Source organism: Typha angustifolia, chromosome 6 (genome assembly GCF_048772165.1).
Source record: "Typha angustifolia cultivar Huaian chromosome 6, ASM4877216v1, whole genome shotgun sequence".
Taxonomy (NCBI): domain Eukaryota; kingdom Viridiplantae; phylum Streptophyta; class Magnoliopsida; order Poales; family Typhaceae; genus Typha; species Typha angustifolia.
In genome coordinates this window covers 6978475-7047536 of record NC_133244.1, presented here as the reverse complement: position 1 = coordinate 7047536, position 69062 = coordinate 6978475, and the positions used below count along the sequence as shown (strand labels likewise).

General features: G+C 36.8%; 11 protein-coding genes across 15 annotated transcripts in view; 6 read left to right on the top strand and 5 right to left on the bottom strand.

Annotated features, from left to right (window-relative positions):
* LOC140761664 (phosphatidylinositol:ceramide inositolphosphotransferase-like) overlaps positions 1-879 on the top strand; it is a 4984-nt gene extending 4105 nt beyond the window's left edge. Inside the window, exons 11-12 of the mRNA XM_073099090.1 lie at positions 7-131; positions 454-879. Coding sequence (XP_072955191.1) covers positions 7-131; positions 454-534 — 206 coding nt within the window. The 3' untranslated portion in view covers positions 535-879. The remainder of the gene's footprint in view (positions 1-6; positions 132-453) is intronic.
* A 3937-nt stretch (positions 880-4816) lies between these two features.
* Positions 4817-8821, top strand: LOC140760800 (serine/threonine-protein kinase BSK5-like). Its single transcript, XM_073097816.1, has 10 exons — positions 4817-4992; positions 5069-5286; positions 5359-5494; positions 5584-5717; positions 5809-5914; positions 6321-6406; positions 6743-6931; positions 6996-7160; positions 7876-7989; positions 8379-8821. The coding sequence occupies exons 1-10, from the start codon at positions 4911-4913 to the stop codon at positions 8631-8633; spliced, it is 1485 nt and encodes a 494-aa protein (XP_072953917.1). The 5' UTR covers positions 4817-4910; the 3' UTR covers positions 8634-8821.
* A 782-nt stretch (positions 8822-9603) lies between these two features.
* On the bottom strand, positions 9604-13371 carry LOC140760933 (uncharacterized). The gene is made up of 2 exons (XM_073098042.1): positions 12509-13371; positions 9604-10273 (listed from the first exon to the last, which is right to left on the bottom strand). Exons 1-2 carry the CDS (start codon positions 12961-12963, stop codon positions 10051-10053), a joined length of 678 nt encoding a protein of 225 aa, XP_072954143.1. The 5' UTR covers positions 12964-13371; the 3' UTR covers positions 9604-10050.
* Positions 13372-13461: 90 nt separating this feature from the next.
* On the bottom strand, positions 13462-21846 carry LOC140760932 (transcription factor MYB1-like). Of its 5 annotated transcripts, none has more exons than XM_073098040.1 (4): positions 21436-21846; positions 15299-18598; positions 15111-15156; positions 13462-14670 (listed from the first exon to the last, which is right to left on the bottom strand). In XM_073098040.1, the coding sequence occupies exons 1-2, from the start codon at positions 21794-21796 to the stop codon at positions 17817-17819; spliced, it is 1143 nt and encodes a 380-aa protein (XP_072954141.1). In that variant the 5' UTR covers positions 21797-21846; the 3' UTR covers positions 13462-14670; positions 15111-15156; positions 15299-17816. The 5 variants fall into 5 exon arrangements, with proteins under 5 accessions (XP_072954141.1, XP_072954142.1, XP_072954139.1 ...); XM_073098041.1 differs by having other exon boundaries at positions 13462-15156; positions 15299-15381; positions 15508-18598; XM_073098038.1 differs by having other exon boundaries at positions 13462-15156; positions 15299-15772; positions 15854-18598.
* A 3063-nt stretch (positions 21847-24909) lies between these two features.
* Positions 24910-28640, top strand: LOC140761229 (laccase-25-like). Its single transcript, XM_073098483.1, has 6 exons — positions 24910-25060; positions 25410-25561; positions 26338-26585; positions 26671-26799; positions 27025-27978; positions 28366-28640. Exons 1-6 carry the CDS (start codon positions 24974-24976, stop codon positions 28494-28496), a joined length of 1701 nt encoding a protein of 566 aa, XP_072954584.1. The 5' UTR covers positions 24910-24973; the 3' UTR covers positions 28497-28640.
* A 1248-nt stretch (positions 28641-29888) lies between these two features.
* Positions 29889-31372, bottom strand: LOC140761571 (uncharacterized). The gene is made up of 3 exons (XM_073098963.1): positions 31248-31372; positions 30846-31172; positions 29889-30183 (listed from the first exon to the last, which is right to left on the bottom strand). Exons 1-3 carry the CDS (start codon positions 31315-31317, stop codon positions 30083-30085), a joined length of 498 nt encoding a protein of 165 aa, XP_072955064.1. The 5' UTR covers positions 31318-31372; the 3' UTR covers positions 29889-30082.
* A 5847-nt stretch (positions 31373-37219) lies between these two features.
* LOC140761544 (WUSCHEL-related homeobox 9-like) lies at positions 37220-38095 on the top strand. Its single transcript, XM_073098910.1, has 2 exons — positions 37220-37683; positions 37784-38095. Exons 1-2 carry the CDS (start codon positions 37353-37355, stop codon positions 37978-37980), a joined length of 528 nt encoding a protein of 175 aa, XP_072955011.1. The 5' UTR covers positions 37220-37352; the 3' UTR covers positions 37981-38095.
* A 1355-nt stretch (positions 38096-39450) lies between these two features.
* Positions 39451-43772, top strand: LOC140761792 (26S proteasome non-ATPase regulatory subunit 7 homolog A). The gene is made up of 10 exons (XM_073099290.1): positions 39451-39758; positions 40673-40765; positions 40859-40940; positions 41836-41932; positions 42030-42105; positions 42227-42285; positions 42377-42499; positions 43200-43257; positions 43334-43419; positions 43555-43772. The coding sequence occupies exons 1-10, from the start codon at positions 39572-39574 to the stop codon at positions 43624-43626; spliced, it is 933 nt and encodes a 310-aa protein (XP_072955391.1). The 5' UTR covers positions 39451-39571; the 3' UTR covers positions 43627-43772.
* Positions 43773-45074: 1302 nt separating this feature from the next.
* Positions 45075-46857, bottom strand: LOC140761083 (BAHD acyltransferase DCR-like). Its single transcript, XM_073098268.1, has one exon. The coding sequence runs from the start codon at positions 46739-46741 to the stop codon at positions 45344-45346; it is 1398 nt and encodes a 465-aa protein (XP_072954369.1). The 5' UTR covers positions 46742-46857; the 3' UTR covers positions 45075-45343.
* An 8682-nt stretch (positions 46858-55539) lies between these two features.
* On the bottom strand, positions 55540-57875 carry LOC140761717 (pentatricopeptide repeat-containing protein At2g41080). Its single transcript, XM_073099161.1, has 2 exons — positions 55770-57875; positions 55540-55676 (listed from the first exon to the last, which is right to left on the bottom strand). Exon 1 carries the CDS (start codon positions 57806-57808, stop codon positions 55865-55867), a length of 1944 nt encoding a protein of 647 aa, XP_072955262.1. The 5' UTR covers positions 57809-57875; the 3' UTR covers positions 55540-55676; positions 55770-55864.
* A 530-nt stretch (positions 57876-58405) lies between these two features.
* LOC140760850 (uncharacterized) lies at positions 58406-64546 on the top strand. The gene is made up of 5 exons (XM_073097893.1): positions 58406-58859; positions 59362-59477; positions 62237-62480; positions 62743-63900; positions 64020-64546. Exons 1-5 carry the CDS (start codon positions 58512-58514, stop codon positions 64227-64229), a joined length of 2076 nt encoding a protein of 691 aa, XP_072953994.1. The 5' UTR covers positions 58406-58511; the 3' UTR covers positions 64230-64546.
* Positions 64547-69062: the final 4516 nt, after the last annotated feature.

The window sequence follows — 69062 nt, the reverse complement described above, 5'->3', positions numbered from 1 at the left end:
CCACAGAAATGCCAGATCGGACAAGTGGGTCGCTGCCTTTGCTTCCACTAAGTGTCAAGGAAAAAGAGGGCAAACTGAAAGAAGAGCACCATAAGTTGTTAAATGGAAATTCTGGGGATTCTACTGATCGGGTAAGATGGAGCATCTTCTAAACATTACTACTTTAATCTCATTGACAAATTTGTTGTTCTAGCATAATTAAGCATCAAACTGTTTTTGGCAGTCCTGCTCGGTTGCTTAAACATCTTAACAAAATCACTCATTCTATCAAGTACTCAGCCTTTAGTATCTATTACCTGTCACATGGAACATGTGATTGCATTACTAATGGATAAATTTGTCCTGTTCAATTTTTTTTAATCTTCTAAGTTCTTATTATCAGCATATGATGCATGCATTTACCTTATTTTTCTTTGAGAGCTGTCATCTCAACTTTTATCCACATCCTTTCAGAGACAGCGGACGCAAATGAATGGGAAGCATGCAGAGGATGTGAATCACGTCCATTCTGATAATACAACAAATGGTACATAGACGACTGATGCTTTTTTTATGGTTGATGTTCCTCTCAAAGGAGAATCCGATGAGGGATGCAACTGACCTGTGAGGCTTAAGCTCAAAGCCTCAGATGGAATGCTGTGTATGTTCTACGATATCTACTGGTTCTGCTGGTGGGTGCTCGTAGTTCAACTGTAAGAGTACCATAATTGTACCTGTAAAAGTTGTGTTTCTCAAAGGAAAGCTTACTTCTATGTACTATCCCCATCTGTTCTTCAGAATTTTCCATGGCTTGAGCTATCTTTTGTCCCATGGCTTATGGATTTGGAGGTTTGCCTGTATTCTTGGTGGTTTATGTAGTATGTTCCATAGTTGGATCTATTCTTTGCACTATGTGTTAATTACCTCTCTTTAAGTTTAATGGTGACTCTCTATTAGAGTAATTCTGGTGATACTCTTGTGGTAAATCTTACTTTCTTCCTGGTAAATTGCTTTGGTGGATTGATCACATAATACACTGTAAAATGTGAATTAGGATCCAGTAATTTTCTTTTCCATGCATGTCAAGACCTCTCATCTCTCATCTGTGATGATAATTTAAATGCATGAATGAAGCAGCAGGCACATGGAGAGCTCCATGCTTCTGACCATCCCTGGTGCATACCACATGATGTCTAGTGACAATCACACATGGCTCCCTTGTTTTTAAGCTTGTCAGGGCTATTTAGTAATCTTCCTTTATTTGTCTGGTATGGTAACTGGTCAATATGATTGCAGTCAACCTTGTCCTGTGGATCTAGATATCAGAGACTCCCATTGCAAATGCTGGTCAAGTCAACCGCATCTTTTGTGTCGTCTCTGTGTCAGGTACAAGCTTCAAATCTTTTGCCATCTCTATGGTCAATTCTGTTAGCATTGTCTGGTGTCTGGTTGCAGTTAAAAGCTAATTCCTTCATGTGCTTTTGCAGAGACACGGATGGTGGTGCGGAAGAAAGAGAATTGGATACTCACAAACTGTATCATGTATTATTGGTTTTATATATGGAGAATGATGGTCACAAGTCATCATCTCATATTTCTTCTTTTTTTTCATACGGAATTCAATGTTATAGTTTTTATTCCGAGAGGAGTCGAGGTGTGTTCAATACGAGATAAAGGGAAGGGGGAGCATATAGCTGTTTCAATATTCCATTGTCAAATGACATATTATGAGAGTACTATGTTCTCAAAAGCAAGAAAGATGACAAGGCCGTCAGGTAATATAAGATAAAAATAACTATTTTTTAAACTATTTTTCAACTCATTATAATAATTTAATTTAATTTGTCTTATTAAAAAAAAAATTGAGATCGACCTGTTTGTCGAATTTATATGTCGACATTGAAAGGAGCAGAGCTTTTAACCTATCAGTAGATATATTTCCAGTCATGGCCAAAATGCATGGAATAATTAAAGTAGCGTGTGAAAGTTTTCTTTCTTTCATGAGATTTGGAAAGTGAAAAGATGTGATTCTTAATTATAGAATGAACACAACTATTAAATTCTCATGATGGTGGTGTTCTCTTTTATGATGTTGTTGAGGCTATGACTATTAAATGCAAGTCTAAAAGGCGTGCACATCATGTGAGCGTGGGGTGAGCTCTCCACTCCTCCTTGTCCCCCCTCCCCTACTTGTAATCCCTTTGCCCAGCTGCAGTAACAAAAGCAAACATGCTCGTCTTTGTCTACCCATGGAGAGAAGGGTGTTTCTTGGAAGTAGACACATTGCCTTTTGAGTAGGAGATAGTGCTTGAATAGGGTAAGAATTGTGGCCGGCCATACTGTTTTATATCTATAAGTTTGATTAAAGTTTATTAAAATAATTTCTGCCATAGGTTGATAAAACTCAATCACTGTACTATAATGCTACTGACTTTTTTGACTGGAATGAGAACTTTTCATGTTGTTCTTGAATTAGCATTGGGATGCTTAGCCATTTTGTTAACGCTGTCAGGAGGAATGATGATTTTGAATAGTTGGGTGTTGGAACCTTTATACGGACATGAGAAAAATCTCTGTGAAAGTATTTTATAAGGATGAATTAGGCTGAATACACTAAGAAAGTATAACAAATATATGAACATTAAAATTATCATAAATTACCCTGCTCCTCTCAATTAAATTTACTTTCTGTATCATATTCTACCTTCTCCTGTCCAAGATTAAAAACTTTAATTTCTAATTATTATCTAACTATCACAAATACAAATCTTTAATGATATGATCAGAGAATAGTTTTTTTAATTATCTTACAAATATAGGTAGAAGATTCATATTTAATTCAAACTATTAATATTATAAGGGCATGTAATAATTTATATTTTCTATGTCAACAGTTTCACATTAGTCTAAAGTACAAGTTAGATAGTTTGATTTTAGGCCGAAAAGGGTTTATAATGACATTGAAATAGAGTATTGAAATAGAGTATTGTAATTCCAACATGCAGATCATTACTCTCCCCCATCTCCATATTAAAGCTAAGCACAGATAGAGAGAGAGAGAGAGAGAGAGAGAGAGAGAGAGAGAGAGAGAGAGAGAGAGAGAGAGAGAGAGAGGGCCATGCAATTATGATCACTCTCATAGTCTCATGCATGCCATGCACTCTTACAATTTGCACCTCCCTTCCAATCTTTTATTTCACTTGAGCCCCTTAGTGATGGTGGTGGGGGGATGCAATAATTAAAATCACAGGAGGACAGGGAAGACGATAAGACTGGCATAAAAACTTTGCTTCTCTTATATCCCCCTCATTACTTCCCTAACAATTTCTACGTGCTTGCGTGTGGAAAATGATCAACTTTGGATTTCCAGGATGTCACGCATTGCAGTGCAGGCGATTGCAAGCTGCAAATAGTATCATTATCTTTGGTGGCTTACGCAACTTAGTAACCCAAAACCATATATATATATATATATATATATATATATATATATATATATATATATATATACACACACACACACATTTATGATGCATAACATTAATGATGAGAGGAGAAGCCTCGTGGAGGTAATTAAGGAGCTCATCGAGATACAGGAAAGCGTGAGATATATATATTTATTATATTTATTTATTGCAGTCATATGAAATGAGCATTAAGATCACACGAGGGAAGAAATTAATGCAAACTAGGAGTTACAAGATGTAGTTGAGCAATGAACTCGGCTTTTGTACCTCTCTGTAGCTCAATATTTTCTTTTTCTTATCTCTTTATTTTACTTTCTATTTTAATAAATATATATAATCGGTCAGAAAAGAAAAAGATAAATAATAATTTAAAGAATATCTACTTAGAATAATATATATTTTTCTCCGTTATTTAATAACTTGCTTTTTTTTGAAGGCCTCTTTAACATACCTGATAATATGTTGATATATATATATATATATATTGTCGATGAGTAATATATGTAAAGTAATGAAACTTAATATTGAAGAAGGTGGTTAGATGCACTAAAATCCATTAAGCAAGAAGAGGTAGCAATAATCTTTGTATATGCCTTGTGGGTCTTTATAAATAGTAGGTGATATTAATTAATAGTCTTAGTTGAGGATTGGCATGGCTAGTTGGCATTCAATTTGGACATTTTTATCAATGATTGCATGCATCTTATACGCAATCTTGTGTAAACTAATGGTTTCCAGCTGCATCCTCCTATATAAAATTAGGGCATGAGTGTACCATTAAAGATTCTCATGCAAGAATGAACAACAATTTGATGGGAGTATAAATGTCATCTTAATTTTATTCAACTCAAATCTTTTGTGATCTTAATTTCCACCCACTAAATAAAGCCTATGATAATAAGATTAACAAAATTAATTAGGGTAATTTACAAGACTTAAAAGTATGTTTTCCCTCTTATTATTGTTTGAATAAGTTTGTATATAGAAAAATAACATGCACGTTGGAACGAGAGACTTGATCTTATCTTTTTATTAGTTAAGAGTTTATACTATTCCTACGACCGGAAACACCTTCAAGTTTTCATTAAGGGCTAAGTGAGCTCTAGTCCATTGACTCGGCTCTTTGAATAAGATAATAGCGGATTACAAAATAAGACACCTCGCCTAACTACTAATTAATTATATTAAGACATCTTGATTAGAAGAGAAAAAGGCGAAGAGGGAAACGCGGACGGCGGTAGTGCAGCAGTGATGCCAATAAAGGTGAAGGGATATATTTTTTTTTCATTTCGCACCTGGCAGAATTATAAATTGTGAAGGTATGGGGGCGTGAATAGCAATAAATATAGAAGGTAGGGTTCGAAATGAGAAAATAACAAGAAATAGAAAAGTGAGTTATAGCTAGAGTGGAAAACTGGAAAGAAAGAAGAGGAAGAAGCAAGCAAGCAAGCAAGCAAACAAACAATGGGAGTTCGCTGTTCCAAGTACTCTCTCTGCTGGTGGCCTCCCCACTTCAAATCTCCCGTCCTCGGCTCCTTCGATCTCGGTAAAAGCCCATCTCTTTCTTTTCTTTCTTCGTCTTCTCCTTCTTCTTCTAAGGATATATAGATTTTGTTGACCAGAACCCACCGGAGATGGAGATGGGATCGCGGCATTCGCGGAATTCAGCCTCGACGAGCTACGGGCCGCCACCGACGGCTTCTCCCCTGACCGCATCGTCTCAGAGCACGGGGAGAAGGCACCCAACCTCGTCTACCGCGCCACCCTCCTCGACGGCGGGCGCGTCGTCGCGGTCAAGCGCTTCAACAGATCCGCCTGGCCTGATCCTCGCCAATTCCGAGTAAATTTGCTTCTTTTCTTCTCCCAGGATGGCGTCTCTGCCCTCCACATTGTTCTAATAGCGTTGATGTAGGAGGAGGCGAAGGCCGTCGGCCAGTTGCGGAGCGATCGGCTTGCTAATCTGATCGGATTCTGCTGTGAAGGGAATGAGAGGCTCTTGGTCGCCGAGTTCATGCCCAATGAAACCCTAGCCAAGCACCTCTTCCATTGTATGCAACTGCTTCTAGATCACCACTTGTCTAGTTGTTATATCTTTAGTTATAATTTTGCTAGTAATGGTGTTTTCTTTTGGTGACAGGGGAGACGCAACCGCTGGGTTGGGCGATGAGGATACGGGTTGCATTGCACCTGGCGCACGCGTTGGAGTACTGTAGTTGCAAGGGGAGAAATTTGTATCATGATCTCAATGCGTATAGGGTGCTATTTGATCAGGTTGGGGGTTTGTTGCTGGTTTAGTGTTCTTTGCGTTATTTTGATGGATTTCTTATGTTTGTTTAATGTTGTATTGTTTTGGTTTTGTTAGGATGGCAATCCCAGGTTGTCTTGCTTTGGCCTCATGAAGAATAGTAGAGATGGGAAGAGTTATAGCACTAACTTGGCCTTCACACCTCCAGAGTACCTTAGGACCGGTATACTTCTGAATTCTTGTTCTTGGAACATATAAATGGCCTTTTGGAAGCAGTCTGGAAGGTTTAAATTTGTGATGCTGGAGTTCTTGAATGTGTCTATAAATCTAATTTGTGTTGACTTGGTGTATGTGAATATGGCCCAAAAGGAAATATGTTTGCATGTCTAGTTTCAAATTCTGAATGAACCTAGCCAGACCTTCTTTGACCCCACTGTTTTGTCCATTCAACAAATGAGTTTCTTGCCTGTGAGCAAGAAGAGGATACTTACAGTTTTGCCAGGAAGTTTCTTGTTTTCCTTTTCATTTAGCAGTACTGAAATGAATGCAGTAATATGATGTGCATGCAAAGTAAGTTGTTATTGTTCAAGGCTCGAAGCAATCATTTATTTCTTACTAACTTATGGCAGGGAGAGTGATCACAGAGAGTGTAGTCTACAGCTTTGGAACTGTTTTGCTTGATCTTTTAAGTGGAAAGCATATTCCTCCTAGCCATGTAAGTTCTTCCCTTCCCATACTTTTTGAATGACCTTTTGTGTAGCTCAATCCTAATGCAATAATAGCATACAGAGTTACTTTTGTTGTTGCTGCTTCCAAGTTATTACTGTTCAAGAAGTGTAGTGGCTGGCATTCAAGCAGCAATATGTTTTCCTCTATATTCTCAAAATGCTGAAATGTTGAAAACCTTCCATTATTTTAACTTCACTTGTTAATATTACATTTTATCTTATTACGAAATTAGCTTGCCTCAGTGTCAACTTTGGACAAAACACACAATATTCATGTTCTGTCTTCAACTGTTAAAAGATTAAAATAAAGTCTATTGCTGCAGGCACTTGATCTGATCAACGGTAAGAATTTTCTAAAGATAATGGATTCCTGCTTGGAGGGGCATTTCTCCAATGCTGATGGAACTCAGTTGGTGAAATTGGCTTCTCGTTGCTTGCAATTTGAACCTCGGGACAGGCCAAATGTTAAGTCATTGGTGACTGCTCTTACATCTCTTCAGAAAGATGTGGAGGTAAGGCTTTCTGGTTGGAAGATACAAACTTATCTGTCTATTCTCATCCTACATCATTTGCCAGGTTCCTTCATACGAGTTAATGGGTATTCCACATGGTCCAGCAACCTCAGTGCAAACGCTTCCATTATCTCCACTTGGTGAAGCTTGTGCCAGAGTAGACCTTACTGGTATACATGAAATGTTGGAGAAGGTTGGATACAAGGATGATGATAGAGTAGCCAGTGAGGTAAGAGACCGAGCAAACATACATTCCCTTACCCTCATGAGTCATGAACTTTCATATTCTCTTTTTATAATCCTCACAAATTTCTTCAAGCATCTTCATGAAGCTACAGATAAGATTGACCATCATATGTAGCTTTTTCCAGTCTACCAGCATATTCTAGCTCCTCAAACTCATAAGTTGTGAACATACTGTATGCTGAAAAAGACAAAGAAATGGAATATACCTTAGCCACAGAATATAGTTTCTCCATGCATAAGACAATTTCATTTGGCTTAATGAAGCTATTGAATTGGAAATTTCATAGTGAGGCATAATAAACTGGTAGCATGTGAAGTTGTCTATTGATCTGTGAAATGGAGGAATAATCAACTAGCAGCTTGTAAACTATTGTATCTGTGAAAACTGATACATAAACTGACCCTTAGCTACCAGCATCCTGGATATGTCATTGTTAATGTCACTACATAAGGAGACCACTATCATTGTCTCCCAATAATTGGATAATTGTTTAATTCTAAATGTTGCTCTTTCTTGTGAACAATTCTCCATTTTGGTCGTATTCAGCTGTATGTTGATGAGATGCAATAATTTCGTAACTTTTTTATTTATTCTCACATCCTGAATTTTTGCCCAAGTGGAAAAATATTCTCACATCAAACTTCCCCCATTGTGTTGACAAACTGATGGAACATTAATTAACTTATTCAACTTGCAGCTCTCTTTCCAGCTGTGGACTGACAAAATGCAGGAGACTCTGAATTGTAAGAAGCAAGGAGATATAGCCTTTCGAGCAAAAGACTTTGGCACTGCAACTGCTTGCTATACTCAGGTTTATTCAAACTGCATCAATCTTTTGTTCAGTTGGCATTTCTTCAATATGCAATAACATTTGTGATGTTTAACTACACTGTCTCCATTTCATGAGAAATTTTGTGTCGTGTTTACTTAATGTTTCACTTAACCTATTTTCTGTAGCAACTTATTAATAGTGCAATATAGATTTCAATCTCCTTTACACCGATAATCAGACAGCATTTGTTGCTCTAAGATTAGACAGGATTAGTCAGGAAAGGGAAAAATGTTACTCACCGAATCTGCCATCACATATTAACCTTGCAGTACTTTGTCTTCAATCTCTGTCCTTCTGTCCATGTTAATTAAATTTGCTTAATAAATATTCAAATGTAAATATAATTACTGTTTTCTCACATGTTGCAGTTTATTGATGGTGGAACAATGACCTCTCCCACTGTATTAGCACGGCGTTGTCTATCATATCTAATGAACGACATGCTGCAAGAAGCCCTAGGAGATGCCATGCAGGCACGAGTAGTGTCACCCGAGTGGCCTACCGCATACTATCTACAAGCTGCTGCTCTTCTTAGTCTTGGAATGGAAAATGAGGCTCAAGGAATACTAAAAGATGGCACTAAATTGGAAGCTAAATATAATAACAGAAGTAGGAGTTCATAGCTTTCACATCATTTGTTTTCCCTTCTGTATTTATATCCCATTTTTCTATTAACTATCAATGGCGTGCCTCCATGATGGCTGCGGCGTTTCCAATCGCTAAAAAGTTTGTTGTTGTTTATACACGATCTTGTATGTAAAGACTTTGTAATGTGCAGCAAAGGTCAATACCATTTAGCTACTTGGCTCCATCATTTGAAAAAGGAAACAATTAAGGTTGATTAGTTCACATGAGGATCTTCGAGAGTTGTCAAATGGTGAAGAAAACCAAAGTTTTGTAGATGGAGAAGTAACCAGCTGCATTACATAGACGTATCACTTCATCATTTTAGCTCAATTAGCAGCTGGAATCCTATACCTGCGAGAGAAATTTTAAATTTTAAATTTTAAATTTTAATTAATACCAGTCTTTGAGCTATTTATATTTTGACTCTTTCTGTTTGCCCATTATTTTCATATCACACCCCTAGGTTAATCTTATATCTAAAATACATTTTGCCTGATGTATCGTTACAAAACCCAAGCTTGAAATAAGAACACTTTTCGCAATGGTATTTTAGTGTTAGGATATATTAGAGTGCGTCTCTAAAGGGTTGGTCAAAGTAGTAGTAACAGTAGGATATCATGAAAAGTATAGGCAGGGGTCGGATAACAAATTTATCTCAAAGACGGGATTTTTAATCACAAAATCACCTAGGTTACAGTTTATCCTTGTCCTTTCCTTTTCATAGTTATAATAAGAGTCTAATAGGCTAATTGGTCCAAATATACTAGGCCATATCAAGAAACCCACAGATTTGAACAAAACTGTGGACCATCCCATAACCCAGAGCTGTGTACTTTCTACAATAATTAATCAAGAATAAATTCACCCCACACAAATTAAGGCATAGGAGCCGATAGACAAGCAATTGCCAAGGGGACCAAAACAATCACAACTTAGAAGATATATCTTAAGGCCAACAAGTTCAACTATATAATTTATATATATATATGCTAACTTTTAGTAGTATATAGAAGCCAAGGGGAAGTGCAATGGTATTGCTAAGAAGGAAACATAAGGCAACAATTCCGGAATTGGGAAAAGAAAAAGCAATAGTAAGAAGACTTGACAGAATGTAGAACATAGCCAATCAAACATTCCAAGGCAAACACAAAAGGGAACAGCGAGCACTAACTCTTTTGTTCTTCCATAATTCCTTTCTCATCTCTACTCGGAGGGACGTAACTCTTCTAAGCTCTTTTCAATAGGCATCCCAGTTTTTGCTCCAGTACCACCTGTCTTCAGTGAAGAAAGGATCATGACAGATCTTATCTTGCCAACATGAATCATACTTCTTATCCATCTTAGCTTATCACACCTGGAGCCTTCCAGGACAGCAGTTATTATAGCACGCAATACTTTAAAATGCTCATAAATTTATCCTGGAACATTGAAGTGGAAGAGCCAAGAGATAACAAAGGCAAAAACCAAACAAGCGAGCAGGAAGTTGAGGAATCGATGGCCCTGCCAAAAGCTACGGGTTTCAGAAGGTGGCGCAGGTGCGGTAATGTTACTGTTTGTTTCATTCCACTGCTCAATAAACTCAGTCTCACCGGAACCAACCACATTCTTTGCAGTTGAGCCACAAATTTCACAGATCCTACAGAAGATACCAGAAGAGAACATTTAGAACTTTCAAAATTTTGTTTGACAAGGGAAACAACGGAAAGAAAGATTACATATAAATACGAGCAATATTGAAGCATAATAATAGCAAGGTAAGGGCATACCCAGAAACACATTTATCTGGGAAGTTCTTGTGAAAAAATTTCATGCTTTACCAATGGCAAAATTAATGGAACAGTCTAGTAGTTATTAACCTTGCATAGAGGCATTAATAGAGGTTCCAAACTCCTAATTGATGAGATAAGGTCATACATATATATGATCTGATGATCTCATGTTCTACAATTCCCAGCTTGTTAACCAGTAAAAGCCAGTTCTGCTGAAAACACAATTCAAATATATAACAGAAACATAGCTTGGATACAGGATGAGAGGAAGGCAAACGATTTTATCCCATGTTCCCCATAACTTCTTGCAGGAACAAGGAATAGCAAAAATAAAGATCAAATGTGGTTATCCTGGACTTGATCAAGAGTGGAGCTAGAATTATCAGTTTATAGTTCCTGAGAGCATAATAACCTTGTATCAATTACATATTTACATATCCATCATCCCTAGGAACAAACATAGTTCACATCAATTCTGAGCTAGATTAAGGATAAACCAAGCAAGAAAAGAAGATCCAAACCAGTTATGTTTTCATATTAAAATCTTTACATCTCGAAAAATGACAGATTAAAGGAAAAATGATTGTTCATGGGAAGGAACATCAAGCAAAAAACTCAGAGAAAGAACTATAAGTGTAACTGTACATTGGATACATCAAGTTGGTAGCTGGTCAGAAAACTGTAACCTTTTTCCGGAGCAGTTATTTGTGCTCAACTTGATACCTATTTTTGAGAAAAAATTTGAAAGATGATGCGAAAATAAGTTGCACAAAATTCTTTCCCTCACGTGCTAGTTCTAAGTCATTCACAAAAATTGTGACATCCAATTCGAGGATGTAACGTGGGTCAGGATTTCATGCAGAAACAAATTTCACAATCTCAAGTGAACATTGAATGGAGCAAGCAAGTGGAGCTGATGATGAATAGAGCACATTAACATCTCACCACAGGCAAGCAAAACGGCCAATTTATAGTATCCACTCAAACATCACCTTGAAATACATTCCTCTCTTCACTTACACTTCCAAATCATCACTCTAACTATTTTTTTCAGAAGAATGCAGATCCTCCAACAATGAAAAGGCAGAGACAGGTTAAGCATAATGAGAATTGCACATCCTTAGTTACCAACAACTGTTCTGCAATCTTGGCAATGCCATTCCACAAATATGGAGACAACAATCCTATATCCATACTATAAGTATAGGAAAGTAACTGAAGTACACACTAGGAAATGAAAAAAAAAAAAGAGAAGTCTCAAAGCACTTCAAACAGAAATTACAACAACAGAGGAAGAACACATAGACATTAAGAAAACTTAAATGCAATACTTAGGTTTAGAGAATCCAAGTTTAGAAAAAGTTGCTGATCATCATCCTATAAGGTATAGGCGAGGTCACACAGCTTATAACTTAGCAACAAACATTGATATAAAGTATAAACCGTTTTATATATCTTATATATAACAAACATACGCAGATAACGGAAAACCATAGCACAATCAATCTGCACTCTACCCACTTAAGAATATACCACACCGATGGCACAGACAAAATGTTGGTAAGTTCATGGCTTTAAACAATAGAAAGTCAAAGCTCCACTTCTAGTGCCATTGGTGAACTGAGTACAAAAGCTAAAAGGAGTGGTACAAGAACGAAAATGGGAGCACCACAACTAAATCCTCACAATCATTATCGCCGAAGTTATTCCAGATAGTGACTCCCAATGTCTACTTTATCACTTTAGTCTTTTAATGCTACTAATCTAATATAGTCTTCTTCACCTTTTCTTTTTGCAATCTTTACTTTTTGCATTAAAGAAAGATAATGCTTCTCATTTAGATTCCATAACCATGTGTACCTAGATCAAAGAAACTAGTTGACACAGATGTACGACCTACATCACATCCTACTTCCTAAAGGAATTGAAAGTACAACCTCATGCCTTTGCCATGGCCAACAACTAGGATTAATAAACATTTGTAATCTCAACAGGCCCAGCAACTATTCAATTGTCCAAACATGAACTAAAATTATTTAGAGAAAAAAGAAGGATGAACAAACTCATAGCAAGAAATGCTATCCTGAGTTAATCTGACTTACTTGTTTCCTCTAATCTTGAACCATGTCTCTGCACATTGCTTGTGCGCAGCAGCTAAATCATCTTTGCAAGAGCAGCCCAATACAATCGCGACGCCCGATTCTGAAGCGGCCGTCTCCAAAGTAAGATGGCAAATCCTGCAATCCCTCTCAACCTTGTCCGGATTCAATTTAATCTCAGACAACCCATTCTCCAGGTCAACCTCAAGCGAGCAGTCGGATACGCAGGAAATCCGGCAAGGCTCCCGGATTCCACCGCCTACCTCATGAATGGATGCAGCAGACGAGAGGTGGTCTTCGAGACCCGAACCAGCGCAATTGGAGTCGTGCCGCGAATGCCAAGAACGGTCCTCCGCGTCGGAGAAGCAGAGGCTATCGTCGCTATCATCAGACACCTCTGTGCACTGGTGAGGTCCTGCCTCAATGTCCTCACATGATTTCTCCCCATTTGTCACCATTTGCAAACAACTCCACTAGAGAAGGTCTTATTATATGACATCAAAGAGCTCCTAGGAAAGAAGCCAACTACTGGGAGCGCTAGAAAAGAGAACCCACAACATAGATTTCAAGTAATCGTTGAAAGGCCTGTGAAGAAGGAAACACCCACAAGACGATCCATTCGTCTGGAAATCCAAGTCAATTCCTTCTATATGACTTCGATTAGGAAACCTTCCAAAAATGGCAACTTTGTATCTTCTCAAACCCGAAACACATCAAAACCATCATAAAAGGACACAATCCGTAGATTCTATGTAACGTAAGCACAGACGGATCAAAAAATTGAAATGGGCATGTCCCAAAACATCGAAAAATCCATGAAAACTGCACCAAGATGGGATCTTTGATAGGTTTCTCGATCCACAACCGTTCATGAATGGAGAGAGAGAGAGAGAGAGAGAGAGAGAGTGGGGGGAGGGGGAGAGAGAGAGGTGGGTGGAGGGGGAGAGAGAGAGAGAGAGGTGGGGGGAGGGAGAGAGAGAGAGAGATTAGTAGAAAAGAGAAGAGTGAGGGATTTTTAACAACTCCCCTCTCCCTTCTCTCTACTCTCTCCTCTCTCCGATTTGTATATTTGTCGGTCAGGGAACTCTACAGGAGAAACCAACTCATGGAAAGCGAAGGAGAATGCGGCTTTTGATGCAGAGGGAAAAATAAAAGAAAGCGAGGAAACCCAAATCTACGGCTCCTTTTTCCTTTGGATTTTTTTCACCACGACAGTAGACAGGTAAGGGTAGGACTGGTATAATGTTTGCTGGGGAGAGGGGGAAAAGAAAAGAGAGACAGGGAAGAGTAAAGACTAGCGTACAATTTGTAAATTCTTCCAACAAAACGTTTATTCCACTGGTCACATATCAGTCCCATAAGGAAGAACCAGTAAGTAGCTTGATGTGAAGTTCTAAATTATAAAGGAAGAACCAGGATAATTAGTCTATTCGACCCAGTTTACATATACTATTACATATGAATTAACACAACGATCACAGTGCATCTAATAGTTTAAATAGGAATTATAGAAGTTGAGCACATACGATTAGGATTGTTGGATACTCGGATGCATCATGTTAGCACTTATTAAACTCATATGATTGCGCTCGATAAAAGAATATATGAGCCTGACAATTAGAGCACAAGCAACCATGATCATCCAAAGCGGTTAGGGATGCTTTAATTCAAAAGTATAGGAATTGAATGCATTTATTACTAAAACGTAGGTGAACTTTTCTTGTTAATAGTTTTATAGTTTCCTTGACTTGAGCACTAGATAGATATATTGAAACAAATCCAATCCCACTGAGAGCATTTCAGACAGAAAAAGAAAAATCAGGGACGCTGCAAAAAACTAAGAATAATAGATGAGGATAGCGAGGTGCCTTTCTACTGAATTATCCTATCGGATATATCTACCCGTGAAGAGGACCCTAAACTATTGATAATGATCTAGATAGATAGGTACCTGTTCTGATGAAGTAACCCATCATATATATATATATATATATATATATATATATAAAAGAGTCAAAAAAGAAGGAAAAAATAATCCAAACATAGTCTGCAACTATCCACCCATGCACTTGTCACTTATCGGAATAATGTATCCTTTGTCACTATCGGATTCGCCGATGGATAATGCCACCCACTCCATTCAATCAAAGACCGCTCAAAATCATCTATATAGAGAGTTTAGGGATATAAGAATGCGAATAACAATGATCAAGTTAGGCATCATAAAGGATGTCGTGACACAGAGGTATCATGCCATGGACCTGAAGCTTGGGTCCACATGTTCGACTAAGTTGCACCGACCAAATTCATCAAGAATTTGATCGACCCCACACCGGAAAAGAGTCAGATTTTTGACATGGACTTGCCTACCAATATTTAATAACCTCCTACCACAATATGAAAAAAGAAATTTTTTAAAAAGAACACGAAAAGAAAAAAGAAAAAGGAAAACTAACCATTGACAAAGGTATTTGAGGATTTCGACAAGGATAAAATAATGACAGATCTACGTGACAAAACCGGATAAATCATATTTAACAGAGTAACTTACATTAGTGGTGATAGAATAGATAGATAGACAAAATCATATTCCAAGGAAAGTTACCTGTGATCCTTATAAGCCAAATAAAGGACCACCAGCCTGCCTCGGACTGCATAACAAGGACACTTATCTTAAAACTTACACATGTCAGAGGGAAATTAAATGAATGAAAAGAAAACAAAATAATTAACTGAACTTTATTGTCATCCAATAGCTACATGAGTTTTAACTAGTGGAGTAGTATCCAATACCTTTTCTTGGACGCCATATAATGGTGGAGGGCGGTGGCCCTACCCAATAAAAAGACCTTGCTTCCATGACAAACTAACTAAACCTGGGCACATGAAGGAGAGCTGTTAGGAGGAGCAGGTACTCCTTTTGTGCATTAAAGGCAACAAGATGTCCGCAATCACATGAATCCTTGGAACCAATAAAAAAATTATTCTGTTGATCAACAAACCCATATATTATTTAATCTGGCACTCATCTCTGCTCCATTTGATATTGCAATTTCACAACATAACAAACTAGTTCTGTTTCCTTTCACTTCAAATCTAATCATCTCGTGCCATTGTGGGTTCCTTTTGCTGTTTCCAGGATGCCAGCATGAGAACCCAATAGATTAGAGAAGCAGCAGCATCCAAATTAATGAGAATTAACGGACGAGGAATATAATTTAATCACCAAACGAAATATAACAGATTAATGCCAACCTGTCCAAATTTCTGCAAAGTTTATATCAAACATACAATCAGATTTCATCCAAAATGGATTCAACTATTTATGTGCAGAAAATAATTTACTACCTTTCGTCGTCTTCCAGCTTTCCTGAAGACACTGAAAAGCAAAGCAAGTAGCAACTTAAAGTAACTTTGCAGTAAAGCAGATGCCAAATGGGCAAACAATTTTACCGTCATGTCAAGTGTCAGCTATTAGTCATTGTAATGAACTAAAGAACATAAGGAGAGCATTTCAAGCCCAAACAAACATAGCAAGCATAAAGGACAGGCAAAGATGGTGATAGGATATAAAAAAGCAATAGTCCAAGGATCAAACAAGGGCAGCAGGGAACAGAAAGCGATCATGATAATAGAAGAAAAACTGCAGAAGAATCATGGCAATGCTTAGTCTCTATCTACGCATGGAATCATGCAAGACTATAAGGTCGCGCACCGTACACCTGCTTGTTAATTGTTGCTCATGACCCACCACTTGGTATCCAACCATTTTGTACTGCATTGATGCGCAGTTGTGATAAGTCGACGACACGTTAACTATGTAACAGTCGACTCAAACATGAACTACTTAAAAGTGGAATCAGGAAGGCATGGAATATAGCTTTCTCGCACTAGAACAAAAAAAAAAAAAAGGGAGAGAGAGCGAGTAAAAAAAGCCATGCAATTAACTTACATTTGAAAAAGAAGTTCCGCTAATGATACAAGAATCATGATAAAATAAACGTCCAGATATCATTAGATAAGAACATGAAATGGCCCCCAAAATGTCTGACATTGTTTAAGTGGATCCAAATGCCATTGGTTGATCTTTCTGTGACTGTACTGCAGCTTTCAGAAACTTCAACCTGCACCTGAATAAATGGCAATTCTGACCTCTAGTAATTCTCTAGTCTGCTAAAAAAAGAAGTGATTGTTACAAGTTGTAGCGAATGTAAGTTACATAGCTATAAAGAAGACCAACTGATTATGCAGGCATGAATAACTGCAATCGTACTCAGCAATTTATTAGCCTTATCAATCACCAATCATGCCTCCAACGGTGTACTAACTAATTCCAATAGCCAGAATAATCAGATGGGACAAAAAGGGCAGGTACCATCAAGGTATCAATCATCATATAAATAAACTAGAAAAATAAGAGAGAGAGAAACAGAGAGCATCAATGTCTTACAAATTTTGCCATAAACCTACAAGAATATCTGAAAAAACTAGAGTGATGAATTTTCCCGCAAAGTTGGAGAACTCTTGTGAATCCAGAGAGCAATAACTACTTTAAGCCAAAAGACACCATAGGCATTGGAAAAAAGAGTACAGACATTCAAAGCAGAGAACTTGCAACATACACTTGCAGTTGATGTAGATAAATGATATCTTTAATTATTGTAAGAATATTTACAAAGCATTCTGTGCTAATTTCCTTGGAAAAACAGTAAATAAATTCTAGTATAATGCGCTAATGTAGTTAGTCTACTAATATATGTGCCTCATAGTTGTAATTCAATCAAATGAACATCTGACATGCTCACAGGGTCAAAGAGATTAAGCTTCCTTTTCAAGTAGTTAAAATATGATACTAATGCAAACAGGACCCCCAGTCCCCAATACACACATACATAGAAAATAAGAATGAAATTTGTTGTAGCCACAAAAATGGATTTCAAATAAGTTGAGCAAGTAAACAAAGAAATTTCATAAAAAGATCGCCATGATTCCATTTAATGACTTCTACGTTTTCCTTTTTCTATTTAAATGAGAACCTTTTTCCTTCACATCAACTTTTATACTAATCCTCTAGCATAGTTCATGTATTAGCCGAACCACCATCACAATATCATTAATCAACAGGAACCACAGAGGATCTATTCGAGTCGCTTAGTGAGATGAGACATAATATTCAGTCTAGAATATCAACGTTCACTTTCAGCTGCTACTGGTAAAGGCTGTCTTGCCATCTGTGGAAGAAAAATATTTTCAACGTCATGTTCAAGCTGGCCTCTGCCCTTCTCCATATGAAAAGTAAATCCTTGCAGCCCTACCCAATCTGTTGATTCATGTGTCCCTGGCCAGCTGGCCATGTAGGCTGTAATAAGTTACTGGCGCTAGTGCTCTGCATGCCACTTTTAAGCCAAGCAATACTGCTAATATCTGATACTACTGAAGCCAATTCATGATTTAAGATGGGCGGAGTCTCAACAAACTCAATAAACTCGGGCCCTAACAATGAAGTCTTGGTATGAGCTTCATTTTGATTGCTGCAGCAACCATGCCCACATTGGGATGGCACCTGAAGTTCAATGCTTATGCTGTCAAGTAATTTGCAGACCCCACCGCCAGACTTGAAGGCTTGGAACAAGGGACCACTAGTTTGGATAAGTCCTGATAATTCAGGACTAGATGATTGCCCAGGTACATGATTAAATGGTCTGAAGGCACTTACTCTTGCAACTGGCCGAAAAAGATAAGGTGGATCTTTAACTTCAGGCTTCGATGGGTCATCCCTGATATATACCACTTCTCCAGCATTTTCAGACATGTTCTCCTGATAGAACTCTCTTCCTTCAGAGGTTTTAATGGAATTGACATCTCCAAAAGACTGATTTTCTTCTGAGGACGTCTTGGCTTTCTCTGGGCTAACATTTTCTACAGCATCACAAGATGTTTTATACTGATCAGCCATAAAGCATCTGCGCCTCAGAGTTGAATTCCAGTGATTCTTAATTGCATTGTCAGTTCTTCCTTCTAAAAGCCTTGCAATTGATGCCCACTTATTACCATGGATAGCATGCGCAGCAATAATGATGCGGTCCTCTTCTTCTGCAAAAATATTAGACAAAATCTCTTTTATACATTATTTGTAATAAACATCCAAGAATGAGTATTCCACTAGGACAAAATCGATCCAAACTGAAACAACATAACAGATGTACAACTTACTGATACAAGTGATAGCACTAGACCAGATCCAGAATGGAAGTTCTCCAAAATACAAAACGAAAGTACTTTTCCAAAAGAAACTAATAAATCACTAAAGAACTTTGAAAGAACAAACTCTTTATAATCATTCAATAAACTCTTAAGCAGATGTGATTATAGAAAGATAATGTAATAAAAGAAGGTGCATCATTAAGAGCTCTGAATACCATAAGAAAAAAAATTGGAACAAGTACTTAATTAGATCAAAATGTACAACATTTATATTCCATACCTACAGTGAATGGTAGGAAATATTTTACTTTTGACATCATGTATTAATTCATAAAACTGATAAGGTTATTTTGGCAACTTAAGGACATAATGGGATGAGTTTTTAGCTTTCACCAATAAGTAAGTAATATCTTGGGAAAATTTTATTAGGTGGCAACCTATATGTAGAGACCATGGAAGTACGAATCTCAAGCCTGCATTGCTTGTTTCCAATTATACCAAGGAACGATAGAGAGAAAGGGGAGCATGCCACTACAGGTAGTGGTTGGTGCCTATCTTGCTTGTCTTGGCATTCAAGGAGGCACAACCATTTAAACTTCAAGGCCATGTGTGCCTTCACATGACTCTAGTGACCATTTAAACTTCAACTTCATGACCAATGAGATCTGGCCAGATTTGGCAAGTCTTGAAGAAATGCATCTTAATTCACCTGTTAAACTTTACTTTCTTATCAGATATCTAATGTCCCATATTTTTATCATGACTGTGGATTTCCTGAAAATTACCATCCTCAATTTCCCTAGAATAATTTTGAAGATTGATTCCACATGTCTTCCCTGAGCTGTGGTGCATCATATGGAGTAATCCTGGCCATGCTGCAACATCTTGAAAGTTGAAACTACGAGGCAGTGAACTCTGCATCACTAGCAAGGCCTCAGTTTCCATGGTCTGCACATGCTGCTGGAAAGTGCGCCATAAAACTTTACACTGCTTACAAATTGTTAGTTACAACATTTTGATAACTTTGAATTTATTGATTAGTTGTTCTACATGTATTGTAAGAGTTTGTAAAGACAGTATATATGCCATTGTTGGATCTTATGAATATGAGCATTTTACTTGTCATGCTAAAGCAACTTTTTCAATATTTGCCGAAATCTTTTAAAAAAGAAACCAAAAACGGAATTCACAGTAGGATGTGAGAAAGTTAATGATCTACTAAACAATGATTCAACTCTCAAGTATATTCTTGGCTTCTCTCAATGACCAGTAAATCTTAACAAGGATTTATTGCTTTCAAATAGCTCAAATTATGGAAAATAAAATTGGGAGAAAAGAGAACATCTCTATGAAACCTGATCCATCTGACCAAATTTCTGAAGGCATGCCTAGTTATCATGACTTAAATGCTTCAGAAACAACTTTTAAAGTTTGGACCTGTTGGAAGCAAGCTTCCAATGTATAAGCCAACTAGCCAATGATGTCAAATTATAATAAACAAGTTTGGATTAGAAAAAAAAAAAACAGATTCAACTCATTATCAGTTTATCACTTGCATTGAGAACTCTGCCTCTGTCATTATGTACTCTCCAACTCTCCAACAGTAGCAGGAAAATTCGTGAATTTCTTTAATCACTAGTACACATATAAAAAGGAAGTGTTTGGACCTTTCCACCCTTTCTATTTTCTCCATTTCATCCCTTCAAAATTTCTCTAGCAGGCATGCAGACAATGTATGGAAATTCTATATATACACATGGAAGTGAAACTTAATGTTTTCTTGATAAAAGTGTCAAATCTCATTATGTTCCACATTAGCAATGTCTTATTCTTTTCCTGTTTTGCAATTGTAAAACAGATAATATAGTTGAGTCCATAATTATTTGCAAAGTATCTCCACAAGAAACTTTTCATGATGCGATATAATTATAGTTTCATATCCAACAATGCAAGATTGTTATGGATTTTCATCCTTAGGAACCCTGGCCTTATGGGTTACATTTTATAATAGAGCAAAATGGATATTGAAGTCCAAATTTGAGAGTTCCCACAATCACGATCCTTACAATTTCCACTCTCCTATCATTCTATGTGAAGCATGCTGAATAAGCATATTTTCCACTGTAAGAGTATTTTACCTACCACATAATTTTGTTACATTGAGTGTCTAAAGGCTTTGCAAGGATAATTTACTAGCAGGAGATAGAGTACCAACTATAGCATACATTTCCATTAAATCGCCAATGGAGTATAATATAACAATGAGACACTTTTGTTCAAGGCCACGGGTGTGCTTGCATATGCAATCTACGATAAGGTGTATAGTTGTTCAGTAAATTCTATATAGTCCTGTCTGAGTGTCAACCCAAAATCTACTTTGGCTAATGAATACAGTATTGTGAAATTCATTACAGAAACCCTAATTTCCAACAAATGAACTTTCTTATCACCACAAAAATTCCCATCCTACTAGCAATTCTAGCTACATTCTAAGATCATCCTCCAACAGCAAACTACTCATACATCACCATTTACTACGACATTCACACATCTAAACCTAGAAGAAGGTTAAAAGAACTAAAAATTACTTCCTCTCATCCCAAATCACTATAAGCATCCAAATCTAAAATTGACAAAAACCCTACAGCGATCATATTCACATGCACACGAAAATCTAAGTCGATCGGCATATTCAACCAAAGAGAAAGAGCACTGGAAAGCAATACCAGTGAATGGCTTCCGCTTGACGTAGGGATCCAATTGGTTGCACCACCGGAGGCGGCACGACTTCCCTGACCGCCCAGGGATTCCGCGCGCTATCAAGCTCCAATTCCTCGCACCGAACTTTCCCACCAGCCGAGACAGTATCGCGTCCTCCTCTGGCGACCACGGCCCCTTGACCCGGTCCTCCGCCGCCGTCGATGACGCGGCAACGCCGCCGTCTCCAGCCGGCGCCGCGGGAGAATGAGGAGACGGACTAGACGGCGCCGGTAACGGATGCGGCGGAGACGACGGAGGAGGAGGTGAGGAGGATGAGGAAGTGGCGGCCGCGGCGGCGGCGGCGGCGGCGGAAGACTCCGTGTCCATGGCGGTGTGAGAGCGGTCAGTGTTGCTGTAAACTGACCGCGTAACGGCAATTTTGGGGTTTCGAGAGACATGGGGTTCGTTTTCATAGGGCATGGCTTCCGGGAAAACAATATTCCGTTCCGCATTTACGGATTTGCCCTCGACATTTTCAGAATGACCGATGAGTCACATGAGATACTACATCCCAGACTGAGCCGAGTTTGCATAAAACTATGTTACCATCCATAACGAATTAGACTTTAATAGGCCTCCATAAAAATATTAGTTTTCTCTTATTTAAATCTACTTATATATTAGTATATGATTTACTAAATATCTAATATAAGACTAAAAAATAATATAAATAAATATGCATAATGGGCCGAGTCACTGGCATGTGTAGTAGGTCGAGCTTTTGAGCTGAGTCAAGCAAGCAAAAGTCTAGCTCGTGTAGCCCGCTTACCCCAATTAAAGTTGAGCAGGTTCGAGCCGGTGATGGGTGATTTTGACCTAATGATCCCTTCTAAATGAGTTCGTACTTGATGCATTTCTTGTTGGCTTCTATTTCAAACTTCAGTGTTTCTTTATTCCATTAACCTTTTCTTTTGATGAATTTCTAACCTGCTACACTGTTCATGAGAAGGCCAACTTCTCAATTCCTGAGACTATATAACATTTCAGATAATAGATTAGGCTTTTGAAGGGATTGAAATTCAATAAGGGCTAATCCTTATAAAGGTTGTGCACCGTTTGATGATGTGAATTAACTCATTTATTGCACAAATTCAATGGTCTACGGAATCTTTGTATTCTTATTTTGAGCATATTTGAAATTATATACACACAATCAATACGTTAGTGCACACATCGACAATTCGTGCGAATCAAACTAGACAAATCGACTTGCACCGAAACTGGGACCGAAAACTTAGTGTGGACTAATGATCTTAATCTCATCCAAAGTCAAATATAAATAAATGATTAAGTTGACACGATAAAAAAACATTAGATACTTGTGAATAATGGCACTCAAATCCCAATCCGATCATTAGATGCATACTAATATAACAATCTGTCATGTTAGATTATTAGTGCCAGCCAACTTAATCACAGGTCTTAATTAGCATACAATACTAATTGTACTGTTGATCGATACGTTGGCGAGCATAAAATAATCGTCACAAATCTGACACCAAAACAAAAGTTAAAACTTAGCCCTTTGTAGACATACAATCCCCTAAGGCATTTGTTGAGATCATGGAATTGATAGCCAACAAGCTAATATACATCTTGAAGCAATCCAAAGGGATTAGACTGTGAGATTGATTAGTTAAAAAAATAAATAAGATACTCGTCATGCGTCCAACTTTTAGGAACAATTTATGCTTATCTAGATGCATTTATGATGCTAACATAAAACTATTGTGGCTAATCATATCATAATATAAGAACTTATTTGTCTTCTTCATTTGCATGCATATCGATTCTTTGCAACCTTGAGATATCTTTAGTGGTTGAAACTGCTAAGAGTTGATTACCACTGATTAAATTCCAGATCAAAGAGAAACAATGGAGAAATTAGTTTTTACTCCTTTAGAATTATTATTGTAGTTAATTTTTAACATATTATTCATAGAAAATTTATAATAAATAAGTGTCAAAACTAATAAATATAACTAAAATACTCTTATTCTTTTTTCTTGTAGTATGATATCATATAATATTGGATAGTTTTCATTTTAAGCAATTTAGTTAAAGAAAAAATATGTCCGCAACCTCTTTGTTTAACTTAAAGTATAGCGATACGCTGAATATCTTAAATACCTGATGTATTTTTTTCGCCCTCTTTTAAAGTTAACTTAAAATGGTATAATATTTTGTTTGGAAAGAGTCACATCTAAGAAGGTCTAAGGCATTGGTTTGGTTGGGCAAACTAATAACTAATTCCATCAACCTCATAAAGGTTAGGAAGAGGAGAAGAATATTAATTAGCAGTCTATAATATAATGCTAACTGCTGAAATAGACAAGCCCAGGAAGATAAGCTAAAGTCCAAAAGTCCTAGGTGAAGTCCTCTTGGAGAACTCTCTTCCATTTTGCAACCTTCAATTATTATCCATATCTTAAAAGTATATATAACCTACCAAACAATATTTCAAAGTAGGGGAACAGAAGTCTTAAATTTCTTAATAGAGAACATGTAGTAAACCACCCTCTAATTAAACAGTTGATATATGTTGGAAAATATAGGGAGTACTTTTTTTTATATATAAATTATGTCTCTATGTGTATATTTTGATTAAATTTTATATAAGATAAGTTACGCGATTAATTATGTACAAAATCTTGTCGCATGTTGAAAGGTGTTTTTTTTCCTAATCAAGATTTATATTAGCAAAAAATAATTAAAATATTATTTTTATATTTAATTATTTTTTTACTTTCTTCAACCAATGTGCAAAAGCCCCTATCCTGATTTATGTCAGTAAAAAAGGACTAAAATATGGCAAAGAATAATCCTCTTTACATAATAAATTGTAACTATTTATCTTCTCTCATTCAATTTCACACAATCTACTATGAGAGTCTTGTACTCTTTTCATCTTAAAATAACCTCATTAATCACACTCATCCACAGTTTAGCACTTAAACAACAAATTTTAAAACCAATTACTATATTTTGTCTATATATATATATATATATATATGTTACAATCAAACAACAAAACTATAACCAAATTCATACACAAATATAAGACACAGTCCTGCATTGTCCCACATCACATTATATTGCCAATAAAACAAATCCAACTTACTGTATGCACGACAAAGTTATCACATATGCCATCAAATACTTAGCTATTAATTGCATCTAAGAAGGATCTTGCAGGCCGGTGTAAGGTAGAGAGATTTGGTTGGGCGAACTAAAACTAACTCCATCAACCCCATCCTTGCCATTTGATTCCCTTTAGATTTGATGGGGAATAGATTAAGACAAGCTATGCCCATGTCGATCTTAGTGGTAAATTCTTAATGAAGATTAGTAAACCACCTCTCCAATCAATCATGAGTTCGATAAATGTTAAAAGATTTAGTGTTCTTATGCACCCCTAACGTCTATATAAGACGTGAGTCTTAAGCTCTCTCCTCTCCAGAAACACCTCGATCCACTCCTTTGATCAAATCTCTCTCTCTAAAAATGGCACGATGCTTGTTGATTCTTGCATTTGCTCTTGCCTTCATCGGATTCCGGGCAGACGCCGGCATCGTCGAGCGCACTTTCCGAGTAAAGATTTAAGCCTTACATTTGATCCATATATTTTTTTTTCCTTGTATTAATTGTTTTTAGTGAGCTCTTATGAAATATATAAAGTTTTTAATTACATGAAAATAAAAATTAAGAAGAGGGTAATATTTTATAACCTTATTGGCCTTGTTCCATTCTATTAGATAGATAGATAGATAGATAGATAGATAGATAGATAGGTGGCCAAACTTTAACTAATCTCACCAACTTCGAAAGCAATATTAAAGACAAGTCGCATGTGCATTAATTCATAATTTATAAGACGATAATACTTAGCGTATCTAGATTAGGAATAATCTTGACGTTAATCTTATGATTAATTTTGCAGGTTGGAAACATGAGAATAAGACGACTATGCGAAACGAGAGTCATCACTGCGGTAAATGGACGACTCCCAGGTCCAAAATTGGAGGCCCACGAAGGTGACACAGTAGTGATTCATGTCATCAACGAATCACCTTACAACATAACTATCCACTGGTAAAAATATATTATATACATAATATTTCATAATTATTGTACTAATCAGGGTAAATTATAATTTACCGAATGAGGTTTGGCTAGATTTTAACTTAAGCATTTAGTCCGAACTAAATTGCCGTCGTTAAGAAAGACATAAAAAGACTTAATTATCCTTACAAAAGTATATTCATGAAAAATTTATAGGGTTTTTACATAATTGCTACTAAACTTTTTTAAAGTATTATAATTTTCATTGAAATCAATATATTTTTTAATTAATTATGATTAAAACACTACCTAATTTTTTTTAAAAAAAAACTATTTTACCCTTGTATAGATAATTAAAATGTTTTAAATTTTGTCTAATATAATATCCAATACGATAGTACAGTGAAATATATTTTATTTTTTTAAGACTTGATGAATATTTTACACACTAAATTAAAAGAAAGAATATTTTAGTCATTTATGTGTGTTTATCAACTTTAATGATAATTTATTATAGAAATATTTTTATTAAAAATTAATCATAATAATAATTCTGAGAAAGTTTTGAAAAAATTTAATCATAATTTTAATATTCTAAAGAATATAGTGACGGTTATAATATTTTAAAAATTGCAAGTTATAACTATGTAAAAATTTAAAATCTAACCATTGCAATTTAGTTTGAACTCGAGGGTGTTTAAGTTAAAATTAGAGCAACCAACAACAACATGAAGGGAAACTATAATTTGCTTTACTAATTAACTACTGTATCATTAAATTAATTATGGTTTAAAACTTGAGTGCAGGCATGGAATATTTCAGAAATTAACAGGATGGGCAGATGGCCCAAATATGATAACCCAATGCCCAATTCGACCTGGTAATAGCTACACTTACAAGTTCAACGTAACTGGACAAGAAGGTACTCTATGGTGGCATGCCCATGTCTCATTCCTCAGAGCAACAGTGTATGGTGCTCTCATTATAAGACCAAGGCATGGGGAGAAAGCTTACCCCTTCCCAAAGCCAGACAAAGAAGTCGCCTTACTGCTAGGTATAATTTTAATTACTAGTGCTTAATTAATTTTATCTATATGGAAATAATTAAGATTTAATTAAGAACATAATTAATCATGCAGGTGAGTGGTGGAATGCTAATGTTATTGATGTCGACAATGAGGCTTTTTTGAGGGGCAGTGGACCAAATATTTCTGATGCTTATACCATCAATGGAAAGCCTGGTGATCTCTACAATTGCTCTAGTAATCGTAAGTGTTCTTGTTTCTTTTACATGGATACCCCCTTAGAGTTTAATTGTTAAAAATATTATTATGCTGAGTACTTTAATTTTTTTATTGAATTATTAAGACTTAATCTTATATTTATTGAAAAGTAATTAGGAGGGTATTTGTGAAAAAAATAAAAGACATATATTTTGAGGGGTGTAAACGTAAAAAAAAGAGTAAAAAGTTAATAATGTGATGGTCATGCAGAAATGTATAAGCTTCAAGTGACGTCCGGGAAGACCTACATGCTCCGGATCATCAACGCTGCTCTCAACAACCAGCTCTTCTTCAAGGTGGCCGGCCACCGCTTCACCGTCGTGGCCGCCGACGCCGAGTACACCAAACCCTACGAAACCGACGTCATCGTCATCGCCCCGGGCCAGACGGTCGACGCCCTGATGACCGCCGACGCCCCGCCGTCCCGCTACTACATGGCCGCCCTCCCCTACGACAGCGTCGCCCCTCCGTCCCCGCCAATCGACAACACCACCACCCGCGCCCTCGTCGACTACCGCTACCGTATACCATCTTCTCCTCCATTGATCCCCTCCATGCCAGCCTTCAACGCCACCCCGACCGCGCACGAATTCTACAGCAACCTCACGTCCCTCCTCGTGCCAGGTAAGCCGACCGTCCCCCTCCACGTCGACACGGCCATGTTCGTCACCTTCGGCCTCGGCTTAGCCGCCTGCCAGCCGAGCCAGGTCGCATGCAACAAGACGCAAGGAGCCATCGCCGCGAGCATGAACAATGTTTCCTTCCAGTTCCCCACCAAGATGTCTCTACTAGAAGCGCACTATAGGAACAACATCAACGGGGTTTTCACCCAAGATTTTCCGGATAAACCCCGGGTTTTTTTCGATTTCACCAGCGGCTCCATGAAACCGTCGCTGCTGTCGACGGCAAAGGGGACCAAAGTGAAAAGAGTGAGGTACGGCGCGGCGGTGGAGGCGGTGTTGCAGAACACGGCTATACTGGGGGCGGAGAACCACCCGTTGCACCTGCACGGGTTTAACTTCTACGTGATAGCTCAAGGGTTTGGGAATTACGATAAGTCTACGGCCGTGGAGAGCTATAACCTCGTCGATCCGCAGAAGAGGAATACCATTGCTGTTCCTGCGGGTGGGTGGGCCGTTATCCGATTCGTGGCTAATAATCCAGGTAATTTCTTCCTTTTCTAGGGTCTTATTTCGTATTTTTCATAGGGAAATTATCAAATCACGCCCTTTGCTTTTAGGTTTATACTCAGACAGCGAGTACCGTAAATTACACTTATGCCCCATAAATTAGTTTTTTTGACACATTGATCCCTTAAATCCTTCTTTCTTGCTCGTTTCAGTGATCGTATTTAGATACTTTGAGAATTATTTTACCCATATTTTAGATATTACATTTAATATTTTCTGTCTATATCGTTAGAGATAACCTAAATCGGAGTTGTTATTAAATAAAAGAAACGGATTATTCCTTTTTTCTACTATTAAGTCAGATGAATATAATAAACTTGAAATATAAGGTCTAATTTATAAATTTTCTAATCCTATTCAGGGCTTTGGATCATGCACTGCCACTTGGACGCCCACCTGCCTTTGGGATTGGCTACAGTGTTTAAGGTGGAAGATGGACCAACCACAGATGCCATTCTTCCACCTCCTCCACCGGATTTCCCCCAATGCTGATCTTTTAATTAAGATTGGATTGAGGATTATTATATGATTAATCCCTATTTTTGCTGATCGTAAATTGTATGATTCATTTATATCCAGATAATTTCGTACCATGTAAGCAATTCGGATAATAAAGTGTTGAATATTTTGCATGTATATCATTAAGGTGTGAATGATAATAATAATAATAATAATAAAGACAAAATGTATATGAATTTTTAATAAATTTCCCAAAATTTTAATTAATTCTAAGAATGTAGGTCCCAAATTTATTAAAAAAAAATGTAGGTTGATTCCAGCAATAATGTATAGAAAAATGATACAGAAATATTAGATTACAGGTCTAGTTAATTGCACATTAATTAAATCGCATCAGCAGGCTACCTCAGAAATGGTCCATTTTGCTAAATAATGTTTTTTGGTCTGAATAATTAATATTATCGAAACTTAGAGAACAAGTTTGAGGAATATTAAGAGATGCTTGCCATAGAAAAGATCAGCAATCAAATAGAATAAGATCACATACATAAAAAAAATAGGGAAAAAATAATATTTCTTCAACTAAGCTATAATAAAGTGATTAAGAATATTATTATTTATTTGCATGCTATCTCAAATATATATTAGATAGCGAAACGCAATCTATACCTTAATTTGTTAGTCACTTTAATCAACTATGCAATCAATCAATCTCTATGTGGTGTGCCATTCGTATGGTTTAAGAAACCATTCTCTTGTACATATATAACAGTTAATATAATTCTATTTATAAAAAATATCCTATATTTTTCTTTATTATTTAACCCTTTCATGAATGTTTATTATTAGACCTCTCTCTCTTTATATATATATATATATATATATATATATATATATATATATATATATATATATATATATATATGTGTGTGTCTTTGTAATATCTTAAGATAACTTTAACCAAACAATAGTTCATGAAATAGAGAATGTCTCGTTACTTTTAAAAATAAAAATCTAAAATACCCATCATTTGACCTTAAAATATAGTCCCCCTTTTATCTTTTATTTTAATATTATTTTATATTTATAGTTAATTTAACTCATCTATATAATAAATGCATGTTAAAGCAATATATTTTGAAGGCATTAAAAACAAAATATATGGCTCAAATGATAAATAATAAAATATCTATAGTATTCTATTGCTTGTTGTATTCCTTGTTAGTGTGTATATTTTTTACTCTTACTGTTATCAAGTTTATAATATCGCTTAATTTTGCATGGAACTTGTCAAACATTTCGGATATATATATATATATATTCTCTAAGAATTTCTAAAGTAGTAGTTATACTCAAAAGCTTAGATAATTTAACATATTTGTCCCACTCTTTGATGGGGAGAATAACCAACCATAAGCCAAACACATTCAATATATATTAATCCACTATATGGAGAATAATACGACCAAATACAATAGCAAGTTACGAACACATATGCTCTATCGTGTTTATTATTGTTTAATAGTATGCACGACTGTCCAAATATATAATCTTCCCAAATAAATCAACCGCCAACCGAAACTTTTACACGTCTAACAGCCAACCAGGAGCAAGAAGCATCAAGGAGCTGATGCAGGCGCAGGAGCATAGGATCCAACCTCTTCCATTGAACGGTGGGGATTTGCGAGTGAGATCTCGCACAGGTCAGGCAGGAAGACACCTGCACATCAAATCTCGGGATTATTTTCTTCTTCTTTTTTGGATAAAATAAATCTTTTGACTAATCTATTTTGATGCAATTGTACAAGCAGAAATAGTATGGAAGGGTTTTATAATTTAATTATATATATTTTTAATTTATAATAATAGACTCTAATATGCATCGTATATATAAATTGTGCACTTTATTATAACAAAATTATTGGAGAAAGATCAATGTCCTACAAATTTTGTTGGATTGGCAGGCCAGGCCTATCAGTCCTATAGCTGATGTAAAATACTTGGCACTATCGGCCCACTATTCTTATGAAAAAGAAGCAATATTTAGGGTAAGGAAAGAATTACATTACCAATATTTATGGGTTAGATGCATTTTACTTTCTAGAATTACTATCTTGAAGCACTTCTTTTTAAAAAAAATTCTGTCATTAAACCTTGTGTATTCTTGAATGAATTGTTTTTGGTCAAATTAAAATAAAGTAGTCTGTTCCTTTTTATCTTAATACATCACTTTAATCTATGAACTACTTCTTTTTCGTATCACTAAATCATCTTCAACTTTCTCTCTAAAACTTCCATTTCCTTTCATTTCATCACTGCAAGTTTAAAGGAAGAAAGAAAAACGAAGAAAAGGGAGGAGAAAAAGAAAGGAGAACTAGTTACCTTCTCCAGCAGCGAGATTGAAGTAAAGGTCCACGATATTAGGGCAGTTCTTGAAGCACGCGTCGGAGCACAACTTGGCCATGAACTGCGGCTCGAGGAGCGCGTCGGACGAGATCCCGACCGTGCTCCGGTACACGCCGCACGCCTTCACGCACTCGTCGGACTCGATCCAGTCCGACATCTTCGCCACCACCACGTCCGACGTGCGGCACTGGTACTCGGCCGCGCCGCGCTCGTGCGGTACGCTCTCGAGCACGCACCGCTTCGACGTCGACGAGATGGAGAATGCGCATAGCTTTTGCGGCAGATGCTCACATATTACACCACCTACATATTATATATTATATTATACGTACTATTAGCCATTAATGCTATGCAAAGTGTGATTAATTGTATACATACCAAGAGCAGAAGGGAAGAAGAGGGAGAGGGAGAGGACAAGGGACAAAGCTATCTTGGAAGAGGAAGCCATTAGATCAACTCTTTCCCCTTTGTTAAGACTTTGATGTAATCTTCGAGGGAAAGACTTTTAAGCTTTGTGAGGAGATGGGTGGGAAATTAAGTTATGTTGGTTTATATAGGAAGAGATCGAAGGCCATGCATGCTTCTAGCGTTGAGTCTGTCTCTTATTTTTCTTCTCTTACGACGCGGCCATTGATGATGTAAATTAATAACAAGGTTACGCAACAAAGGCTTTGGAAATGTAGTCCTAAAGCTGGATCCACTATCAATTAAACTGCCGTCTAATATTCACCAAACTTATATTTTTTAAAAAAATTTATAAACAAAAAGCTTACGTTTCACTTTTTATTAATTTGTTTAGTTAAATATTTTTTTAATCATTAAGAGCTTAAGTTTGACGACTATGTCAACCCTCTCAATCCATAGATTATTGGCAATCATAGCAGCTTTACTATTAAACCAGGCCTCCATGCCAAATTCTATTGAGTTATGTTTAAGCTATTGCGCTGTTGAACTGATTTTGTAAACCAAAACCAAACCTTCTTTTACCTGCTTAACCAAGTGATAGGAGTACTAACCATATGTTCACTTTTATTATAATGATCATCCAAATATTTTACTCAATCTTACACTTAGCTTCTAATACTTCAAAAATACCTCAACGAGTGATTAATTTCTTTTTTACGGACGGTTATCATTAAGATAAGTTAAACTAGCTGTAGAAGTAAAATGATCTTGGCACCTTAGGTGCGATATTTTTAGGTTAAAATAAAAATAATAAGGGAGGTAGATTATAAAGCCAAACAATGGGTATTTTAGATATATTAGTTTTTATTTTAAAAACTAATATAATCTTTTCTATCATTAGATGTTATTAGGTAAGACAATAAGAGTTAACTAAGGTGCTTTTAATGCATTAAAACATTGAATGATAAACATCTGGAAGGTTAGGATGGGACCAATAATAATAGAAATACGTAGGATATTTTTGATAACTTTTTATATACAACTATATGAATAATTCTGTGTTGATTTATTATGAATATGGAAGAGTTTTATTTTTTTTTTAAGATCATGGTGGGAGATAAATTAAAGTTCGATTACGTTTCTTGTTTCATTCCAACGCGTTTGAAGTTTGAACCTTCCCAAGCTTTAATTTCCCATTTGAGAGAAAGAGAATGCCATTGAAATACTTAATCAAATCTAATTCCTATGTGCTTCTCTCATCAGTGATTGTGATTGTGATCGTGATCATGCCCACTAATTTTATTAGCAAGACATTCTCCTCAGAAACCTTTTAAGGCTAATTACGCTTAAATCTCTTGAATTGCCGTCCATTATCTCATATAAACTTTAATAGTTTATTAATCTTAATTTTTGTCATAACCTCTCTTTTATTAGCAATTCATTATTATTATTTTCGTTAAAAGTGACATGAGTATGTTATGTGATAAAATTTAAACTATTTAATAATCATTCTAATTTTATTTAAGAGAAAAGAAGAAAGCAGAGTGAGATATTTTCTATAGTTTAGGTGTTTAAGTACATGACTAACTCATCGAAATTAACTCTAAATTAAGTATTGTTATAGTGGATTAACGTATGGCAGCTGTGTACGACTCAAAATTTAACTATGCGGCGATGGAGTTGACAAAGGTTCGGGTTGACCGTTGATTTGGTCGGTCAGGGGACATTTTGTAAATAACACCCTTCCTTTGAGCTATTTATAATCAAACCCTTTTTACCATAATTTTCATACGACATCTTCTATCACTTTGATTCATCTTACAAAAATTAATTAAAATAGAAGGAAATATAATTTATTTCTTATGATCCAGCTAAAATTCTATGAGATATGTATGGTTCAAGGTTAGAGAAAATTTCAAAGAAATTTTACTATAGAAAAACAAATAAAGGGTCTAATTGCAAAATCTTAAAAAAATAATATTGTCTGGCCCAATAATTAGTTAACGGGCCAAGCAGTAACAACTGTTCTATTAACCCAATTTGCTAATTAGCACAAAGACTCGAACCATTCTCTCATTCTCCATCTCAGTAACTATGAGTTGGTTTCAAACTAATCCCACCTCGAACTCTGATAGATTTATAGATAGGTAGATAGATTATTTAGTAGTAAGCAAGTGAGAGTCTATATGCCACCACCAATGCATTGGAATTTGGAAGTGAGGCCTGGTGTGGTGGCTTTGGAAATACATGCAGTCAGAGAGAAGAGTCCAAAAGCGATCAGTTGTGAAGTCAAAAAGGCATCAAATTTACGCACTTATATTATTAAATAAAGAATAAGAAAAAAGGGGGGGGAGAAGGGGAGGAGGGGGATTTGGTTGGATGACTAAAAATTTGGGCAGTCTGAGTCTGAGACCAATCTCGTGGTCATCGAGACAAATATTTTGATGAAGACAAGGGGAGAACGACGTACGTGCACCGGGAAGCGTGCGAGCCCACCCCCGGATTAACTCACGCGTGCCTATCTATTAATTCATTAATTATATATATATATAGAGAGAGATTAAACTTATCTTTGAGTAATTTAAATTTAGCACTTTTTTTTTTGAAGGAGAAGCTTGTAGTGAGTAAGTTTTATTAACATCCAAAATATTATAATAAGAGCTTGATACACAGATGAGATAGGAGATAGAACGATGACTTTTTGACGTAAGTCCTGCACTTGGTTATATTGATTAAAACTAGAGATTAAGTAATATATTAAGTCTGAAGGCACTAAGAAAATATAGATTAAGAATGTTTATACTGAATTCACGAGCGTAGAGGGCCTCGAATCAGTCTGTAACTTTGTTGCAACCCAGTGATTCAAGGCACGATCTTGTAAATCCCTAAATGCTGGTAGATAAAAAATCACTAATTTTGTAGTGAAACATAGGAAAAGGTAAAGAACTAACATACAAGATACATCTATAATAAATCGCCAACGAGGAGAAAGGAGGAGAAAGGCCTAGTCCCCTATACTCCTCCCAGCATAACCTATCGCCAACCATCGACAAGAGGCTCCTTAGCCTAACCAACAATCGCTATCGAGAAGAAGATCTAACTCACTCGACGTTGGCCCTCTATGCTCGTCTTTGCACGAGAGTTGAGAAAAATAAAGAGCAAGCGAATACGAGAGCCCAAACCTAACACCTCACATAGAGACTAGAGGAGCCGTCCTCAAATCAATGGTAAAGAAAGCGGAGTGAGAAAAGGTCACACATTGGAGTAAAGATAACTCTCGTATCTCCCCTAGTAAGAACGACTGCAAAGATAACTCCCATCTCTCCCCTAGTCGGAACTGCTAGGAGAGAGAAAGAAGATTGCGTCGACCGCTCTAAGCCGTCTTGCATGAGAGTGAAGAAAAACAAATATTTTTATATACACAAATGTAAAATTTAGAAAGACATATATACAAATAAAAAACTCTGGAGAGATATATATACATATTAAATTAATCCCAGCTCGGAGCTCTAATTGACCTTCCTCTATCCCGAGAGTAGAAGAGAAGCCAAAGGCGAGAAATAGAATCCATTTTTGGACGAGCACAAAAGGACGACAAACTTCTTTCTTAATTACTCCATGTCCCAGAGTTGGTCGCGGCTCATGAATCGACATGCACGTACATATACGTAAGTGTACATAGTACTACTTCTACTAAATTATTATACTTCAAATTTGAAACCCCGGCCCCTATAATGTTCCATCAAATTCTATGCATTGTAATGCCTAAAAATAATTAATCGGTAAATTTCTAAATTACCACCTTATAATTATGCTTGAAATTTTATTTGTATCAGTTTTACTCATATAATTTAGACAAATATATATATTTTTTCATCTAAATTCCACTGTGATATTAGTAATCCCGTTTGAGGGGTGCAATTTGTAAGTTATCGTCGATTAATTCAGAGGGAGACTATATATATAACATGTTTGAATGACTTATGAGGACATCACTTTCCTCACTTTTACTTGAGCTCTTTGCTATCATATAGTTTGGCTCCATTTTAACTTATTATAAATTTAAGCACTTAACCACTAACCATAATAGCTGTTAAATTAAATTCAAACTCAAGGTATTTTTGAAGAAACAAAAATAAATAACGGGAAGAGAATGATAAATATCTATACGGTAGTATGTAATAATTTTGTTATATAAACTCTTCCTTTTCTTTTTTGAAGATTAAGACATAGTAAGTTTAGTTTCCCAAAGGATGGCACTTCATTTCTTTTAGGAAAATTAACGTTACAGTCTTACAGACCATCAAAGTCCAAAATAATTATTACTCTCTTTTTTTTTGGGTTAAAGTTTTATTCAGCAAGATCGTGTACTAGAAAATCCAAAAAAAAGAAGAAAAAGATCGATGACGAATTATTACTCGTTGGTCATCGAGTCAAGCTACATAAACATAAATATATATATTTATATATACACAAACACACATCACGCGAGCAGTTGTATTAATTTAATTTAATTAAAAGCAAGAATGGATTAGATTTGGGAGTATTAATCGAACGATGCAATGCATGCTCATGAAATGATGGAAACCAAAGCGATCGAGGTTAGAGAAGATGGCGAAGATTTTGCAAACGCCTCGGGAATTGCAGTTTGGAGCACACGCAGAACGGTTTTCCCGTGCATGAAACTTGGAAACCCTCCACCAAAGACTACGTAAAAGTAAGTGGGATTTCCAACGCTATATGTTTATGCGTTAATATAATATATTATTAGTTCCCAATTTGGGCCAAGTGGAAATTGCATGTATATATATATTACGTCCAAACCTCCCTTTCTTTCAAACAACCACCAACAAAAAGAATAATGGCGAGAGCAAGAGACAAGCCCTTGCTTTGCTGTTGCTGCCTTTCCCTTTAAGAAACGGCTTTTGAAATCCTTATTGTCGTGTGAGTGGGGTCCTTTTTCTTGCCTACTTCTTCTCTAATTAATTTAGTATATATGAGGTTGTAGGTGTTGAGATGTGCCGATCCATCGAACACCTAAAAGGATGACATCTTCCTCAACTTTTAGGGTTTCTTTTTTTTCTTCTAAAAGTTATGCAGTGGGTAGTGGAGTCATGGCTAGCAATGCCATGGATTTTAGGCTTGTCTAGAGGCCAGCCAATGTGAAAGCCACTGTTTAGGTCGGCCAAACTGCACAAAGTTTTTGTTAATATATATAATATTTTTCTATGTATGCATGAGCCCGTAGATGAATGAACAAACCCCTCCGGTATACAAGTTAAACAACTAATCCAACTCTCCAACATCCATGTGGATTAAAACCAGTAATCCTTACTGTGACTAAGTAGGACTCGACTAATGTCATAGTATATGGTTATCGACCTGCATGGAATATCCATTAAACGAGTAAAAAAATTGTTACGATTGTTATTAGATTTGAATATTGATATGACATAGATTAAAAGAAAAGTTATTGTAAGTATGAAATGTCAACATAATGAATATCAGCATTTGTTAGCTAGTTCATCTGCGCATGCACATCAAAGTGGGATTAGGATCCCAAGAAAGGCTTCTAAAAATCTCAATCCGCTTTGATACCTTTCTGCAGTAGCGACTGATGGAAGGTGCCAGAAGAGAAAGTATACAAATTTACTCTAAACCAAAGCTACCAACCAAATCCAAACCCTTAGCCGAGACAGCCGAGTAGGTTAATTAGCCGTGTTATTTTACTGACAGCCCCGCTAATACGACGCGTAATAAGACACAAGTCTATTAGACACGATGGCACTTCGATAGATATGGACGACCATATAATTAATCCCCCCCCTTAAGGATGTCTGCTCGTCGACCGAGATCTCTTTCAACAGTGGCAGCTTTTGCGCATGTCTGCCCGGGCAGACCTCTTATATTTCACCACCACTTCTTCTCCTCCTCCTTCTTATCCATTGTATATATAGAGAGAGAGTTTGAAGTCTCTCTGCTTCTCTATAGATTTCAGGGACTGATCGATCCACTGAGCTAAAAGACCACTAAAAACAAAAGAGGAGAAGCTCGCCCTTGGCCTGGGTTGAGACAAAGATGGAAGACGGGGGGTTTAACGCAAAAGTGGGAGCCAAGTGTGGCCGGTGGAACCCGACGGCGGAGCAGCTGAAGGTGCTGACGGACTTGTTCCGCTCCGGCCTCCGGACGCCGAGCACCGACCAGATCCAGACGATCTCGACCCACCTCAGCTCGTTCGGCAAGATCGAGAGCAAGAACGTCTTCTACTGGTTCCAGAACCACAAGGCCCGCGAGCGCCACCATAAGAAGCGGCGTCGTCGCGGTGGGTCGCCGGCGGACGAGGCGGAGCACGAGTCAGTAATGCCTCCGGATAGCAAGAGGGAGGCGAGGGCCAGCCTTCGTCTTCAAGGTACGTGTACTACGATATATCTATATATCTATATACATTTATTTTCACGATATAAATTACATACGAGTTTTACTAAGTAGATTTACAACGCTTTGCGTAGGTTACATGAGAGGGGAGCAAGAGGTGATATGGGAGCGGCCAAGGAGAGAGATGGAGACGTTAGAGCTGTTCCCGTTGAAGTCATACGAGCTAGAGAAGACGGAGAAGGTGAGGTATGGAAGGAACGAGTTCAAGGACATGCCATTCTTGGATATGGGAAGAGATCCTCCGGTGGAGCTGAGACTAAGTTTTGTATAACACTAGTTAGTTGTTGTGCTTACGTTTGTGTAGTCTTTTTCGACAAGAGCTAAGAGCACTGAGATCGATTGTCTCTTGTTGCATGCACCCACAATTTAGAAATGACCAAAACAAAGAACAAATCAAATTTCTCTCTCTCTCTCTCCTTTCGTTTCTCTATTTCAATATCCTAATTGTACTGAAATGTAGGGTGTTAGTTAAAAAATTATCTGATTGTTTTGTATGCAAGGTACTATGTACGTACTGTAGGCACACATGGCTTTCTTTTGCACCGTGGAAGATGAGAGAGAGAGAGAGAGAGAGAGAGAGAGAGAGTTTGAAATGAAGAGACGCGTACTAATAATAAACTTCCGTGGGGGCTCTCGTTCGAGACCTCTCTTATTTTTATTATTCTGAGCATCTCCATCTTCGTCAACGGCTATCTATCTCCCACGCCAAGAAGAAATTCCCCTCCACATCCTGCTTTAAGTTCAGACAAAATAGTTTCAAAGCCTGCAGCAATGGTGAAGCTTGGATGACTTCTTGATTAATTATTTGAAACAAGACTTGCTTGAGAGCTGTTTAGCTTCATGTATTTGAATAAGCTGCATCTATCATCACGCCATGTGTAGTACAAACATCATTTTTTTTGGGTATAGATATCATAATATAGTCTTTCCGAGTGCTAAATTAATCCTACATTTAACATCTTGACCATCATCTAAACATAAAATTTAAAAAATCTTACAGTACTTCTGCAAAAATAATCTATTAAGTATTAACCTCAACATTCACGTGGAGATTCTCCAATAAGGTAGTGCTTAAATGGTTAAAGGGTCTATAATATATAATCTATGAGTGCATCCGAATTCGAACTCTAGCAATATCACCATTTACGAGGGATTTAAACCCACGTAGGATTCAACCCATGAGTTACAATTATGTATTAACATAATTAATCTATACGATAATTATTGTAAGGAACCATTTGGCTTCCTATAATTAGAAAATCTACATCGACATATATTGAGAATAACACAAATCAATTTTTAGTTCATGGATCGCGTGAAATATCTCATCCAACGGCTATAATAAACTCGCATGCAACATCTTAATATCTATTTTTAATTGACTAAATAATAAATTAAAAAAGAAGAGAAAAAAAATGTACAACATATATTTACATTAGTTTGTCCTTTTAACATATAAATGCTACCTCTTAAGACACATGAAACCAAATGACATTTTTAGGTTTTTTATGAGGCATTTAAAGTAAAATGGAGTTCCAGCTATAATAAAGGTAAAATACAGGTGCTTTAAAATAAAATTCCCTATATATATAATAAAGAGTTAGGTATGTTCATGGGCTCATGGCCCCCATAAGAACCCAATTGGTAGGCCCCATGGGCTGTTGGGCTAACTAAGCCCATCTCATCCAAGCCTTTGTACGTAATAAGAAATAATGGACGGACTAAAATACAAAAAAGTGTTGGGCTTTGCCTTGGAAGAGAAGCTTAGCCGGTGCCCTAGCGATCCAAGAACGGAAGAAAGAAAGAAGAGAGGAGAGTGAGAGAGGAGAACCCTAGAGCTTGGGAACGCGAGGATCTGAACGATGGACGTGATAAAGACGCAGCAGATCTCCGGGCGGGCGATCGAGAAGGTGGTGGTGCACCCGCTTGTTCTTCTCAGCATCGTCGACAACTACAACCGGGTCGCCCGCGACACCCGCAAGCGCGTCATCGGCGTCCTTCTCGGATCCTCCTTCCGAGGCACCGTCGACGTCACCAACAGCTACGCCGGTCGGTGATCCCATCTCGCTCTCTTTCTTCTTGCTTTCTTACCTCAAATTTTGGGGCTTAGGGTTTTGGTTCAGATCGTTAGTTGAACTAGGAATTCAGATCCCTTCTAGAACACTTTGTTGGGGACTGTTAAGAATCTAGATTGTTGCTTTGATTGAAGAGTACAAAGCTTATTTATTCGACTCTTGGACATTCATCTGCTCACGGGAGATTAATTATTGTATAAGATAGGGAGGGATCTTGCAGTTCTTGGAGCTCTTAGATGAAAGAGTTAGAAAGTACGGAAGTCCAAAGTGGCATGGCAGTATAAGAACGATAATTTGCTAGTGGATGTTAAAGATGTCGATGCTACAGAAGAAGAATAGAATTAAAAGAAAAGAAAATGGAGTGAGAAAATTTTGCTAACCATTAATTATGTCCGAGTATTTGAAGAAATGTGGGCATGTTGCTTACCGTATTGGAAACATGTAATTCTTTAAGCATGCTTGGATGCTTTGCTTGGCAACATCGTCAAGGTTGTGCAGATCTTGAAAATATGCTGCATTAGACCTTATTGCAATACCAGATCAAAAATTGCTCTCCTATTGGCTCTATAGAATCCCTGGAGAGTACTTTGTACCTGATCTTTTACATTAGTTCATTTTTACCTTCCGGTAGCATTGCTAGTGAATTTGTGGTTCCATCAATAGTTACTCCTGTTCTTGCATGTGTTTTTATTTGGTGAATTTAATGTATGGTGTCATCTTTCATGATGACTAACTGATTTTGAGTTATATTGTTTGTTAACAAAGGAGATTAGACAAACTCATATTGTTTTATTATCTTCGATGTTATCTTAAATCTTGGCTTTCCTTATGAATCTTGAGCCCAACATGTTAGATCTCAGCATCTTGTGTTACATTGCCAATTTGCAGTGCCTTTTGAAGAAGATGAGAAAGACCCAAGCATATGGTTTTTGGACCATAATTACCACGAATCGATGTTTGGCATGTTCAAAAGAATTAATGGTGCTCCTCTTTCTATCACATCCTTTCATTACTTTGCATTGCCTTAAAGAAATTCTCCTGTTGACATAATCTTATGATTTCTTCATTGTTCAGCTAAGGAGCATGTAGTTGGATGGTACAGCACAGGCCCAAAATTACGTGAAAATGACTTGGATATTCATGCACTGTTCAATGAGTAAGATGATAAATAGCTTTGTCTTGTTTCCATGATTATTTTAACTTTTTGATTTTGTAGATTCTATCTCTGAAGTACAACCTCCCTACTCTACTCATCATAACTCATCATATAACGATATATATTAGTTTGCTTCTCTGAAACAGTAATTTATTTGTGCATAACAAACTTTACTGTATTTGCTTACAGCTTTTGTTTTGCTTTAGTTCCAGGTAACATATTATTTACTTCAAACTGAAGTATGCTCATCGTATCACTAGTATGTTTGATCTATAGAAGTTAGGTAGGGTAATTCACATATAACACCATTATTTATCACTTACAGAAGATATTCTCTACTATGGTGATCTACAAATCGGCCATCTGATCATCTTCTATGTTGAGACTTAAGAGTGCCTGAAGATAATGACTTAATGATAGAGAGTAACTGTAGGAACATTAATGTCATTCAGATTTAGAAAGATTGAAATGTCCTTAAGAAAATTAATTCCTAATAGACTGTAAGACTAAATTAGAGGCTAAGAGAGTACTTTTAAAATAAATTTAACTAGTTTATGCTAATGCTAATTCCCTTCCAAGTGAAATACCCTTTCACTAGGTTTACTTAGGGACATGTGATACCTGAGGTGTAATTTTGCCGATCCCATATGAGACCTTTCCCCCCTGTTATTTCCAAATTTTTTCTGGGTTAATACTCTGCTAAGTTAATTTGCAAATGAGTAAATGGCTGTGTAATTTTTTTAAAATGTTGTATTGCAACTTGTCGTTCTTTTCTTTCATCAACTTTTGTCGGTCACAAGCTATTTTGCTTGTTATCATTTGAATTTATTCATATTGTATATGACATTATGTAAGTAGAGTTCTCAGTTTTAACTTGTGTCTTCTGATGTTGCAGTTATGTTCCTAATCCTGTGTTAGTGATTATCGATGTTCAGCCTAAGGAGCTGGGAATACCTACAAAAGCCTACTATGCTGTTGAAGAAGTTAAAGAGGTCAGTTACCCTCAAAAAAGAACTTCATGCTTGCTGTTGTTTGGTTAACACAATGCAGTTGCGCTGAGAGTAGTTTTAATGCCTGAATTGGTTACAGAATGCCACTCAGAAAAGTCAGAAAGTGTTTGTACATGTTCCTTCAGAAATTGCTGCTCATGAAGTTGAGGAAATTGGTATGGTTAAGATTTTCTTAAAATATATAACATTTCACTTTATTTCAGATACAATCTTTTGATGATTGCCAATTGGTACCTGTAAGTTGCCTGACTGTCTTCTAATTGGTTGTAACTTTAGGAGTCGAGCATTTGCTGAGGGATGTCAAAGATACGACAATTAGCACCCTTGCAACTGAGGTAATTTTCTCAGATGTTAGTTTTATTCTAAGAATGAAACTTTGAAGTTCTGAAGTGCCACGACTATCAAACTATGTTTTATTTGTCGCAGGTTAGCAGCAAACTTGCAGCCTTGAAAGGACTGGATGCAAGGTTGCATGAGATACGTGGTTATCTTGATCTTGTTATTGATGGAAAGCTTCCTCTAAATCATGAGATATTATATCATTTGCAGGTACTATTTTCTGGTTGCTGGCCTGCCTTCCATTTTTACCATGAGTTCAAAAGATATATTAGTTGCATTATAGATTTATATTTTCTTTAGTTACCTCACTAGTTAGGTCATATACGAAGTTTACTGAAAACATGGATCCATCAAAGTGGTGGGTGCTTTGTATTTTACTCTGAAACTAGCATTTAAGTTGCATTGCTGAAGCAATTCTTTACCCTCCACTTTCTAGGTATAATGTTTCCTTTGATTATTTTTATATAATGACCAAGGCCTCTATGACTCACTTTTGATGTCCAACTCTACCTAAATGCCTGTCACTTGGTAAGGAAGGCTGAAACCAGATGCCTTTTTTGTTTGTATCTGTTGTTAGATATTCGTGTAGATATAGCAGACTGGAAGGTTACGGATGAGGTGAACCTGTTGTCCTTTTGTCTTATTTTGTACATGGAGGGTCAATCAAATAATTACTAGAGTATCTGATCATAGCTTATGTTCTGACTTTCTGCTCAACATTTTTTGTATTTGGTAATCAAGTTGATGTGCAAGTACCACAATTGTCTTTCAGTCAATTATTGCTCAGCTGAAATATAACTGATATCCTCAGTACTGCTTCTAGCATAGTTTTGCATTTCATTGTCATTTACCAAGCTGGTTGCTTTTACAAAAGCTCTTTTTATTATTTATTATTTTTTATTTCCTGCAGGATGTATTCAATCTACTTCCAAACTTGAATGTGAATGAATTAATCAAAGCTTTTTCAGGTAATGCTACAACATTGTCAGCTTGAACCTTTGATATTTCCATGTAATGCTGATTATTTAACTAATTGTTATGCAGTGAAAACAAACGATATGATGTTGGTCATATATCTTTCTTCGCTTATCCGGAGTGTTATTGCACTTCACAATCTGATAAATAACAAAGTAACTTCTCTTTCTTACCTTGCTGATTTTGTTGAGTATATGCTTTCGAATTGAGCTGCCTTTTAACATATTTAGTCTTTCCTTGAGAAAGTATCAGCAAATTTAGACTTGGTTAATATATCTCTTTGATGGCAGATGCTGAACAAGGAACATGAGAAAGCTGAAGACTCAAAAGCCACAGCTATACCAACTTCTGCGGGAAGCTAGGAACCTAAATGCCGTCCTCACTAAGTTATCTCAGCATTCATTTTGACAAGTAGACTGGTTTGTACTTTAAACCAAGTGTTAACGCAGTTGAAAATACACATCATACAACTTCTCTTCTACTGGATGCTTCTCATTCTTTATTGTTATAGAGATTGAGTGTTGTGGAAATATGCCAACCAGCATATGCTGTTGAGCTGCAAATGGTTAGTTTACTTGTCGTTCAAATGAGAATATGACACCGTGGACTACGCCCCGGTGAGGCCCCTCTGTTATTGACCTGGCTTTGAGGTGTCAAGGCATAAAGGAGGTTTATAGAGCTTCATAGCCCGATCGAGTAGTTGATTAAATAGGGGTCTTACAACATAATTTATTGGTAAACTCGCTTCTTTAAAATTTGCCTGCTCCTTTCCAATTTTGTGACTTTGTTTTGTCACAGTGTGCTAATTCTTACTCCCATTGATTGATAGTTATCTAAGTACAGAGATAAACCCGATCTTCTATTCTCGTGATCTCTTCTTACCTCTTCTTGCTTTCTTCTACTATTTAGATACTTTAAACAAACCATATCTTCTCCTTTGTCATTTTAGTGAGTCTCCTCTGCGTATCCGTTTTTATTTCTAGTCACTCTGTTTCTCCAGTTTGGACTATCCACAGAGGTATCTGAACTTTGCCCCGTCAATTCCACCGTACGGAGAGGTAAGAATTCCATCTGCCAATTCCTAGTAGCCTTAAAACCAATCCCGGTTGGATTAATTATTTATAAAAATCTTCTGATGATGGAAAATATTCCAACCATTAATCTTGATATTGGAAGATTCAAGACAAATGCACAAGCCCAAAAGAGTAACTTTCCAAAGTTCATGGGGCCGGATGGAGATTGGCCCTTCGGTGCGAAGGGAAAAAGAAGTTTGAAAGTTACTCCCGATTGGACAATCGATCGATTCTAGTCGAGGTAGTAGATTTTTCTTCGTGACCAAAGAGATTATGAGTTTAACTTCGACCCTAAATAATATTATGGAAAAATTATTTGGTGATATTATTCAACGATTCAACTTGATTGATGATTTGACAACGCAACGACTTAAGGCTTAGCAGTATTTAGTTTGAAGTAATTGTTCCGCGACGGATATAACTTGAAGGGGCCTAAGTAGCTCTATATCTAGAGATGATTAATTCTTTATCCGACTCATATAGCTTTCGGGTTCATGAATGATCAATAAAAATAAAAACTCTGGATTAGACAAAATCTTGAACCAAACCACCAGGGGTTTGGTTAGAATCATGCCAAGTTTCAGCAAAATAAGTTCAGTTTAAGCCAAGAAAACGTTATATTAAATAAGAATTTGAGGTCGAACTATATTGACGGGCTTTGCAGTTAAACGAACGTTAATTTTGTGTATGAATAGTGGATTTGCAGATAACGATGTGATAGGTCAAAACTAGCATAGTGATCCAACTCGAAGGATAAATGAAATTATTAAGAACACATCCCAAACCTTCTCATCAAATAATCTAAACGACACAACCTGCTCTGACAAGTCAGCTACAGCAAGCACACGTGGCTCTTCCCCATAGGCTATTGGAGCAGCTATTATTCTTCACCCACTATTAGTACTACTACAACTTATTAAAGACAAGAAATATCTTTCCGACCACAAAGCGACAAACCCCAGCCGTTATTTTCCCTGCTTGTCTTTTTTGGCGGCAGCCAACGGTCTCATTCCTTGGAGACATAGTGCATGAACTCCTCGTCCTGGATCAGCGCCTCCATCGTCTCCGGCGCGAGACACACCTCCACCTCCACGCTCCCTCCCCCGTCTCTCCCCGGGAACGCCGACATCTTCCCGTCGAACTTGTTCGCCTTCCCGCTCCTCACGGTCACCGGCCTACCCCACCCGAAGTCGTTGCCGTCGTACATCGGGAACCGGTTCGAGCTCCCCATGGTTACCCCGGCCCCGTCCGGGTTCCCCAACGGAAAGCACCGCGGCGCCGCCTCCCACTCCGCCACCGCCCGCCTCACCGCCCCGTCCCCGTGCGCCGCCACACTCCTGTGCAGCAGCGCCGCCGTGTGCTCGATACCGCTCCTGGCCACCTCCAACACCGCCGCCCGCGTAGCCACGCTCTGGATCGCGTTGCCGAAGTAATTCGCCGACACCGGCGGGTTGACTCGGTGCCGGCAGTTAACCGCCATCCGGAACGTCGTCGTGGCGTCCAAAGGGAGCTGCTTCCGAGCCCGCGTCGTCGACCGCCATATCTGGGCGCAGAGCGCTTGGAACGACGAAATCTCTCCGTCCTTCGCGGCCTCTTTATGGTCATATATCGACTTTCCGTATACTTCTGACTCTCGGTCATTAGCGGCGAGCTTCGTAATCCGGCGGTTAGCTTTTACTTTAAGCTCGCGGATCGCCGCGCCGCTGAAGTGGAAAAACCGCTCCCTCACCGGCGCGTCGGCCAGAAACGTGACCACCGGCCCAGCGCCTCCCGGGAAGCGGAGGACCGCCGTGGATTTCCCGAAGTAATTCCGTCTGAAATCCGGCGGACTCAGCGCGCCATCGTCGCCGCGGCAGAGCGCCGCCCAGGTGTTAAAGAAGTTCCAAAACGACGTCCCGTCGACGACAGCGTGGTTGACTGCGGCGCCGATAAAGACGGCGCCGTCGCCGAGAGCGGTGAGCTGGAACGCGGCCAATGGCCGGAAGTGCCCCTCGTAGCTCACCGTGCATTCCATCGGGAACAGCCTCCTGACCGGCACCGGCACGTCGGAGTCCGGCGGGAGGAGCGAGGCGAGAGTGAGACCGGGCGCGGCCGCGTGGAAGAAGTCGACGCCGACGTCAACGCAGGAGATGACGATGACGCCGTCGGGGCGCGTAATAAACCGGCCAGCGAGGGCGGGGAAGATGGAGAGGGCGGCGGAGAGAGAGGACAAGAGGTTGGATACCAAATGGGTGATCGGAACAGGAGGCGGCGAGAAGAATAACCCCTTCTGGATATAGTGGCAGGATAGCATAGGGAGGTCGGATACGGACAGCTTCAAATCCCCAATCGTGGAATTAGAATCCGGATAAGCCACAAGTTTGGATAAAATTGTGACATTAGGAGAGGAACTAGATGGAGCCATTCCCTTTTTAGGTGTTTAATTAAAAGTGAGCGAGCGAGCGAGCGAGTAAGAAAGGCTGCTTGAATTGGGAGTGCATTCTGGGAGTTTTATAGGGGTGGGAGGATGCATGCATTTGAGGTTGGGAGTTACTGTTCGTGCACTTGGTGAATTAAATTGAGTTTTTTATTCTTCTTTTCTTTTCTTTTCTTTTTGTACGGAGATCCCTAAAAGATTTTAAATAATATTTGGCCGGCTCGCTCTTGAGTCTTGACCAATCCTAACCCGCCGCCCTTCTTCCACCCTGGAGGATTGATTTTTTTTCACATGGGTCCCTGAGTGCTGTCGCGTGCCGTTTGATAGTATTTTTCTAATAAACTCTAATAAATTTTCATATATCTTGCTCGAATATATTTTTTTTTTTCCGAGGCAAAGGAACACCTTGTGCTATTCAATATTTTCTAATTTTGAGAGTATTATAGTGTTAATTGTCTTTCTAAGAGGAGCCTCTTTATCTTTTTCATTATAAGACAAAAAGTATTGCTTCACATTCATGGTAACTAGAAAAGAGAGAGTAAGTTATATACACTTTACCCCATGTATTTTGGTATAATTTTATGAAGCTTTTATATAATTTTAGATTAAAGCTTTTATATAATTTTCACTTTTTAATTATTATTAATACACACTTGACATCTTATATGAAAGTTTTTTTTTTTTTTAATAGCTTATAGTAACCATCAGTTTTTATTCTCTCTCTCTCTCTCTCTCTGTGTCTGGCGTTGACTCAGAGTTAGCTGTTTCCAAACGGACGGACGTTTTACGTTCATGCATTAACTTTTGGACAGCTGATTGATGCCCCCCCCTCGCCCCTCCCCACGAATCTTTGCTGCATGCTATCTCTCTGCGTACGCTGTACTCGACAGGACACTCACTGCCCTTTTGATCCCCCCCATGAGCTGGAACTAGGATTAGGCCAACTAAGGTTTGCCTCGGCTTTCAACCCTACTCAGTCTTGTATTCTATTTCCTTTGCAAGTTTGCTCAAGACGATTCCCATGTGTCACTAAGAATATGCAATGAAAATGCTGCTTTCCACCTCCAGATTTGAAATCTCTCTCTCTCTCTCTCTCTCTCTCTCTCTCTCCCAATATCTACTTTAACGTGACAAAGATAAAATATTAAAACTAGACCTCTTAATACTGTGCGGCAATGACAGCGTTGAGGGGGGCATATTTGAGGAGACGCGTAGGAGCGTCCATGTTATAAACTTAGAATAGCTTGCCTTTTGTCTTAAGCATGATGGTAATCAAATTATTAAATAATAATTAGAAACATGGGAGATTCTATCGCAACAATGCAGGTGGGGGTGTACATAGCCTCTGCCTGTGCCTCCCTGTTTGCCGACCCAAATCATCACAAGAGAAAGTGGGACGGTGATGCAAGATTTGCTACTCCTCCTTTTAAGTCCTCGATAATTATGAGTTCATTCCCTTCGTGACGTGAATAAAAGAGGAGATTTTTGTTGGAGATATAAGTTTTTATCTCTGTTCCATCTTAGCAGAGCGTAAGTCTGAAGATGAGGGCAACCAAGGATATTAATTTCTATCTTTTGGTGTAGAAAGGATGCTTAATTACGTACTTTATTTATTATTTATTTGAGAGAGAAATATAAATATAAGAGGGTTTCTTCTATGTCATAGAGTTAATTTTTTATCAATCAGTTTGACAAAGATTTAAGAGCGTTTCTTCCGTGCCATAGAATTAATTTTTTATCAATCAGGTTGATAAATATCTAACGGTTAAAATTTTAAGGGTATAATAGAAATGAAAGATATTACCGATTCAGTAGGTAATTTTTTTAGATATATAATCTTACACATTTTTTTTTTGATAATTATATTATCTTAATATTTTATCAAGTAAAAGACATATATATATCATTAACTGAGAGTAATGTATATATATATATATATATATATATCAAAATAAGGATATTGATGTCTTTTATAATTAACTTGATAAAAATTTAATTACATTTTATCTTTTTAATTATTTTTTATTATTTACATATATCTTCCATTAGTTTAAAATTGATTTAAATTAAATTTTAATAGATAGAGATAGAGAATTATATTTAAATTAAAGTTTATCTCCAAATAATCAAATTTAATTTATTTAATATTAAATAATATCTCCTATAATTAAAGCATAATTATATTTAAGAGAAAAACCTTAACTCAAGAAAAAAAAAAACGTGTAGAGCTTTTTTTCTGTACCATAAAGTTCATTGTTTATCAATCAATTTTATAAAAATCTAATGGTTAAGATCTTCAAGTGTATAATAAGAAAATTAAAAAATTAGGCACACATAATTAAATCTTCTTAACTAATATACTCTTTTTTTTATATAATGTGGTTTTGAAACTAGTACCGGGTATGAAAACTGACTATTATAGTCGTTGGATTAAGATTATAATTTTTAAAGATGAATTAAAGTATTTACCTAAATATAACGATGTCTCAGTTAATCGAACTAAAAACACTCGTACAACAGAAGCAATCACCTCTGCACTATCTCATCCGTGATGTTTAATTAAATTTTTTTTTTTGGGTCTTGCAATCAAGAATCAAGGCATTGCTACTGATAGCTTGCCAATCAACTCAAGACTAGCACACAAGTCAGAAACATGAAAAAGAAAACAAAAAATAAAAATAAAAATAAGTGCACACAGTGCTGCCACTGAGCGCATTGACCTCAAAAGAGGGAGATGATCGATCCTCTGAAAATGGCAAACAGAAGAGAGAGAGATTGAGACATGGAAACATATCATGCACAGTATGAGGTTTGCCACCATACAATACAATGAGGAAAAAAAAAATGAAGAAGAAACTAACGGCGAAATAAAATCCACCAACTAAATCCAAGTCTCCTGTTGACAAGTCAAATCATGCATATCCTCAGCATAAGATGGATTCAGAGATTCTCCCATTATAAACAAGAAAAATATAAAAAAGGTGGAAGAATCTAGGAGAGAAAAAAAGAAAAAGTCCAAAAAAGGAAAAGAAAAGAAAAGAAATTCCTCCGTTGTCTCAATCTCATCATCCAGCTATAAAAAGAGTCACCTTTGTAACGTCCAATGTATATCTATATATATGACATGAATGAGTAACATCAAGTTGAAGGATCTAGGTTTTGTTCATTGAACTAAGATAGACTTACCTTGACAAATCCATAGGATATTATTCTAGGTTTGTCCATTGTGAAAAGGTGGAAGAATTCTTCAAAGTACCTGTGCTCCATTAAGAGATGGCACCTTTCCACGTGTCGTGAATCCCTTGGCAGACATAGTGGATCATGCTAATCATAGCAGCAACAATGAAAGTGGTGGGTCACGCTGAGATTTATTTGATCTAAAAAGAAGGCCTAAGATATGCAAGAACAGAGCTTCTACACAACAATGAAAGAGCATCAAGAAATGGGTGGAATTAATTACAATGAAGATAAATCAACAATAGAAAAGTAAAATAATGAATCCAGTTAGTGCCTACTTTTATCCTTGAACTCCACGTGTTGCTTGGAGGCACTAGAAATCCCGATATCCTGCGGGGGTTTTTTTTTTTCCCTTCTCCTTAATGCCAATTGCTTTCTTGCCGATGCATGATAAAGCCAAAGAATAATCAACTGATACAACACAGTGAGTTTGAAAAAAGCCAAGGGATAAAACAAGAAAGTTAGGGGGAATGCGTACTGATGCATGCCCTCCCAATCTATCTTTATCACAGTTATTTACTGTGCTGAGACCACAGATAAGATTTGAACATGAGAACTGAGAATTGTAAAATTAAGTAGTCGTTCATAGAGTTAAAACAAGGACATAGCAACATATCGTGCATAATATCAGAGAAATAAGAACACACAGCACGATAAGAGAAAAGAGAGAGGAAAACAACATATGGCAAGCAGCAAAATAATTACTTTCGATTTTCATACACCAATAGAAAGATAGATAAATTGATGGAGTAACACAGCAAACAACACCACAAAATGGATACGGTAGGTAAACATTTTCTTCGATTTTCATCTTCTTATTTTATTAACTACATTGTCTTCAATTATTTGAGAGGCATCATATCAGCGTGGAAGAGTGGCAGGAAATAAAGATATCTACTTAGGCAAATTCAGTAAGTAGACAACGACAGTTAACCTAAGGATGATCAATGTTTATAAAGTGTAAACCACCAAAGGAATGAAAAATGATAAAAGTTACTCACATGTGTTACGTTCCATACCTTCTTGCAGTTAGAAACCAAAGGTTAGCTGAACTCGACCTTAATGGACCACCTGGTCCTAGCTATAGGCTGATTGGTCATCTCATGTCTCTAGGAGGCATAGAGAGACAGCTTTGTTGGGGGCCCCTAAGACCTGAATCCTAGCAGTGTGGGACCAGTCTTAATATAGGCAACTCATAGTGCCCAAGATTAGCCAGCCATTCACATAATTTCCTCAATATTCTATAGTTAGAAGCTTACTTAGTGGGCAAAAGTGAGCAATAATGGGCAAAAGTGAGGAAAGGTTTACATGATAGGGGGGAAGAAAAAAAAGAAGAGAGAAAGGCTTCAGTGCCATCAGGGCACTAATGAGTTGCACTAGTTTCAAATTTTACCTCCATTGATTAAGATATTCGATCGAAGTTGCACACCGGAAGAACAACATGCAGAATATCACTTATTAATTGTCCAGGATCCCATCTCGTATTTGGAACAATAAAAGAATACTGATATTTACAGAAGAAAAAAAGAGGATGGAGGCAAAATTATCAGCTACAGAACAAAGGTTTTTTATGTCAGTCATCAGTCATCCACTTTCTTGGATAGCAATACTCTCGTCCAATTAGACGCAGTTGCAGGATCACTCATTGATCCAGGTAGCTAGTAAGCTATTCCTAAAAGAAAGGGTTGCTGGTTATGGAACTCCAGTCACATCTCACTGTTAAGAGATGGACAGGCTGATTTTGTGAAATTTCTCAAGAATATGGACTCGGCAGTTACCAAGAAGAAAAGGAACCCTTAAAGGAGCATGCATAGAGTATTCTTCTTCTGTAATCATATAAACAGAGAGAGAAGTGCACCAACAAAAAGGAGCGGGCGATCTTTCATCATATGGTAGAAAAGATAGTAACTGTGGCATATCTTATCTGCCTCCTAAGCCTTAATGTGGCATTACACGTGACACGTGCCTTGACCAGTTCTACCAAACTAGTTGTCCAGATAAACTAAAAAAATGGAGAGACTCTTGTCACCAAGAACAAGAAGGAGAAAAGTTCCTCTAAACAGAGTGGGCAAACCCTCCAATCATATGTTGGTAGGGATACTAGTTACAACTATATTAGGACTATCTACAAAAACATCCACTTGTTTCAATTCGGCAGTAAGTACCAATTTGTTACATACTAGTAGGGTAATGGATAGCTTGACGTGTCCTTATATTTGACATGAAAAAGAAAAGAAGTGGCAATAGTCAATATTTGCCTCCTAAATAAGCATTCAGGGATGTAATCAAAAGTTTGCAAAAAAGAAGACCAGAGGCAGTAGCCATGAATGATCAAGAGGAAATGAGTAAGTCAAATAGCCAAACACGTGACCTCAAGCTATGGCTAAATCAAAACTCAGTAGTGTTTCATTCTGCTTAAATTGACTGTCATGAATTGCTAATTCTTATGCACATCATAAAAAGTTTGTTGCAATAACAGAGAATGAGATAGAGAGACGAGAGAGAGTGGAGAGTGAAGAATGGAGAGTGAGAGAGAAAAGTAGAGAGGGAAAGAGAAGGGAGAGAGAAGTTGGAAAAAGAATCAATACAAAAAATTGCCTTACGGGCAGAGAGAGAGAGAGAGAGAGAGAGAGAGAGAGAGAGAGAGAGAGAGAGGGTTTCACTTTTAAAATTTTAAATTATTTTGTCTTCTATTTTATGAATTATATTTTGAATTTGATCTCTATTTAGGTTTACTTGACACTGAAAATTAAAATAATTTAAAAGGAGAAGTTACACGATACTGATATTGGTTGGCAATATTACGATACTATTAGGCAAGATAAAAACGTGGCAAATGCAACTGATGTAGAAAAGAAATGAGTGACAATATTAACTATTTGAAAAAACAAATAATTGGAAGGGAGAGAAGCATAGCAGTTTGCACCCAAATGGTCATGGAAGTCAGAAAACAGATATTGACTCATCTATTAAATAAAAAAAAGAATAAACAAGTTGCATAACAAAGAAAGTTAATAATTCATCAAAAATTGATGCATAACTATGTAGATATTGATGACGATAATAGTGAGTAGAGTGAAGAGGATAATGAGAAGAGACTAATAAGAAGAGTAATGAAAGAGAGTAAAAATACGCATAGATAGGAGGAAGAGATGAGAAGAAGTAATGATGGTAGTTTTTAGAGATTTAAATCAGTTCATATACAGAGAGAAAGAGAATATGATAGCATCAGTTCTACCCCTAACATTCATAGTACTACAGCATAATCTAAAAATATTAAACCAATGGATATATTTTCAAAAAAAGAAAAGATTGTACATAAAAACACTATCAAGCAGCTCTAAAAGGAATAGAAAATGAAAAAAAAAAACACATTAGTGAGATTATTTCTACATTTTTCTTCTACAACCATATTTATTTCAATTTAGTTAATAATCTTTATTATCATACTATGGTGAATGCTATACAATTAGTAGAGCATGTGCCGCACATTATACGTGTCGAATGCAGTCAGCAGATTGGAGCCTCACTTACATAAACAAATCTTTGAGTTATAATTCAATTGATTAATTTTATTACTATTTGATTTAAGTTTCATCAATATCTTATAAAATATATGAAATAATAAATTTCAGGTGGAAAGATATAAATTGAGAGCTAAACAATACAGTACTGCTAAAGTTGTTATAACTATATCTCATTAAAGTTTAACTGAATGATGGTCTATTTATGAATTAAAAAAGACATCAAATTTGACACTAATAGTAAAAAAAATTTTAAGTCACATTATGTCTTCATCATAGAAAAAAATTGAACTACTTTTTTCTTGATCCACAACTAAACATGCAAACAATTGATAATAGAGAGATTGGAAAAGTTAATTTTCTGCTATTGTAATATGAGATTAATAAAGAGAAATTTAATAAGAAAGATAGAAAATGATCAGTTAATTACTAAAGAATACCCCTTGACTCTATGGATTAAAGAATTTAATGACAGATTATTAGGCGATAGAAATAACTCATAATTAGATAAGACACTATGTGAGACCATGACAAGGACGAAGTACGAATCGTTCAACAACGAGAGAGTACAATTATCAATAATTGTGATAATCTTGATGATACACATGGTGATGATATTATCCCTTCCATATTTGTTGAGGAAAGTTTAGGAGGCATAGAAATTAAAGACAGAGAAATTGAAGATGTACAAACATATCGTAACGTTGTTATGAGAATGTTGTTTCTTATGATTATGACACATCAAGTATTCATTGTTTGGAGTCATCACAAGAACCATATGTTGGCTATTATCCTTCTTAGTATTTTCATTATCTTTAGACGCAAGATTCACATACCGATTATTATATTCTCAATTCTCAAACATAACAAGATACATTTGATATGACTCACATGATGCAATCACTTTTTGGAACATCATGCCTTAAATATTATTATTTATGAGCTTATGATGATTATGATTATTATGATGATGACGATCATAAGAATTTACAAAATTAGCTCGATATTTATCAAAGTTTTAAGTTAATATTTTTGTTTTGTTTTTAGTCTTCATTTGTAAGTAATTATTATTTTTTTATTTTCTTATTATTTTGCCTAAATTTTTAGAATTTTTTCTGTATTTTATATAATATAGAATTTTACATAATTAAAAACGGCCGGTACATGTCATTTTTTTGAATGGCAACCCCGATCCGGATACAAGTTCCAAAATCTTAGCTCGTACAACAATTCTAGACAATTTTATACATTACATATTTTAAAATATATTGCTAATTACATAAATCTTACCGTTAAGGTAGGAAAAAGAAACATCATGAGCTAGTGCATTGATCTCTCACTTCCTTTTAGCCTTATAGCTGCTCCTCTTATCTTACATGCTTCTCTCTTTTGGTCTTGTTAGAATTTTACCTAGTCTTATCTGTTCTCTCTTTTTCTTTGCCTCCCTATGTGCTGACAACAATTAATGTCACGAATTTTTGTCTAATTATGCATGTTCTATACATAAGAATTTATGATGTGCCAGTGTTAAGATTATAGCTGGAAAGAACAACTTTGATGGGCAATACCGGGCCGCAAGAAGCAGTACAATAAGTACTTCAGAGAGTGAAGACCCAAAGGTTCTTTCAAATATATTATGTTGGTTCCACCATCCTTAAAGACATTGTCTGATTCTGCTTGACTCAATGGATAATCAGAATATGGATATTTTTGTAGATTGTCACACGTGGCAAACACCACGGACCGGAATTTGTTAATTTGTATCACACCATTAAATCACTTATACTAAAAGAAGCAGATCCAAATATCTCTGATGGTACTAGTAAATAATGCACTAATTTCCTTCTCTCATAAAAGATAACTAGCACCAAATTTGAGAAATCTGCCTCTGATAAATAATGAACAACATGAACATTCAAGATACTAAAATTGATGCTATTAAGACTGTAAAACCATTTTATATGATGAATGAATGCATTTAGCATGATGAAGCAAATATAAGATCACCTTAGTGATTTCTCTCCTTGCAATGTTTGAAAGGATCTTGTAATTCGATCTAGCACTTGTTGAAATTCATAGCTACATTCCCGGATATGGTCAGGTTCTTCTATATCATAATCTAAAGTAAATTTGGTTTGAAATGAGAAGACATGGAACTGCACCTGTGAAAAAGAAAAAGAAAAACACCAACCACTAAAACTTATTGCTATACACGGTTGACGGATAAAAACTTTATGATCAAGGAATTACCCTACTTGGAATTACAATTTTGATATGCTCCGTGAATAACTTCACCCACTAAAATTTGGAACCCTGACTGATTAACCTACCATGTAGTTGGCCTTTCATGTCACCAATAGTCTCCACAAGAACATTTCCCATCTCTGAAATGGTGGAATCGACTTACATCTCTAACCACAATCTCCCGACAAGCAATCTGGGATATATATTTAATAGCGACATGGCAATCATCACAGACACGTAAATTCTTCATTACTCGAATTGGAGCTCCTTCAGGCATCCTCAAAAGTGCAAATACAATGGCTAACTTCTCACTATGGTGAACCAGGCTATACTCTTTTTCCTCGTCTTCCATGTCATGTAAAACTGTGCTTGTATTAGGCACATAACCACACTGCTTCATCTTGCTGACAATCTCTTTCAAGAACTCATCAATCTCGCTGGACATTGGATGAAACCTATCCCCGGTGCAAAACTGGTGTACTTTGCCCTTGAGCTCAACCCAGCTGATCCCAGGCTCTTTCCTAACTCTCTTCTCCCTCATAACTCTTCTAACCTCAGATACATCATTCCATCTCTGACCAGTAGCATGGATATTTGATAGCAGAACATAAGAAGCAGAATCTTGAGGGTCCAATCTGAAGACATGCTCTGCGACCCTCTCTGCCATCTCTGCATTCCTGTGAATTTTACAAGCGGACAGCAAAGTTTTCCAAATGACCCCATCAGCAGTAACAGGCATTGACATGATGAGAGCTTCAGCTTCATCGAGACATCCTGATCGCCCAAGAAGATCCACCATACAAGTGTAATGCCTCACGCTGGGTTTTAATCCATATGTCTCAGTCATGATCCTTAAATACTCCATTCCCTCGTCCTTCAAGCCGCTATGGCTGCAAGCATAAAGTAAGCTCAAGAAAGTAACTTCACTAGGTTCTGTTCCCTTTCTTACCATCTCCTTGAATAATTGGATTGCCTCCTGCCCGTGCCCATGGAAGCCATAAGCCGCAATCATCGAGCTCCACAGCACGAGGTCCGATAAATGCGACTCAGAGAATACCCTTGCAGAGTCACCTAAACACCCACACCTTGAATACATGCTCACAAGTGAACTCTTGACAGGCACCACTAAATCAACGCCAACTTTAACGGATTGAGCATGTACCTGCTGGCCCTGGCTGAGGGCCCCCAAATATGAGCAAGAGCTTATGACGCTAACAAAGGTGACCTCATCAGGTGCCAGTCTCGCAGCCTTCATCAAGCAAAAGTATTCCAGAGCTCCCTCTGAGTCCCCATTCTGTGCCCTTCCCGCGATTATAGTGTTACAGGACACAATGTTAAGGAAAGGAAGTCCTCGCAGCACACTCTCACCCTTCTCCAGCGCTCCGCATTTCATGTACATGTGAGCCAACGAGCTACCTACGCACATATCACTTTCCAAACCCGACTGTGTCACGTAACCGTGTATCTGCCGCCCCAAGACGATATCCTTCAATCCCGCACAGCATCGGAAAGCGCTGCCAAGACTGAACTCATCCGGCCGCATTCCCTCTCTCCTCATCTGGACGAAGAAATCCAAACCTTCCTCGTCGTAGCCAAAATGGGTAAGACCAGTGACCATGGCGTTCCACGTCGCGACGTTCCTCTCGGGCATTTCTTCGAACAACTTGCGTGCAGAGTCGAGGTCCCCCTTCTTGACGAACCCACCGATGAGGATGTTGGAGGACATGACGTTCCTCCTCGGCATATTACCGAACAGCTTCTGGGCGGTGCCTAGCAGGCCTAGTTCGGAGTAGGCGTGGAGGAGGTGGTTTGCGGTGAAGCGGTCGGAGGCGGCGCCGGAGGCGACGATGTACGCGTGGAGCTGGTGGACGTGGCGGAGAAGGCGGCAGCCGCGAAGGAGGTGGGTGAAGAGGTTCGTGTTCGACCATAGCTCGGGGAGGAAGCCTTGGAGTTGTAGTGCTTCGCGGAGGGAGCCTTTGGAGCAGAGGCGGAGGAAATGTTCCTTGGATTTGGAGAGCGATGGCTTTGGAACAGAGAGGAGTTTGGCCATATGAGTGTGGCCAAACCGACTTCGGCCACAGTTATGCCTTGCTCAGGCGCTCCTCGAAAGTCAAGGGTAATTTTGCAAAAGAATTTAAAGAAATTTATATGCACGTTAGTGTTTGGTTACTTAAAAAGTCGCCTTAATAGATTGAATTGAAATTAATTTTTAGCCTAGATTTGTGATCTGGGGTGAGCTCTAGCTTAAACGAGCTATTTAATTAATAATTTTATATCTTAAATAATACTGAAAAAATATTTTATTATAATATATAAAGTAATTTATAAATATTTAATATATTTTTTTAGAGGAGGTAGTCAGATAGTTAGAGAAGACGGTGAATAGATATAAAAATAAGAAAAATTTAATAAAAATATTTTAATAATTTAGTTGATATTAGTTAGTCAAAATAATATTAAAATATTAACTGAGAATTATATTAAAAAAAATCGTACTATAAAATTTTTAAAGATAAGTATAAATTATAAAATATAATGTATATTAAAATAAAGAGGAGATCTTGTATATAAATAGATAATAGTTCGGGAGTCTATCTGTAATTATCCCAACAAAATATCTTCATCCATCGCGTCATATCTCCCAAATTCTCTTCCTATTTCATCAAAAAACTAAAATAAAATCTCTCCCCGTCTCAGCCTCCGTCCGCCCCCTCTCGCTTCATCGATTTCGGAGACATCTTTACCACCAATCGATGGTTTATCCGAGAAACGAGGGTTCCGAGAAGGACGGATCTCTCGGCGGCGATGGACCGGAGGATTCGCGTGAGTTCATAGGACCGGGATCATCTGGACCTTCGAGTAGCAGAGGAGGCAGCTGTGATAGCTTCAACGAGAGGCTCCGAGATGTTCTCCGAGGTGAATCCGATGGGGATCTCTCACTTGATCGGAATCACGGGGATAGCATGGTGATGCAGTGGCTGCAAGCGCTCGATCTGCAGGTCATCGGCGGTTGTCGTGCCGACGAGAGGTTGAAGCCTCTGCTCAAGCTTAACGTTTCCAGTGGCGCCGCAGAAGACCGATTCATGGAGCAACTGAGCCAGGTTTTCATTCCTTCTTGTCCCTTTTCCAATAGAAATCCAAAGATAATGTCTTGAACCGTTGATATAGGCTTTCTTCTTTATTCCGATTATGTTCAACAATTTGTTCCTTTTATTGAGTATATCTCAGCTCAAATATGTTAAATATTCTTGAAGAATCAATGATGTATTGAGTATTTTGAAAATTCTTACCGATAATTTGAAGGAAAAAGGACCTCTTGGCTTTTGCTCTTTAGATATGTAATCACTTTCCGTTGATTCGAGTGCGTTACTCTGTGTTCTTCCTGCTCTGGCTTTTACGCTCTTGAATAAGAATCAAGAAGTTGAGTGCATCTTTGCATTCAAGCATATATGGGGTAGTTGCACAAGTGCGTGGTTGTGTGCAAGGCTATTGTTGCCACTAGATTTATGTGAAGTTCTTTTTACTTTTTTTTTTTTTTTTTCAAAATGGCTTTCTGCTCTCTATTGACTGTTTACTTATTGTTGCGATCTTATTGCTGTGCAGCATTTTGAAGTAGCAGAAATTGGGATGCTTGCGAGGTGCTTGTGCATTCCTTTGGTTTCTATCCGAGTTGGTAGGATCAACAAGCTGGGGAACCTTTTATGCCCAACTGCTATTAGGTAATTCTCATTGTTTTTTCTGCAATTATCTTCATACCAGTGCATGTATCTTAGAATGATTCAGGCATAGTATTCCAGTATACTTATCAGTCTCTCATTCCCATACATTTATCTTAGAATGATGCAGGCATAGATCACAACATCAGTCCCTTGATGTTGTGATCTGTTCCTTATACATTAAATTTTGGTATTTCATTGTAAAGCATGTACATTCACCTTGTATTCCTTTGGCCCTTGTTATCCATCTGACTTTAACACCACACACTGCCTTAGAAATAGATTTTCACTTAGACAAGGTAAATTTAGATGAATTGGGAAACATAATTTACTCCTTACTTAGAATGATCAAACTATAAGCCAACTTTGGGTTAGATTATGCAAATACTTTTGGCTACGACTATTTCTATCAGCAGTACAGTGCCAGCCACAACAGCTAATGCCCATGGGACTATTTTACTATAGCCCACTAAAAGAGTGGGAAGCAGATTGAAGGCAAAATTTGAAAAAGCAAATTGACAAAAATACTAAAGACTTTAGATCCATGGAGTTTGTATCTCACTTGATTCTTGCCATTATCTGGCCCAACTCTTGGCAGTCATGCAAATTAATCTGAAGATTACAAAGGGAAGAAGGATGAGGGCCAAGGGACTACTATTTCTGTCAATCAGTAAATTAGGGAGAAATATAACTATATTCTCAGGAGTTTCATGAACAAATTTAGAGCTTAGATATGTTTCCAGGTATATTACTGGTCAAGATTAGTTACCCCTCCTTAACTTTTAGAAATATATACTCTGTATAATATCTTGTTTAGTGTGACAGTCTGTTTGATATGAGCTGTCAGTTAACTTGCCAATGCTTTATTTCTTAGGAAGCAATATTAAATAAAATTCCGTTGACTAGTTTAAAGTTTATTTCCATAGGCAATGTCTAGAAGATGTATTCTGTATCTGGTACTGCATACAAATGATCCAGGATGTTAAGTTTTACCTTATTAGTGATGGTACTTTTCATCCTGCCAAATGAATGTATTTTTATTTGTAGGTAATTTGGGCGTATGTGATATCTGTTAAGATCTGTGATTTATGAGGAAAAACAAGGTAGGTTATTTCCTTGACTCTTGATATTACGCTTAGCAAGATGGTGCCTATCCACATCTTATTACAGTGTAACTAGATTTAAATTTTGATATAGAGGTAGTCATGTCAAGCTATTGGAATATTTCTTTAAAAGCCAACGACATGTTTTTTATGCATAAGATATGTGTGTTTATAGCTCTATCGTAGGCTTAATAAATTTTGTAGTGGTTTATTTATTTATTAATCTGTATTAACTTAATTTTAGAAATAATCATGCTGAATATCTATTTGATGAGTTATTTGGTGCAGAATGCGATCTGATCTTGGTTAACTGCAACTAAACAGCTTGGTGAAGTTGGGTTCTTGTAGCCATATGGGCTCAGCCACTCAGGTCATCTGAGTTGGTCACCTTCATTTCTTTATCTGGTGGGGGGATTCCTTCCCCCCTCAAGCAGATGTGAGAAAATGAAAACTGTGCAATTTTTCCTGAAATTGTCAATTCTTTTGTTGGAGTATTCTTTGTCTAGTCATCATCTGAAATAAGTGATAATTGGGTTTTCTGTTTTGGCTTTTCTCATCTAGCGTTTAGAAGTTTGGTGACGGAACATCTGTTTATGTTTTTCAACATTTTGTACTCATTCCTCTTCTCATTTACTTGTCCAATATGTAATTGTTCACTTCATTTTGTACGTACAGACTGTGCCATGTTCTTTACATGACTTCTCATATTTCCTTTGAAATGCTCTTGTGAGGTCAGTCATCAGAACAGGCTAGCTGAGCATTGACTTGGGTATGGGTGTGGTTTGCAGCCCACATTTGATCTGATTTGACAAAGCAGCTTTTAGTTTGATGTACCTAGCATGTTATCTTTTCTTACTTTAGTTATGTTCTCCCATGTTGTGAGTTTTGGATGCTTAAGCTAGTAATATAAACATGTAATTTTAGTGCAACTATTAAAGTTTTTATGAGATAAGATCCTGTTTTCCGCTCTTGCTCCCACCGGCTTGCTCTTGCTTATATCCCTTCATAAAAGTGGGGAAGAACACGAGGTGCTGTTATTATTTACTACGAGAACAATGGCACAACTAAGTATTTACTATTTGAGTCAGCAGCGGGGTGCTGATATCATTGCTGGAATTTACTTTTCAGAATGTAGAAACAAAGTAGTAGTACGAGATGTTATTAGAAGATTCTGATGATTTGTATGTCATCCTTTATATGAAAATTTCCTTCTTTAACTCATTAAATATAGGATATCATCAGATGAGGGGTTTTGATAAGCTGCTAAGTTTTTTATATTGCATATTTGATAACCTCTGTTGGGAAGTATGATAGACGCTACTTATAAAAACTGATATTTTTTAACACTTCAAGTATGCTGTCTTTCATCAGTAGTCAGTACAATGTTTTTGGTGTTTGGAGCATGTATATTTTGGTGTTGGTAACTATTCTTTCCATATGCTTGTGCCATTGATATTTGACGAGGTTTAAACTATCTTGTGTTTTAGGGTATCTTGCCATGGCTGGCTATTTCTTTGTTCTTGTTATTTTTTTTGTAGTTCTAACATCTGATTGAGCAGTCATACCAAGTATAACATTCTGTAACATTGTAGTGCACTTCCATTTTACCTATTCTTATTCTTGAAAGAGTTAGATTTCTTAGTTCTCTCCTTTGTGTAGGGGACATTTAAAGCTCACAATCCTGCCTTCATCTAATCTGCGTATCTCATTTGCTGGCGATGATGGGTTTGCTGAACGGCTCTCTGAAATTAATAATAACTTTGAGCACCCAGAGGTTATAATTGAAGAAATAACATCGGATAGTTCTGGACGCTCTTTCCTATTCAAGCTCCCAGGACATCGAGTATTCTACTTTTGGTGCTCAGAAAAGTCAAAAGATCATGGGATGGAGTTGCTTATGAAGGTTTGTATGATGGTTGAAACTCTGAATTCTGCACCTTAATGTTGTTGACTTGTTGCACCTGAATTTGTGAAGTGTTTTATGCCTCTCCAATCTTTGCTGATGACCTTTATGTTATGTTTATTTGATGATGCCAACAATAAATTTTCTTTTAACTTGATTTTTCTATTTCATATTTCTTGTATATGTGGCCTACCAGCGCTACAGCTGCAGTTTGTTACTTCATCTCTTAATAATTCTTGTGTTTTCTGCTTATCTGTGACAGATGAAAGATATTCTTAGTAGGAGGCCTACTTTATCCAACCTGACTGGAATCTCTGAGTCACGACTTTGTTCTTTTGCTAAGAATCTCCATACTTATCTTGGTTCATTGAATGGAGGAGAAGCTAAATTGACTGCTTCAGCAAATGAGTCACTAAACTTTGAACTGCACGATTCTGGTTCTTGCTCCAGACCTATGGATTCTAAATCTCTCGGGGTTCATCTCTTAGCCTCCAATACTGGAAAGGCATATCCTGTCCACCAAGCCAGTCTTGGCCCAAGATTAAGTACATTCAAGGACGGGATACTAAGAACTCCATCTAGTCCAAGTGGTTCCGGCCAGAAACATAGGCAGCCTGAAGAAGGCCATTTGAGCTCCTTAACTATCAACAGCCAACCTGTTGCTTCAACTGTGTGCTCGCCTACTGCGCTCTCCAATAGTGAACATGAAGATGACGGTCCGAGGGATAGTAGATTTTGTGGTTCTGATTTTGGCTTGCCAACTTTGTCATGTCTACCCTGCTCACCCCCATCATTCAATCCTCTTACAGTTCACAATTCACTTCCCGTGGTTACTATGGAAAGTCCGCCATTCAAGCCATATTACTGCTGGTGCCCACCCTACCCATCTTCCCTAAGGACTGCTGTTACCATGTCACCTCTACCATCTTCATCTCTGGAATCTTTATCCATACCTCCTTTATCTTCATTGTTATTAGGTGCAGAACCCCCTGTATCTGCAATGTCGTCGGAATTGACCTTTGATTCTGAGATTCCTTTGCTAGATCTCCCAGCATTTTTGCATGATCCCTTAGTTCACCTCTCACTTCCCATTTCCCCATTTGTGGTGCCTGGCTCACCACAAATTCCAACTTTCACTCCATTTATGTCTGACCCCATAGTGCACATTCCGGTCATTGATGTGTGCTCCTCTGGTCAAGCTTATCTTGTTAGTGCTGGGCCCACTATATCTTCAGCAATCCCACCTTTTCTTCCAGGTCTTGCAAAACCTCTCTTCGCTGAAACTGAATCAGTAACAGAGAAGAACGCCAGGGAAACATTAAAGTGGCTCATGGCATCAGCACCAACCACTAATCCGGAGTTAATGAGCATGCTGCCAGCAGTCTTTGACAATGTTAATGAGAGTCTTCGTTGCACTGATGTGAGTTAGTAAGATAACCTTTTTCTCTCCAGCTTTTTTAGATTATTAGTCTAACTGCTGATTTTAAGGTGATATATATTCCATTATCATCAACTGATTTCTTTCACTTACTCTTGAAGGTGGATAAGCTTGATTTTAGTCGTACCAGAAATTTTGGTATAGATGCCATTGCCAGTGGTATATCACCCATGTATTTATGTTGTTCAAAGCAAAGAGTTGCTGATGAAGATGAGAGTTTCGGGATTAACAATCAGGAGGAACATGAAGACAGCATTGATAGTAACTATGTTCCAATTCATGATGTTTCTGAGGAACATCAAATGGGCTGACGATAGCCAAGTTTTAAAAGAACGGCAACTGGGCAGATGATGGCTTCTCATCGACCAAGTTATGCAAACAATGCTGGTGAAAGGTCAAGACGGCCTGTCTTGTGTACATTGTTGTAGGCTAGCGGTCAACAAATGATGCCGTGTTCTATATCCCCTCTTGTTTTGCATGCTTTGCTTGCCAAAAGTGGCTCCTTTTTTGGGATTGTAATTAAAAAATAATAATTTAACTCATTTAAACTTTCGAGTAGTACAATCAGTATTGGTTCATAAAAATTTTTTTTTCGTTCATAATTGGTACAATCAGCATTTGGACTACAGTTATCTTTATACTCTATTCTACAACAGATTGTGGCTGCAAAACTATAGTGATGCAAGATTTGTCAATCTAAAAGCTTTATTTTTTATTCTCAAAAACATAGAGGTCCTGGAAAATCTATGAGCTTTTTTCTACGTTAAGAATCTCTTCCGGAAGCAGATGATTCACGTTCCGAGATTCTCAAATAGATTAACCTTTCGAACTGCTGCTGAATCCATGGGCTAGATAGTACGCAAAGAAAATGGGGGATATGAAATATCCATAGAACTGCTGCCGAATCTATGGGCAAAATAGTACGGAAAGAAAAGGGGGGACGTGAAGTGGTTGATATTATACCTATTTATATTTATTTCAATATGAACACAATAACTATTATATCTATTTATATTTATTTCAATGTGAACATAATAAATTCAATGCTCGTTTCAAATTTGAACTACCATTTGTACGAATAAGAATCCCTCCCCTTCCTTACATAATTTCGTCTTCATATAGATAGATGTAGGATCTTGGGGGAGGGGCAAACGTCTACGGAAAGATCAAAGGTTGCTTGGATATAACTATCAATATTGTCTATGGCATTCTCACTGAAGTAAACTTTGTCGAGTATCCGACATTATTCTTTAAAGACAATTAGACACAACTAGTACCAATTGTCCTTTTCACCAGCTGGTATCAACAAACCAGCGTAATTGTACTTTTTGTCTCTCTCTCTCTCTCTCTCTCTGGTTTGCTTCTCCGGGTCGTTTTTGCCATCCGAAAAATTTACCCCGAAATATAACTAGTTTTTATCCCAATTAGTCCAATAATATTTCATAACCCTCATTTGACCTTAATCAGATATGTTGATATGTTAATTAATTATAACGACCGACTCGATTAATCCAACCTTAATCTAATTTTTAACTTTATCCGCTGTACTTTCAACTTAAGCAGTTAATCCGATCTATAGTTGTAACTATGATGGTAACATTGCAAATGCTATAATTAATGAAATTTATGGGGGTGATTAAGTCTTTCCATAGACTATGAAGAGTTTAAATGCTTAAATTTGAAGTACATAAGACTAAATTAAACCTCGGTCCAGGGTAAACTATAATTAATCCTTCCTTGTTAAACATCATATCAATTATCAAAGGGGTGTTTTTGAGGATCTATAGAAGTTCTATATTGTAAAGGATTCTTATAATGAATGACAAAAAAGAACAAGATATTGCCAATGATTCAAATGCCAGAACTGGGAAGCATCTTTCATCACTTAGTGCAAGTTTTAGCCAACCCATAAACTATTAAGCTACTTGCCATCACATCCATATCATCACGTCTCCTCAAAGTGGTATTCTTTTCCTCTTTCTACACTCTTCACTCCCCCTTACTTCTTTTTCTAATCTCTCCTCCTTCTCTCCTAATCATCAGTTATCTTAGTACTTTAATATCGTGACGACTTTATATCTTAATATATGAGGATCGATATTGGCTTGATATTTTTTCCTCTATTAAGTATATGTGAAATATGAACTATTGGGAGTTGATATCAATAGTGGATTAAGGTAAAATAATTACCATAGATGAGTTAAAAATAATTATAAATGCAAAATGATACTAATACCCTTGACTAGTTTTTTTTAGGTTAAGGTAAAAAAATATGTAGAGACTATAATTTTAGGTCTAATAATTTTAGGTATTTCATTTTTTTATTTTTTTAAAATAATGAAATATCTTTTTATTATATTTATTGTTGTTAGGGTTAGATTAACTCGGTAAAATACTAAGTGTCAAAATAATAAGTATTTATACGATAAACTGTGAACGAGAATACGAATAGAAGATACTGTGTTTTTAATAAACTTCCTAAAAAATTTATTATGTTTGGTATATAATAATCTTCTAAACTATTAAAAATACTTTACCCATTATTATTTTGTGAGGTTTTTATTAATTATTTTTATCCATATGTTATCGTATGATAATCCTGTAATAAAAATATGACATCTTTATCCCTCAAGTTACCTGAAACTTCACAAAAAAATATTTATGTTAACTAAAATGGAGGGACAATTTGGTTATTTTCTTGATTATATCTACGACATTAATTAAGAGTGCTATGTATCTTTTTGATAATTGAGGGGGTCATTATAAAAATAATAACAGTAGTTTAGGAGTGGAAAAAGAATTATCCATAATATATATTATCACATCTTGGTTATTTTCTTTATTCTGTCTACGATATTAAGAGAGGGTTATGTATTTTTTAATAGTCGAGAGAATTATTGTGTACCAAAATATAGTTCAGGCGGGCGTAATAAAAAATAAATAGTAGCATTTTAGGATTGGAAAAGGGAATTATCCCTTATATATATTATCACATCTGTTTCTAAACTGGTCATTGCCACGTCAACTCAACTAACGCAGAGGTTAAGAAAGAAGAGTGAAGGAGGTTAGGAATGGGAAATATTTAGGTGTACTCAATATTATTACACGTAATTTTATTTTTATTTTTCGTTCCTTTCAATAATACTGCATATCTTACACTAATTTTTAGAGCGTTTTGCACGAAAAACCAACAGGTTTGTTACTTTTAATTTTGCCTTGCAGAATAAACCCAATTGACTTTCTATTCAATAAAGTATTCTTAATTTATTTGGTACAGAAAGAAAATCCTTCTAGATTAGATAAAGATTTTGTTAGGGCTGACCTCACGAATAGATTCGAGACAATGACATATAAGTCGCATGGATTCGATCATTCTAATCACGCTTGAAATATGAGTACAAAGTAATGGTGATCAGTGCGATTGAAGTCGTTGGATGTGTACATCCAATACAAGGATTTTCATATGCATCCAATACAAGTAAGAGGTACACACAAAGATATTCTAAAATAAAAATAAAAATATTTACGTACATTTATGTTACGTTAGATTTGTAAGACTCAACCACTCAGCCAAATAAAGATTAGCTCATCAAAAACTTGCCTTGTGACAACCTAAATGGATATCCCGATCGCTACCCAAATAATTATAATCACTCCTTACCTTTGAGTTGATATTTAATTAAGATAGCTCTAATAGAATATAAGTAGGAAAACTAAGCCTGGTCTCCAAGTGGAGCATGCAGCTCTTTTTATTTATTTATTTATTATGTGTTTATTACAGTTTGCACCCTGTATTTTAAATTTTAAAAGAGGATTTATCAAAAAGATGTCGTGTGTTTTACTCATTTGTTTGATCGAACAACTAATCGCCCGTGAATTTCTTGTCCATAAAATTTATTTATTTTCGTAGAAGAAGGGTTTCTATGCCGACAGGTGTTTGACTAGGGTTACTAGGGTTGTATCACGATGTGGAAGTCCGCGAGTACATCTAAGCTTCTTAATAATTGTTTGATAATTCGTCCCAGATTATTTTCTTGAAGGGTGTTTTTGCATGTATACCGTTGTAAATTTCTTAATGAAGTTTTCATTTAACACCCTATATATAAATGATTTTTTTTCTGCTCAGTGATATTGCATAACTACGGGCCCCAATTGCGAATTTATTTGATTTGGTTTAAATAATATTGCATAAATACAGGGTGCTAACTGGATGTTTATTTAATTTTGTGAAGTTATCATTAACGTATATAGCTGATTTTTGCATTCAGTAATATTACATAAACTCGGGGTGGTAAATGTACTTTTTTTAATTTCATAAAGTTTTTGTTTAACACTCTGTATACAGGTGAATTTTCAGTTCAATAACATTGCTTAAATACCGGGCCCTTAATGCAAACTTCTTTGGTTTTTGCTGAAGTTTTCATTTAACAACCTATATATATGTAAATTTTCAACTGAAATAATTGCATAAGTAGAGGGCTCTAATTGCAAATGTTTTTAATTTTGGCGGATTTTACATTTAACACCCCCTATATATAAGTGAATTTTCAGTTTAATGATATTGCATAAATACAGGGTTCTAACTGCAAATATTTTTAATTTTGGCAGAGTTTACATTTAACACCCCTTATATATAAGTGAATTCTCAGTTCAGTGATATTGCCTAAATACGAAGCGCTAAATGTCTTAATTTTTTTGGTGAAGTTTTCATTGAACATATTATATATGTTAAGTTTTGTATTTAAACAATATTACATAATTACGAGGTGCTAATTGCAAATTTGTTTGATGCCGGTGAAATTATCACGTAACTCCCTATATACTGTAAAATTCTTTTAAATAAAATATTGCATAAATATGGGGTGCTGATTGCAAATGTAATTTTGGTTAAAGTTTCGTTTAACACCCTACATATATGAATATTTGGCTCAATAATATTGCATAAATACTGGTGCTAAATGTAAATTTCTCTGATTTTGGGTGAAGTTTTCATTTAAAACCTTTATATATGCAATTTTTTTGTTTAATATTGCATAAATAGTGGGTTCTAACTGCAAACTTCTTTAATTTTTTAGGAAGTTATCATTTACACCCTATAAATATATGAATTTCAGTTCAGCGATATTACAAAAATACAGGGTCCT

Excerpts from the sequence above, each read along its gene's own strand:
- LOC140760800 (XM_073097816.1), top strand. The coding sequence starts at position 4,911 with ATGGGAGTTCGCTGTTCCAAGTACTCTCTCTGCTGGTGGCCTCCCCAC. Across the intron at positions 5,718-5,808 it reads ATAGGGTGCTATTTGATCAG|GATGGCAATCCCAGGTTGTC; the intron begins GTTGGGGGTTTG and ends TGGTTTTGTTAG. Across the intron at positions 7,990-8,378 it reads CAACTGCTTGCTATACTCAG|TTTATTGATGGTGGAACAAT; the intron begins GTTTATTCAAAC and ends CACATGTTGCAG.
- LOC140760933 (XM_073098042.1), bottom strand. The coding sequence starts at position 12,963 with ATGGTGACAAATGGGGAGAAATCATGTGAGGACATTGAGGCAGGACCT. Across the intron at positions 10,274-12,508 it reads TTCAAGATTAGAGGAAACAA|GATCTGTGAAATTTGTGGCT; the intron begins GTAAGTCAGATT and ends TATCTTCTGTAG.
- LOC140760932 (XM_073098036.1), bottom strand. The coding sequence starts at position 21,796 with ATGGACACGGAGTCTTCCGCCGCCGCCGCCGCCGCCGCGGCCGCCACT. Across the intron at positions 18,599-21,435 it reads CAAGCGGAAGCCATTCACTG|AAGAAGAGGACCGCATCATT; the intron begins GTATTGCTTTCC and ends ATATTTTTGCAG.
- LOC140761229 (XM_073098483.1), top strand. The coding sequence starts at position 24,974 with ATGGCACGATGCTTGTTGATTCTTGCATTTGCTCTTGCCTTCATCGGA. Across the intron at positions 25,562-26,337 it reads TACAACATAACTATCCACTG|GCATGGAATATTTCAGAAAT; the intron begins GTAAAAATATAT and ends ACTTGAGTGCAG. Across the intron at positions 26,800-27,024 it reads CTACAATTGCTCTAGTAATC|AAATGTATAAGCTTCAAGTG; the intron begins GTAAGTGTTCTT and ends ATGGTCATGCAG.
- LOC140761571 (XM_073098963.1), bottom strand. The coding sequence starts at position 31,317 with ATGGCTTCCTCTTCCAAGATAGCTTTGTCCCTTGTCCTCTCCCTCTCC. Across the intron at positions 31,173-31,247 it reads CTTCTTCCCTTCTGCTCTTG|GTGGTGTAATATGTGAGCAT; the intron begins GTATGTATACAA and ends TATAATATGTAG. Across the intron at positions 30,184-30,845 it reads CAATCTCGCTGCTGGAGAAG|GTGTCTTCCTGCCTGACCTG; the intron begins GTAACTAGTTCT and ends TTTGATGTGCAG.
- LOC140761544 (XM_073098910.1), top strand. The coding sequence starts at position 37,353 with ATGGAAGACGGGGGGTTTAACGCAAAAGTGGGAGCCAAGTGTGGCCGG. Across the intron at positions 37,684-37,783 it reads GGCCAGCCTTCGTCTTCAAG|GTTACATGAGAGGGGAGCAA; the intron begins GTACGTGTACTA and ends CGCTTTGCGTAG.
- LOC140761792 (XM_073099290.1), top strand. The coding sequence starts at position 39,572 with ATGGACGTGATAAAGACGCAGCAGATCTCCGGGCGGGCGATCGAGAAG. Across the intron at positions 39,759-40,672 it reads CGTCACCAACAGCTACGCCG|TGCCTTTTGAAGAAGATGAG; the intron begins GTCGGTGATCCC and ends GCCAATTTGCAG. Across the intron at positions 43,420-43,554 it reads ACAATCTGATAAATAACAAA|ATGCTGAACAAGGAACATGA; the intron begins GTAACTTCTCTT and ends CTTTGATGGCAG.
- LOC140761083 (XM_073098268.1), bottom strand. The coding sequence starts at position 46,741 with ATGGCTCCATCTAGTTCCTCTCCTAATGTCACAATTTTATCCAAACTT.
- LOC140761717 (XM_073099161.1), bottom strand. The coding sequence starts at position 57,808 with ATGGCCAAACTCCTCTCTGTTCCAAAGCCATCGCTCTCCAAATCCAAG.
- LOC140760850 (XM_073097893.1), top strand. The coding sequence starts at position 58,512 with ATGGTTTATCCGAGAAACGAGGGTTCCGAGAAGGACGGATCTCTCGGC. Across the intron at positions 58,860-59,361 it reads TCATGGAGCAACTGAGCCAG|CATTTTGAAGTAGCAGAAAT; the intron begins GTTTTCATTCCT and ends ATTGCTGTGCAG. Across the intron at positions 63,901-64,019 it reads AGAGTCTTCGTTGCACTGAT|GTGGATAAGCTTGATTTTAG; the intron begins GTGAGTTAGTAA and ends TTACTCTTGAAG.